Source organism: Lemur catta, chromosome 8, assembly GCF_020740605.2.
Source record: "Lemur catta isolate mLemCat1 chromosome 8, mLemCat1.pri, whole genome shotgun sequence".
Taxonomy (NCBI): Eukaryota; Metazoa; Chordata; class Mammalia; order Primates; family Lemuridae; genus Lemur; species Lemur catta.
Genome location: NC_059135.1, coordinates 45019187 through 45091275, shown reverse-complemented (window position 1 = coordinate 45091275; position 72089 = coordinate 45019187). Strand labels below are relative to the sequence as shown.

Here is a 72089-nt window from a genome sequence, read left to right as displayed (position 1 = left end):
TTTCCTTTATATTGATCTCTTCTTCCACCAATTTTTAATGTAATCTTTTATTATTATTATATATGATATTAAGCCACCTTAAATGCTTCCTAGAACAAGACTGGGCGGAAACAAAAGCAAATGAGTACAAAAATGTCAGAATGTGTGCAGTAATCAAGAATAAATTAGAAGTAACCAATACGAAAGCATCAATTTTTACAATATTATGCTTACAGAATAGCCACAATATGGGTTATCATCTAGGTAGACCTTAATCTGGTACTTGCATCTTTCAGAAACTACTAGAAGTCTGATCATCCCCTGATCTGCTCCCAATTACAGTTTGTCCCGATGCTGGTTCTGTGAGAAAAGCCCTTTATACTACGTAACTGTTCAAAGATTGCCATTGGGAAACTACCAGAAACTCTGCATTAAGACAAGTTAAGCCCCTAGCAAAGGCATTTCTCTGTTTTACCTTTGATTAAATGTGGATCTGGGCTGCTAAAGAAACATGCTAACAAGGCAACACGTCTCTTTCTCATGTGTATGGAAAATATTCAGATAAAATAAAAGTCATAAACCAGACATAAAGATATAAAACAGAAAGAGATGTTGTTTAAAAAGCACTGAAATATTTTACCCCTGATATTGAATATACTTCAATTAATACTTCAGTTAAAATAAAACCTTGTGCTTTGCTTCTCGACAATTCAAACAGCACTGCTGATGTGCATTACACAAAGTCTCTTTCTCCTCTGCTTTCTTCTCTCACTCCCTGTCTCTGGTGATAGCTGTTGGAGAGGCCGGCCTTGGTCTAAGGTCAGAGATCACCAAAGGAATCCCTTGATGTGTAAAAATACTTTCTCCAAATACTAATTGCAATGAATTAGAGCTTTATTCCTTTGGTTTAAATCACAGCAAGTGTTCTTCTGTTACAATGGAAGTAACCCCCAGAAGATGTCCTGTATTAAGCCTTCCCTAGCACCTTGAGATAACTGTATTGGATTAACTAAAAAGCTTTAATAAAGGAAGAGATTTAGTCAACACCTATCTATTTTGCATCTACTATAGGCTCAACAGGCATTGGAGACACAACACTGCAAATTCAGTCATGGAGTGCCCTAACGGAGGGGGACCAGGAATAAACAATGTGCCAGGGGATAAGGGGCAGGGGGCATCATAAAGCTAGAGACAAGAGTGATGGCAGAGGTGGGGGTGGAGATAAAGGGACACTGCTTTGACAAGGAGGTCAGGGAAGACCTCACTGATGAGAGGAGGAGGACACAGGAGGCCTATGGTGAGGGCACGGGTTACACTAAGGTGAGGAAGGAAAACCACCCAGAAATGGAGACTAGGGGTCCTGGAGTTAATTTTCTGGTTGCCAAGCAGGAGCCAAGTTCTGAGCCCTAATCTTGGCTCTGTCCACTCCCTGCCCTGCCTGGCCTCATCTTTCAGATGAGGGTAATAACGCTTGCCCTGTCTGTGCTTTGGAGCTGCTGACATTTGAGTTCACATTTAGAGAATATTTTGAGCTCTACAGGCAGAAAACATTGGGAAAGCACAAGGTACAATTATGTTGTTTTCCTAGTATTTTTTCTCCTGTTTCTTTCAGTCTGGCTGTTATTTTATTAAAGACAAACAAACAGAGCTGGTGGCCTATTCATCCCTCCCTGTAAGCCAATTCATCTGTCAGTTTAAACATGTCTCATCCATCAAGGGCTGTCCTGAGATCATCCTCTATACTGAAGGGTCAAGGTCAACATGAAACTAGAAAGATGATCTACTGTCAAGGCAAATTATCTCAATCATTGCTGGATTTGGTGCATAAAGGTTACCCCTTCCCTATAGAATGTATTCTCAGAAGAGCAACAGAACACGGGATATCATGGAGTCCTTGAGGCAGGAAGGAGAGTTGTGTTGATAAAAGCTCTGGCAGCAGCTTACCTGTTTAATGTTTGGACTATTCTGGAGAGGTGGATAGAATCCTACAAATCCTCATAACTTACTTTTTCTAGGTCTGCACAACTCAACTGGCCTCTTTTCATAGCCCTCAGATTTTATCCTAACTTCCATTTTATTTTAGTTATAACAGCATAATAGGTTAAACCTGAAGAAAACAAGGTAAAGGAAGAAAAAAATTAGGAAAATTTTGAGTCAAGTACTAAAATTGATTAGGATCAGCAAAAGTTCATGAAAATGTTTGGAATTCAAGTCTTTAAATACTTAGAATGGGATTTTTAAAAACACCAACTCTTTATCATGGAAAATGCCAAATGTATACAAAAATAGAGAAAATAGTTTAATGAACCCCAGGTACCCATTGTGCAACTTTAACAACTTTCAAGTCTGCCAATTTGTTTCGTCTATGCCTGAACCCAATTCCCTATGCCTCCCTGGATTTTTTTTTTTTTTTTTTTAGCAAATCCCAGATATCACATCATTAGTAAATACAGTCATTTTCATTATTCTTGGCAGTTATCTTCCATAAAGTCATCACAAACACTGAATTAGCAGATACTAAACCATTGCTCCTAGAGGAAATACAGAGTTAGGTTCCTATAAGCCTCTGGTTATATTTTTGTCAACTGGTCAATACATAACCTTATTTTATGTGCGTTTGTTTAAAGACACCCAATTTAACATATACTGTTGATTTATTAACATTAAATTCATGGCCAATACTGTAACTCATGCCTGAACAAAGCTTATCTAACACATGTATTTTCTCTGTAAGGCAATCATGGTTTGTTATTTCAGAACATTAGATAGCACTTTAGTACTATGTTTGGGGGCCACTTCAAGCAATGAAATCACCAAACAGCACAAAAATGTGAAAAAATGTCACTAAATAGACCATGAGAAGGACATTTCTTTACAGTATAAGAGCTGAAACAAGAAGGCAGAGTTCCACCTTGTTCAATCTCAGCTGGGAATATGTGCCTCAGGCCATTCTAATTTTTTGCCACTGAGCACATGTTTATGAATGACTGTTAAAGCACCATGTGTATCAATTTTGGGGTTACAAATACATTTTAATAAATGGCAAATTTATAAATATGAATCTAGAAACAATGAGGCCCAACTGTATTTTGACATGTATTTCATATAAGGAATTTTTTTACACTTACAGAGAGTTTATATTTGGAGTGTTAATTTGATAAGTAACATTCACAGTATGAAATAAGTATAAATTAAGTGTATTTGAAAATAATTATAATTGATATTAACATTTTTGATAAAAGTAAAACTCTGTAGTGTTCTCATTGTGCATTACTCCTGAAAGATTAAAAAAGCTTTTATGAAAAATTTTGCTTACGTAAATATTGTTAAGGTAACAGGATTCAACTTTAGGACAAATTGGGTGCCATTAAATATAATTTCATATCTCATCTTCCTCATTTTGTTTTTCCACTCAGACTTTTCTTTCTACATATTTTGTGTAGTCATACAACACATCCAAACATTATTTTTTTAAGTTTCCTACTGCCTTTAGAGGCAGTGTGGTATAGTGGATAAGAGCAAGACTAGGGATAAACTACCTGGGTACATATCCTGGCTTTGCCACTTCCTAGTTTAGTTGTATGTCCTGTATTCTTCATCTGTAAAATACAAATAATGGTACCTATGCTCTGTAAGATACCTCATAGGGTTGAGGTAAAGGTAGAGATAAATATGTAAAGGGCTTAAAACAATCCTTGTCATATAGTAATATGTAAACTATAATCATTATGATTAGATACCTACAATTAAAATAAAAGCTAAGGTGTTATTTATCAAGGGTGCTGCCTGTCAAAACAATCAATTATGAATTACTGGGAATTGCAAATTCCTTTTGTTTGCCTAGTTTTGAGCCCAGTATCCCGAGGTAAGAAACAGCATGTAAATGGACTGAACCCTTGCTATGTCAGTTGCTAAAATTAAGCACGTTCACACAAACTATCAATTTAATTTTCTTTACATTTCTCCCATTCACCCAGGAAACCATAAAGTAAAGCTAATTTATTCTGGGTAGGGTATATGAGAAGTCACTTAAAACCAATTTTTGGTTACTTAGTTTTACCAAAGGTTGTGCCGGGCAACCGCAATGATTACTACATTTACTGTGCAAATGTGGTTACTTTCTTCCCTTTGACACAACCTGTTTGTAAAACATAAAAGCGAATTTCCATTATATGCCATGGGTTTCAGGTGGTCTCCGGGATTCCTCTACCACTCTCACCTACTCAGCCAAGCGTGATTGGCTGATGCAGTCATTTAAATAAGGTGCTGCAGTCTCATTGGCCAGGCGCTGCTGCTCATTGATGACGTAGGTGGTACCCAGTAGTGGAAGCGGGAAGTTCACACAGAGGCAAAACGCCATACTTGCTTTGCTCCTCTTTCGAATTTGCCAGTTTATGGGGCTTGATTCATTTTTCCTAGGCTGTTGGTTACTGGAAAAGAAAAGGGGGTCAATTCGCTCCCACGGCCTTCACAGCCGCCATTGAGGGAAAGAGGTCAGCCTAAATCTGGGCTTTCCCTCTCCAGAGCAGCTTCATGGGAGCAGGGAAAGGAGGTCCAGGTGGAGGCTCGAAGCTGCCATGACAACCCCATGAGTGGGGAGAAGCTGCTAGAAGGTGACCCCCACTAAACTGAGGCCACCAGCAGGGCTGCAGGGTTCCATGGCAGGTCCTGTCTCTCAGCTACTTCTCCAAGTCTACTTTCCTCTGCGTTAGAGATGTTTGCCTGGGAGCCTCTTGGATGCTGCTTCTGGCCCCAGACAACCCAAAAGAGGAGGAGGATTCTTTTTTTAACATAACCACAATATCATTTTTTTCCATGTAAAATTAGCAATAAAAAATGGGTATTTTTAAATGACATTTGTCACACATTAATTCAAATATTTATTAAATGTCCACTGTATGCTTTAATATTGGTTGTGACTTAGGTTTGTTAAAAACCAAGTTAAAACAGTAATTACATAATGACCCATCCCAAATATGATAGTACAGCCATCCCTGCTTATCCATGGGAATTGGTTCCAGGACCCCCTGGAGGTACCAAAATCCACAGATGCTCAAGTCCCTTATATAAAATGGCATAATATTTGCATATAACCTACACACATCATCCCATATATTTTAAATCATCTCTAGATTAATACCTAATATGATGAAAATGCTATGTAAAAGTTATACTATATTGTTTTTTGTGTTATTTTCTATTGTTGTATTGTTTTATTGTTTTTTCCAAACATTTTCAATCCATGGTTGTGTTAGGTAGATAGCAAAGGATTCCGGGTCTCCTAGGGATGAAAGTGGGTGCCTTGCCTTGGTGCTGCCTTGACCAATTGCCCCACCTTAATCCTGTCCCAAGCGACTGCCATACCCAGGGAAGGAGGAAATGCTCTACCAATCTACCAATCAGAACTTAGCACACCGACTGCAAAAGAATGCAGAGGACTCTTAGCCCACAGGCTAAGCGGCATAGGTACAACAGAGTCTGGAAGGTGACTTAGGACAACCTAAGGCTAATTATCATGTCATTAGCTTAAATCCATGTTGCAGTTCACCACCCCGCCCCCCACCATGGGCTTTCAGAGAGGCTCATGGGAGATCCTCATGCATAGTCAGACTCGGGTCATATAACTCCCAGCTGTCCAAAATGGTTCCATGACGATGTCTGAACCATGGGAAGGTACCCATCCAGACACTATAAAGCAAGAGCCAAACCATAACCAAGGTCTCTTTTGCTATGACAAAGGGTCAGTTGTCATCTGTGGCATATGTATCTTGCTCTTGCTCTATAATCCTATCTTGCCCCCACCTCAATAAATTTCACCTCGTGCTTGCCTACTTTGTTGAGTCTCGTCATTCTTCAGCCAAGAGCACATGATGAACCAAGAGCACAGAACGAGATTGCCAAACCTGGCAGCTGAAACTGCAGATGCTGATCCCACAAATATGGAGGGCAAATATGTAATTGCAAATATATCAGGGTGGATTTTTTAAAAATTTGTCTAATGTGTTCTTGAGGGCAAGATTCCCTGTCAGCATGAGGCTCCATTCAGTATTATTAATATTATTATTATGTGGAAAGTACTCTTTCATTCCTCACATCCTTAAGTAGTTAGCTAATCATCAGGCACCATGCTATTTACTTTTTCTTCTTGTCTTTTGTCTTGCCATATAGAAAGTACACTTAATGGAAATAATGTTTGATTAGTAAATGCCCATTTGTAATGTGGCTGACATCATGACTTATAGGAACAATTCTATTTTCAAAGGTGGCAAAATATTAGAGTTCCAACAATATGATTTATCCAGGAGATTTACCTCCAATATGTCAGTAAAGCACTTTAAAACACATGGAAAGAAAGGTTTTTAAATTTTTTTTTTTTTTTTGAGACAGGGTCTTGCTATATTGCTCAGGCTAGTCTGGAACTCTTGGAGTCAAGGGATACCCTTGTCTCAGCCTCCCTAGAAGCTGGGACTACAGGCATGTACCACCAATTCCCAGCCCTATTGGCAATCTTGATGGCATTTCTCTCAAAGTACTCCGATTCCGGTTTTTAGGTTATCAGTGCATGATAACCCAACCTCCTGGAGTCATGGGATCCCCTGGTCTCAGCCTCCCAAGTAGCTAGGACTACAGGCATGCACCAGGACACCTGGCTAATTTTTCTATTTTTTGTAGAGATGGGGTTTTTGCTCTTGCTCAGGCTAGTCTCAAACTTCTGAGCTCAACCAATTCTCCGGCCTGGGCCTCACAGTGTTCTAGGATTATAATCATGAGCCACCACGCCACCCGGTTAAGATCATTGACAACCTCCATCCTATGATCTTTTTCCTGCCTTCTGAATACTTGACCTGTCAGTAGCCTGATCATTTTCTGGTAAAGCAAGCTCCTCTCCCAGCTCCAATGACTCTACTTTTCTAGTCTTCCCCTCACTGTCCATGGTAACTAGTTTGCTGGCTTCTCCCCTGCATGGCCTTTGAACGTTGGAGCAACCCAAGATCCCATCTTCAGCTCTTCGTTCTCTGCATATCTCTATTTACTTTCACTTGTTAGACAATCTTACTCATTCCTATGATTTCAAATACCATCTAGTCATCCATGGCTCCCACATAGAAGTCTCTAGTCTGTACCTCTCTGCCAGGCTCTAGACTCATTTACCAACTGCCTATTTGACCTCTGCTTTTGGAGATCTAATTAGGTATTCCAAGCTTATCATTATCAAAACCGAACTCAGTATCTCTCTACCACCCCCCAAAATCTCTGTTCCTCCCCTAGTCTTCTTTATCTGAGTAAAATGGCTCCACAGTTGCTATTGTCAAAAACCTAGGCATAATCTTGGATGACTTTGCTTGCCTTGCCCTCTATATTCAACTCATTAACGAGTCCAATTGATGCTACCTCCAAAATATATCCTGACCTTTCCTCCTCCCGCCAGCTCCCCTGAAACTCCCCTGTTTCCAGCCTGCCCCATCTCCTGCCTGTATTACTGCACAACCTCCTAGCTGGACACCATGCTTGTACTTTTGTGTCATCCCCAATTTGTTGTTCATAGAACAGTAGACATGATCTTTGTAAAGTTCAATGTCACTCTCTGGCTGAAGAAACCCTCGATGGCTCCCCATTTTATTTAGAGTAAAATGAAGCCTCACCCACAATTACCAACAGTCTTGGTGACGTAGTAACACTTGCTAATTTCTTAGGCTCATCTGGCACTATTCCCCCCCCCACCCTCTTTCTCTTATGTGGACTCCTCAGAATCATCCTCCACCTGTGAGCCTTTATACTTTCTGTTCCCTCTACCTAGAATACTCTGTTCCAAGATGTTTGTGTCATTGGCTCCTTCCTGTCATTTAAATCTCAATTTGAATCTTACCTATATAAGCCAGTTCTCGGAAATCTTGTTGCTCTTCTTTACAACAGCCTAGTTAGATGATTATACTGACAATAATTCTCCAAAATAAGACAGGAAACAGATAAGAAGGAACCAGTTTTGGAGAAACTGAGTCCAATTTAGGATCTACTGGGGTTAGGATAAAATGCCCTACACCAGGCAGTTGAAGATCTGGAACTGATCCCCAGGGAAGAGAGATGGTCAGATATGTGCATAGGAAATAGCTGAATGCATGAAAATAATTAGGTGTGCCTCAGGAAGCCAGAGATAAAAAATTATAAAAGGGCTAAGGATAGAACACTATGAAATGCCACCCATTTCATTGATGCACGTGGGAAAAGGAACCAAAAGAGTTTAGGGGATTAAATGGAGCAAGAAAAGCAGTGAAGAATGGAGATGCAAAGCCAGGAGAAAAGTTTCCAGAAGAATGAAGTGATGAACTGCAATAAGAAATTAAAAGTGTAAAACAGCTAAAAAGGATTTATTGCTTTTGGAACTGATAGGTCACTGATGGCCTTGGCCAGAGCTTTAATGCCAATCGCCATGGATCAGAGGTAAGAGAAGCAATGGCAGTCGAGGGTGTACTTATTGAATGTCTGTCTTCACCAGATTATAAGCCTCATGAGGGGAGAGCCCAATCTTTCCAGTATACTCATGTTTGCCAGAGCTTAGTACAGTGCTAGAAACAGCAGGTACCCCTTTCCCCAAAGTACTTTACCAATGAATGAATGAAAAAAAGGCCAGGGGAAAAAGAGAAGGAGGGACAAGGAAAAAAAAGGAGAGAGAAATGGAGAAAAGGAAGGAAAAAAGAAAAGAGAAAGAAATACCAGGAAATTTACAGCAGGATCTGTTTTCAGGGTGGGAACATCTTCAGCATATTTATACATGGAGGCAAAAGTAATCCAGTGGGGAAAGTTTTCAGACACAGGAAAGAGAAAGGCAAATAAAAAGAGAGAGCTCTGTGAGAGGGTAGAGGATGGAATCAGAACTAGTACAAGGATGAATTTTATATTGATAATTCAATGAAAATAAGTGTAAGACTGAGAGAATGTCATTGATAAGCCACAAATGATCTATAAAGGATGATTAAGTTATTTCATAATGCTATCATTTTATTGCTATTAATTGATTTAATAATGCATTTATGTGAAATAGCTAATATTTATATCCACTTTTATACTCTTGACTGCACCCTTAATAATCCAGTTATTATAACCATTCCTTGATTATAATTTGTAATTGTTCCATCAAAATTTTCATTTTTTAGAAAAACCTTCTACTTTAGCCATAAGACTGAGCCAAAAACTCTGAAGGTGAGGTAGAAATAGGACACAGAATAAGGAAAACATATGCTTAATTTGCATAATATATATGGCTGAATCTCATTAAAAAAAAGCTGTTCTGCTTTGCCAGTATGAGAACCAATAGAGGGCGACAGAAGAAACAGAAATAAGATCTGTATTTGGTATAAAAAAGAATTCAGGCTAAGTCTCTTCTATTTTAATCCATGTCCTTTGTGGAATGTAAACTCCCCACCTCCAAAAAAAAAAAAATAGTCGTCATGAAACTCTATTGCAGTACTGTGCTAATGTTGCCAAATTTCTTGTTTACCAAAATTGAACTGTCATAATATTTGTCCTGTATGTTCCTACTGAGAAGACAAGGCTCTACTGATTTCTTTGTGCTTTTTTAAAACCTTATTCTGGCCTCAGCCCCAAACCCAAAGAAAGAAATCGGAGTTTTACCTAATTTGAATCTGAGTTGAAGACAGGTAGTATTATGCTTCAAAAACTAGGTTTCTAACCAGGGCCTAACACCAGAATTTTCATCTCTGTTTCATAGGATATCTGCCAGGTCTGAGCTTAGAAATAATCATTTTATTAATATAAAAGGACATTGCAACTCAAGAAGTAAAAGTGGCTGGACTACATGGCACTAATTATGGATAAAAGTAGGACTAGATCTCAGATTTTCTGATTCCTAGGACATTTCCTTTCCCACTATCCATGGGGTACCCTTTTAAAGTATTTGCAAATTTTAAACATGACTTAAAAAAATCAAGGAGTCTTCTTTATTTCTAAAATAAATTGAATTCAGCTTCCCCTCTATCTCCATTGTACCCGTTTCCCTAATTCAGAAGACAGCCATCCTGTCCACTGGTAACCCCAACCCGTGTTTCCACTTTGCTGTGGGGCCTTTTTTTTGCTCATTAAAGTCTCCTGCAGTGAGGATGGGGACCATGAGCAAAGGGGTTGCTTGCTGTGATCTATTTGTTAATTTGCAGAGCTAAAAAAGGCATAACTGGAAAGAACTTGGAGGCAAATGGCTTATGTAGGATCTTGTGGCTACTGGAGTTTTTTTATGGGTAGATTCCTGTCACGTGAGCAATGAAGAGTTCTGTACTGAAGGCTGTTGGCCACTCTACAAGCATCCATGTCCCTGCTCTTCTCTGCACCACCTCAGAGCCCCTCGGCCCTGACTGCATCTTGTCACAGCGCTGTGTGGGCTGACTCCACTCGGGCCAGCCTGCTGTGCCCCCACCTGCCGCTGCTGCCCACCGGGCCCATGCTGGCATCTCTTCACTCCCAACCTGCCTCCCTCTCCAACACGACTGAAGTGCAGGGGCTTACACACCCCAGGATTTCCTTTGACGAGTGAGAGACAGGGGCCGTTAGATAAATTTTTCTACATTTCACTCCACCCCCAACATAGCCCTGAACACGGTATCTTCTCAACTCAAGCAAATCCCTTTTTTCTCAAGCCCCAGGAATTGCTCCTTTTGAATCTTGGAAGCTCCATTCCTTCTCCCCCCCCCCCCCCCCCCCCCCCCGCTTTCTTCTAACTCTTGCTTCTTTAAGGTGGTTGTGGTTCTCGTAAGGAGAATGATTTTAAAAAGTAGAAAACATAATGCTTATAAAAGCATGACACACGTGGTTCATCTAAGGGGTAGAGGTATGGCACTGACAGTAGGTGGCACAACCAAAACCCACCCTTTATTCATGCTTCTTGGCACATTGGGGGAGACACAGAGACCCCAACAGTACTTGAAAACTTCCTATAAATACTCTTACATCCACTATATTCCCTCTAGTCTTCTCTCCTCAAACTTCTCTGGTAAAACTTCTCTACCCAGCCTGTACTTTGAAAATTCAAAACGTCCTCTCTTTAGTGTTTATAACATTCTCACCTTAACTTTTTCCTTAAGTCCCTTTCCTTTGTTGCCTGCCCCTTTGGCACTGACTCCATACCCCTGCCCCAGATCTCTACCATAAACAGCAATAACACTTCTGGAAGTTTTCTGTTAATAGGAGTGAAATACCTCAGGAGGAGGTGCAGGATGACACAGTATCCATGTCATAGCAGTGGTTCTCAAAGCAGCATCTCCGGAGCAACATCAAGCAACTCTGGAACTTAGAAATGGGAATGCTCCGGCTCCCCTCAGACTGACTGAATCCAAAACCCTGGGAGCGGGACCCTGAGTCTATTTTAACAATCCTTTCAGATGATTCTGATGGAAGTTAAAGTTTGAGAGTATTCGAGTAACCATTGCCACGTGGTTCTCATTCAACCCTCGCTGTATGTCAGACTCACCTGGGAGCATTTAGACTCACAGATTCAGTGACTTGTTTTCAGCTGGACTGCGGTGGGGCCCAGAGTCTAGGTGATTTTACTGTTTAGCCAGGGTGCTGAAACATTGTACTATCTTTAAACAACAGCTAAACTAAAAAAAAAATTCTATTGTAGAGGGCTTGAGGGAGAGGTAGATGGTGCAGGTTTCCTGATTTTCTTGGCTTATTTGAAATGGATATCTTTATATCCTGAATTCTAAAGTAGTCATTAACACAAGTATAGTGAAAGACTGCATGTCCAATCTTTTAAAAAACTTGCTTCATTAAAATATATAAATGGTCTTTAGAATTTCAGAGCTGTACATGTGGTAGAACTGCTTAAAGTAAGCAGAACCGTTCCAAGCATCGTGGACACCTAGCTTGGCAACAGAGTCCTTGTGGTTCGTTGATGGCTGGCCCGGTGCCTTCTCCCTTCACAAATTTAGCAACTCTTTTGGTTGGTGCCCTGGGCAGTTGGCCTCCTCACACCCTCCTCTCCACCCTCAATCCTTTCAAACATGACTACAATTCTGCTAATGTCTTCAAACAAAGGCATCATTTTATTCAGCTTTTATTAATAGTAGCAAGTGTTAGAGACTTTGTAGACTGAATCCTGTGGGGAGAATAGTTAGAGTCTGGGTGTGGATTTAAGCATTACTGCCACCTCATCAGGCCCTGTTTCCACTTTCTTTTCATAAGAACCAAAATAGACAATGGAAAATACACCAATTGCAATTTTCTAAATGGAAATGAGATACTGCTTTGGGGGTTCACAACTGAAGTTTATGTTTATATAAAATAACATACACAATCATACAAATCTCTTTTGTGGCTTAATCTGCCTCCATTTTCTGCCAGCTGATTTGATTTAGGGATTTTCTTTCAGTTTAAGTCATTGTATGGCATGTGGTTATAAGTAGTATAACCTTCCTCTTTTAAGAAAATTAAGGGTTGACCAATGTATTCAAAGTTTCAGTACTTTCATCATGGTCACATCAATTATGTTGATTTTTCTCCTAACAATAAAATTAGCTAAAACTCCAGAGTGTTTTCTGGTTACCCCAGGAATGATTGCCAAACTGCAGTGCGGAGAAAATCACCAAAAGCATGTGATATTTATAAGAAACCTGAGTGCAAGCTTGTCTCTATGCCCAGCAACAATAAAATGTTAATATCTATTCTGTGCTGTAGTATGTTAAGTGAGCATAGAGGAAAAACCTAAGTAAGGGAGGCACTGCGGTTATCCTCCAAGTGAAAGTGCATCTGTTCTTTCACTCAGGATACTCCCAACAGTTCCGGGAATGAACACTCACTGTAAAAACTACCTACTAAAAATTCCACAAAATCTTGACTCTTGTCTTTGAAGTTATCTGCAAAATTCAGAGAAAATAAAAGTTGATAGGAATACTACAGAGACAACTTGAGGAGTGGTCCAAGTCAGACACATTGCACAGCAGGAGATCAGCAGCAGCGAAGCTTCATCTGTGTTTACAGCCGCTCCCCATTGCTCACATCACCACCTGAGTGCCACCTCTCCCCCACCCTGTGGAAAAATTGTCTTCCATGAAATCGGTCCCTGGTGCCAAAAAGGCTGGGGACCTCTGCTGTAAAACGTACGAGTCACTAAGTTGGCAGTGTTATTAGATGTGTAGTGGAGTGCTCAAAGAGGTGGAACTTGAACTCCTCCCTCAAAAACTATTGATGTGCAGAGTCTGAAGGTAGCCGAGGGGGAAGTAGACAGATTTTCATGAGGAGATCCCAACCCCTTTGAGCTTTCAAGTGATTGACACTACCAGAGGACCCAGGAGGACTTGTCCAAAAGGCCAGTGACAAGAAAGGGGACAGCCCTCGAAATTAAAACACACACTGTGGTGGTACAGAAACTGTGCCTAGCCCATTCACCAAAGGGAGACAGAGCCTCTGGGCCACAGTGGAGACAGGTCCCAACACTTGACCTGTCCCAACGATGTAATCTTTGTGAGAAGGCTTCTTGGCTGAGGTGGCACCAAAGTGGAGACTTTAAGCCCACACACATGCAAATGCCACCATAGTTAGGGCAGGACCTTCATTAGACTTGGTAAGAACAACTATGCAGGACCCTTAGCCCCCCTTCTGAGGCACAACCAAAGGGCCTGCAAACTCTAAGTGAGCACATCTTCATTTCCTAGGTGTCTGCTGGACCATCCATCTCTGATGTGGGCATGCAGGGATGCCCTGGGGCCATCCCCAGCCTGTGGAGGTGTCCCTGAGCCCCACTCCTGTGGGGAGTCCAGAAATACCTGGACTGGCCCTTTGTACTGAAGTGAACATCCAGTGGGGATGGAAGCACAGTCTTTTGATAGGTAAACTGAGAGCTTGAGTTATGTAATTGAATACTAAAAGGAGTCCCTAGTAAGCAATATATTTTGCTTGATTTTCACAAATGGACCAAATGTACACAGGAAAATCAAAGATTTGGTGCCCCATACTCTCCTTTTAAGCCATTATGACTAATAAAATTATAACTACAAGGAGCCACGAAGTAGTAAAAATTGAGATTTAAAATACAATGGGCTTTTTAAGAGTCTCTATTGAGATAGATGATGATAACACCCCCAGAAGGGGAAATATGAACTTCAGCCCTTCATCGTTTTCTGATTAGTCTGACGATTAGTCAAATATATTGAGCCAAAGTTAAGACCAGACTTCTTATGCTTCAAAATTATGTGAATGCTCAAAACAGTGAAATGATGATGTCAATTTTGGTAGAATTTAAGTGCAAAAAGCAGAATACAGAGTAAACAATGCTTGAGTTCATCTCAAAGGTCATATATAAACTAGTTAGTTTAAGAAAGCCCAGAATTGCTAGACTCTGAGAGGCAACAAAGGATCATGCCCTGGAATCTTCATCATAGAGAATCAAAAATATTTTGTGCCCATGAAAAGATCTATAAGGTGTCAATTATATATCGTATTATAAAAATAAAGCCTACAAATTGTAGCTGATAACTTGAAAAAGCATGAAGTGTAGACATACTGTAACTCATAAAAATAGGTGACACTGAGCTGTGACCAGTAGGCTCAGTGTTTCAGTGCATCATCTCCCTTGACTGTCTGGTAGTCCTGTTAGGTGGGGAGTGTCATTACTCCCCCTTTATAGATGAGAAGGCTGAGATCTGACAGATTTGACGCAGGATTTGTGACTAGCTCCTGAGGTCACCCTCTCGCCCATGAAGTGATTATATGGCCTCATCTTTGTTGCCCCCTCCGAAGATAATGTGCGTATTTAGATCCCCAAGAATGTTTACGGGATATTCAAATACGTAGCATAGGAATTAATTTCTGGGCACAAGTTGTGAAAGTGAACGTCTGGGCTCTCAGAACCCTCTATTTTTCACCAATTTTTTTATGTTGTTCTTTACAATTTTTGGTGCTTTTAATATGTATCCCCCCTCTGCATCCTTCCTAAATCATATGCAGACTGCCAAATGTACTTTTTGAATCAAACATTTGGTTTAATAGAAATGGGAATCAGAAAAATAATGATTGTTTTGATGTTCTAACATTTTTTAACCTCAGATTTTTTATGCAACTGTGATCAGAATATATACAACTTTGAATCCTGCCATATTCATTTAAATTTTGTCATAAACATTTCTTATATTATTAAACACTCTTCACAAAAACATTTAATAGTTGATACTGTCCTATCAAGTGGCTAACTCACAAGTCTCTCAGCCAATCCTGTGTCATGTGACATAAAGCTAAATTTGAAGTATAAAGGTTAACTGCTTACTTTAGCCCTTGAGGTCTAGAAACTAATCAGTGGATACTGCCCTCACAGTTAGTACCTAAGAGGCTATGGCAATCAGTAAATTGCATAGCATGTCACACTTGATCAATTTTTTTTACCATATTAACAGTGATTACACGTTTCTTAAGTTTCACAGGGAAATCAAATAATTGACCACAGCTGGGAATATTTTATTTTACATGGAACACCACAGTTGGAGGAATTCCAGCCTAACCTTGAACAGGACTTTAATTGACTGCAAACATTTAAGGGCAATGTCTTGTGCTGGCTGATTTTCTCTCCTTTACTAACCTTTCATTTTGTATCTGAATATTTTCAAAACTATTCACAGGAGTTTCATAGCTTTCACTGAGGCCCAAGGAAAACTCAGGAACCCAACAAACTTTGTTCCAAGAATGAAAAATCACCTCCTGAACAGGTAGATGTAACGTAGGCATTTCTACTCAGTCATGTTTTGAAACTCATTTGATCCCTACAATTCTATAGCTGCTTTAAAACTGATAAGCAACGACAATAACCCTAGAGAACATGTTTTGAATACCAGTAATTCTTGCCACAGGATTTTTAGAAGCTGGGACAAAATAAAAATGAAAAGAGCAAAAGACAAATAAAAATTTTTCCTACCACTTGGGTTTATAATCTCTTACAGCCAGTCACCATATTTTACCTGGATCAATTGATTACTGTGCTCTGTGTGTGTGTATGTGCATGATAGGCAGCTTTATCAATGTCATGTTCACCCATTCTGCAGAAATGTTAATATGTAGTTCAATAGTTTTGATATTAGAAAGAATTGTCAAATCCACTCACAAAATTTGACTCAACATGTTGTATGATTTAGACTTGAATTTTCCTAAGATGATTAATTTTCACTAGACACTGCAAGAAAAAGGGGGGTGGGATATGGCCAGAGGAAGCATTTTCTAGGACATATCCTTGTCTTCCTAAAAACAGAGACTCAGAAGCAAAAAAAACCCAATCTTATTACAGCTGCTCTTTACTTGACAGAACAAAGAATGCTGCTGTCTATAGTAAAAGCACTTAAGGTCGACACTTGAAATAACAAAAATAATCCTTAAAAAATTAAATAACTACAATATGTCATACCCTAATCTTAAAAACATAATTAAGGATCAATTGGAATCAGCTGGATGAAAATATTTTTACTTCTAATAAGTAGCGCTGTGTGCATGTATACATATATATTTCCCACATCTAGTCTTCTATGTTATAATTTTAAAATTTTGATAAATCAACATTGTGAAGTCTGTACATATTTTAACTACATAAATGGCAACATAATGATTGTAAATTATTTTCCATTTTAAAAAGTAGGCTTAAAATGTCTGTTTTCATAGGGAACAATTTTTTAAGTTAAACTGTTTTATTTTTAGCAGCCTTTAAGCTTTGATGTTCAGTATTTTCAAAATCTTACTTTCAAGAAAATATTGGCAACTTTAAATATGCTGCCAGTTTCTATGGGCCATTTTTCAGGGCCTCTCCTGGGTGAACATGGACGTTGCTATTACACACACTACACCAGGGATCAGCTCCAAGGGTATAAGAAGTCTCCTAGGTATATTAGCCCATGAATTATTCCAATAACACCTAAAACTGAGATGTCATTTGGAGCTTAGAAAAGCTTATAAATAATTTTTTAAAGCAGTAAAGTACATGTCAAAATTGTAAGCTATTAGTAACAAGAGAAATAACTTTACACAATTTTAAAAACTTGTAAGTTTATGTTACCAAGGCACATCTAATTGCCAGCAAATGCAGCCTTTATTTTATTTTTTTAACTCAGCCTAAACACTTGCAGTCCTTTCCTTCCACAGGTGTCAAATGGAGCTGTTGTATTGGCAAAGTGTCTTTTGTGCCATCACATGTGGGAATTCAGTAACCTTTTCACCACCGCAATTAAAAATAACAAAGAGGTATGTATTCATTCAGTATAAATTCTTAGCATTAATAGTTGGCTCGGGACTGGTAAAGTTATTAGACTGGTTCATATCTGGTTCATTGTGTTTCCGCCTTGGTAAAATAAGCATTCAGCTAGGGTTCTCATGCTTAAGGCCAGACACCAGTTAATAGGGCAAAAGGCAACAGGGCAATTTAACTTTTAGTTAAGTGTTTTTCCATTAATTGGGCCACACATTCTTACAAGCACCATTGCACACAATTTGGTCCTGAGAAGATTTGCAAGCGTTTTGTGTGTCTTTTGTTAGTTCCAACATACAGCTTATCCTTGATTTAGCAGACTACAGTTATACAAGACTTTTCTTAATTGCTTTTCATGCATAGTTGGGAGAAACAGCAGGCAGCCTTTAAGCAAAGGTTTTGTGGCCCAAAATGGTAGCTTAAAGTGCCTCTTTCCCTGTGTTTATTGTTGACAATTCAATTAGCATGCCAAAGCAGCTATGCCCCTGTAGAAGGCAGGGTCAACCAGATTGCACATACAATGAATTTTATTAACAGATGGGCAAAATTAGCTGTGCTGCATTTATCTTACGCCTTTACTAAAGAACACCACAGACAGGAAATCTAGCCAGTTTTCCTGAATTTAAATTAATCTTGTGGAGAGTCACAAACTTAAGCCATTTTTCCCATTAGTGGCTGATGCAGTTATTCATTTTCCCACTCTTCAAGCTGTAACAAAAGCCATAGTTGGCAACAATGAGATAAAGACCTCATGCTCATTAAAGGTTTTCTTTTAATGAAAAGTGACTTTTAACCAAAGAAAGGGGCAAACAGAGTAAGGATTATATGAGGATATTTTATGGGTAATACAGTCAACAATGATATTTTGGGGAGCTACAGGCATACTGAATTATTTAGTCACTTGTGATAGTTCCAATGTAACTGGTGAGAAACAACGCAGACAGTGCAGTGACATGTAGGTAAGCCGAGGGACACGAGGGCCAGATGGGAGACACTCCTCAGGGGGAATCTGGCTCAGTAGGCAGGTTCCAGGCAAGTGCTCCACGTTCTGCTTTCTGCAGGTACAGCTGCTCTCTGGAGCCACGTGCCACCGATTCCCTGGGGTGTGAGAGCTCAAAGGTGGCTGCTGGTTCTCCAGGAGTTCAGCCGTGAGATGGGCCACGGCAGCATGTATGACATGATGGTCAGACCCTTGATGTGCCTCAGCCAGAAGCGAGGATAGAAGTCACTTTTCAGAGTCCACCTTGGCATAGTTCACTTCCCAGGTGTTAACGCTTTCTTTTTAGAGATTTGGCCTGGACTTTGGACATCACAGTTGGGTGAGGGCTGTAGAAGTCTGAGTTGGAGGCAGAGACAACAAAGGATGTAACCTCGGAAGGAAATTGCTTGAGGTGGCTGCCTACCTGGCCCTATTTAGGTTACATTCCTAAAATTCTGCAAACAGGCAGAATTTGAAAGCTGCTTTGCTTTTCTTTCTACCACTATCAGCAAGATCTCCTGAATCATTTTTATTTTAACCCTATCAAAGTCTTTTTCAATTTTTCTCTCAAACGCTTTTATCTTACCATTTGTACTTCTTTAGGGTTTAACACTCTAATGCCAAGCAACCCAAACAGTATTATTTTCACCCTTAAAGTTCTTATGTTGGCTTGCCTGTTGTGCTGACATCTGTTGTTATTTTCTGCTACATTCCTCCCTCCTACCTACTTTTTTTCTGTATTAGACTTCCAATAGGCAAATACTAGTAGGCTTCAAAATACATATTTCAGAAATCGTGTGTATGAGGAGGTGGAGGACAGAAGTCCCACAAAGATGAGATACAAAAATTCCCAGATCACCAACTCTCATCAAAAAACAAAGAATTGGAAGAAAAGGGTTATGAAACAAGATGGAAACTAATTCATACAAAATCCACTCATGGAAAATTTCCTGTAGAGTTGAATGCTGAGTTGATGCTGGCCTTCTTCATGTTGTATAGCTACACATGGCATCTCCGAAGAAACTTACTTTGCAGCCTCTTGATCTTCTTGATTCCAAAATTATTTCAGTATCAGTGTATTCTGTAAAAGCCTAATAAAAACTTTGTTTTATTTATTTTTTTTTTATTTTTTTTTTTTTTTTGAGACAGAGTCTCACTCGTTGCCCGGGCTAGAGTGAGTGCCGTGGGGTCAGCCTAGCTCACAGCAACCTCAAACTCCTGGGCTCAAGCAATCCTACTGCCTCAGCCTCCTGAGTAGCTGGGACTACAGGCGTGCACCACCATGCCTGGCTAATTTTTTTTCTATATATTTTTAGTTGTCCAGCTAATTTCTTTCTATTTTTTTAGTAGAGATGGGATCACGCTCTTGCTCAGGCTGGTCTCGAACTCCTGAGCTCAAGTGATCCTCCTGCCTCGCCTTCCAGAGTGCTAGGATTACAGACGTGAGCCACCGCGCCCAGCCAAAACTTTATTTTAGAATAATAAAACTTTTATTGCACTTTCAACTACTTATTATGTATACTGATTATTATGTATAATTTTCCCTGAGGAAAAGGCAAGAATTTTTTGGAATACAAAAAATAAATGACTTTCCCCTTATGGTATAATATCTCCATTTCACAGCTCATTGAAATTGTCTCTAATGCTACAGACACCAGACACAAATATGGATTTTTCAGGATCCCTTACCCCCAGATCATGCTTAATTATGGTTGACACTTAGAGCTTTCAGTTACCATTTAAAGAAATTTGGAAGCCAGATTAGTCAATACTTCTTTTACTTATTTGCAAGAATATGTTTTTAACTCTGGAAAAATCTCTCTCAACTGAAACCTCCTAAAGCCAAGGTCTTCATCCACATGCAAACACAACGTTGGCCAGATTTCATGTAGGCTTTAAAAGCCTGCTCTCTTCATTGATTGGAATGATTCAGTGGTGGTCATATAATTGTTTCTCACAGGCCACTAAGAAATGTAAACTAACTCAGATAACAAAGTTAAAGTCTGATTTATGATGATGGCATACATATTTCACATACCTAACTCATTCCTGCACTCTCAAGTGGGATTAAATGATGCAGAATCATGTCTAAATCCATAATCCTGCTTTTATATCACCTTCAAAGAGATGTCAACATTGACATATTTATACATATAAAGCCATATCCATTATAATATTAATAAATTCCCCCCTAGATATTCCTAATAGAACTTTTTGTGATTATTGCTACCCCTGGCAATACTTCTACCAACTCTCAATATGTTGTTTTTACTAAGAATCCTGTAGTTCCACATGAAAGTAACTTTTCAATTTAGCATTTCTACTTAATCCAATTTAAAGGCTTTGTCCTGCCTCAGTTAATTTATGGAATCAGGGACCAGTAGTAAGAACAGAAATCAGAACTTTATATAGCTTAGAAATATGTTATATTTACCAAATACATATTGGTCACTCCCAAATTTTTACGTATAGCTTTCTTCTAAGTTCCAGACTCATATATCTGACCACCTACTCAGCATCTTCCTGCTGAGTAACTAATACGTATCTCAAACTTATCACAACCAAATCAGAATTCTTTATTCACTCCCCATCCACTGTTTCCCTTTTCCTAGGCCTTCCTCACTCTAGACATTAGTAGCACTACCACCAACCCAGTGGCTCAAGTAAGAAAATTCCTCCAGTCATCTTTGAATCTTTTCTTTTCCCAGCTCTCTACATGGAACTCATCAGCCAGTCCTATGATTTCATAATCTAATATGTATCTTAAATCTTTCCACTTCACTCCATAACCACTGCCCCCAGCCTAAACCAAACCACCGTCATCTCTACCTGGTATACTACAACAGCTTCCTTGCTCTAATCATGCACTCACCCCAGACCAATTCTTCTTATAGAGTCTGAGTAATCTTTTAAAAACATAATCTGATCATGTCATTCTCGGGATTGGAACACTCTGATGGTTTTACCTATTAGTTTAATAGAAACGAACTCCCTAATATTGCTCCATGGTCCTACATGTTTGTCCCTGCTAATTTCTCCAACTTTATCTCCTTTCTCCACATTCCCCATTCTATTCCAACCACAGCTCCTCCAACTGACTAGGAAATTTCCAGCTTCAGAATTTTCAAAAGGCCCTTCAACCCACCTGGACTGCTGTTCCCATGTAAAGCATGGCAGGCTCCTTCTTGTCCCAGTAAAAAGTTCATCACAACATCTCTTCCTCAAAGAAGTCTTCCCTAGCCAACAGATGGGAATCCAGATTTTGTGAGCCCTGAAGCTTACACAATTTGGGAGAAACATTTTTTATAGAAAAATAATTTTCAAAAATCTTAAATTTACACATTTTACAAAAACACATGATCATGGGACTACTCAGAGCCTTGGAAGAGGCCAGTAGAAGTAAAGGACCCTCAATCTTAGCCTCGTGACCTTCACAGTGACTGTAACTCTGTGATGACACTTGTTAGGCAGGTTCTCTCCCCCTCTGCTTCCATCTCTGATATTCTCTGTTGTTGCATCTTATTTATCCTTGCTAGCACTTCTCATAGTCTGTCCCATGTGTGCTGTCTGACATGCGTTGGACAGTATGTTCCAGCAAGGCAGGTACTGCAAGTCTATGCACCGCCAAACACAGCATCTGACACAGTAGCACTCAGTAGAGACTTGTCATGGAATGAATGCATGAATGATGAGTGTCCTTTGAGATTAATTTAATGGTGCTAGACAAACGTAAAGAACTGTTTTACATTTTAAAACTGGCATGTCATTAAAGCAACTGTATTTTCCTTCTCTTGCTCCCACAGTAAGAAGCTTACAGCATGGGACAATTCCTGGTGCAGAAGAAACAATTGTTTTGCACTATCTACTCTAAGCCTCAGAAATTTTTAAGGCAACAACCTAATTTCAGAGACAAAGAAGCATTTTGTCCAGGAGAATCAGGCCTGGTTACCTGGGTCAAAATCACCATCCTCTGTGTTTAGAGGAAGAGCTCTGTTTCAAGACAGCTTCTGACTGTGGTGACATTAAACTGGGGTCAGGATGCCAGCATCCTCTGTGGAGCCCTGAACTCTTCCCAGGCTCAGGCCTACCCTGTTCTGGATACGTTTGTGCACATGTTCCCTCATTTACTTAGTTTTATATTAGTCAGCCTGGTCTCATCAATGCAATTCATTTCCCTGCTTTCCAGACTATGGCCTGTACTTTCCCCACCCCTCTCCAAGGAGAGCTAACACCAGGCAGGTGGACGTGCTATACAGAGTTAATTCATTCCTTCCTGAACTCAAAGGAGAAAACTAGGACTTGAAATTTTACTAAGACTTATTAAGATGATATTCGACCAGCCTGGTGTGGTGGCTCACATCTGTAATCCTAGCACTCTGGGAGGCCAAGGCAGGAGGATCACTTGAGACCAGCCAGGAGTTTGAGACCAGTCTGACCAAGAGCAAGATACCGTCTCTACAAAAAAAAAAAAAAAATAGAAAATTAAGTGGGCATGGTGGCACACATCTGTAGTCCCAGCTACTCAGGAGGCTGAGGCAGGAGAATCAATTCCTTGAGGCCCAGAATTTGAGGTTGCAGCCAGCTATGATGATTGCCACTGCACTCTAGCCCAGGCAACAGAGCAAGACTCTGTCTCAAAAAAAAAGATATTCCACCTAAATTTAAAATCCTTTCAAATTTGGCTAAGTGTAAGGTGTTGAACAAATATGTGGGGAAAGAAAAAATAACTTCTATAATTGTAGCTAAATATTTCATGTAATTTGACATTTTGACTTTTTCTTATGCTAAAACCTGCAGTGTAAATTGCCAATAGCAGGATAGAATTCTCTGCAAATGGAGGTCATTCAATGTCTCCCAGTGTACTCTTTTTTAATGAGATAGATAAACCACTATCTTACATCATTGGTATTTGTTTTTACCTGGACTAGATAAGAATTAGTGGGGTTTAAGGTCTAGAATGCTACAAAAATCTTGTTTGTCTTCCACTGAAAATCCCTTAAAATCCTCAAAAAAAAAAAAAACAGCTACACAAAATTTAGAAATGAACTCAAGTTTCTTTAGTATTTATATGAACTAACTGCATTCCATTTGTTGAGTGGCTCAGGATCTATGCCATTCGTTTATTTGTGACACGTTAAACAGTCAGCTCAAGTGTATATTTTATGGTTAAATTAACCTGAACTAGGTTAATTATGGTAGCAATTGAACCTCAGTCCTAAACCTTGCAGACTGAACCTCAGTATGACCATATTCAACTCTAAGCTACAGTATATCAAACACAAACTTCTGATTGGAAGCAGTTTCAGAATCGATTTACATTCAAATAAAAAGGCACTCCAGTGAGGCACATTAAGATGTTTAAATTATGGGGCATGTGGGATTCATCAAGCAAAGAAAGCAGTTGTAAATCAAGCTTATGGTGAATAGGTTAAACACACAAGAGGGTTTTAGTGCTCCAGCAACACTTCCTATGATCTTTTTTTAGTTTTAGCAACTAAAATGAAAATTTTAAGGGAACAGCAGGGAACAAATAAGGTTTTTTAAAATGACAACTATCAAGCATATTAATAACTCTCCACTATACCTGCTATGCCAGACTGAAAAATGTGATAATTAGTTCTAGGACCACATTTCAATGCATCATACTAGAATGAATGGGGTGGGGGGCAGAGAGAAAAAAGACCAGCAGTTTGAGGGACTTTTTAAAAAGAATTACCCTTTGTTCTTGCTTCTTTTGTAGATTCCATCATCTAGTATTATATGTGACTTGTTCCTGCTGGATTATCCTATTCCACTTCTTACCTTCAATTCCTAGCATTGAGTCTTGCAATAAAATAGGTGTTTGTTGAATGGGTGTGCATGAACCAAGGGGGTACTCTCTGTCTTGACATGAGCACTTATTCGTGCAGGACTTTATTCCTAAAGAATTCACCTTTGCAGGAACAAAAAAATATTATTGGGTGGCCAATGAGCCCCTTGATTGTTTTAGTTGGGGACAGGGGAGAGGCTCACATCTCTCTTGTGTGGCTCTTTCTCCCTTGCAGTCTCCCTTTCTCTCTAGGCACCATATACTCTTCGTGCAGCTTCTAGGGCCTCTTTTAGCCCCAGTTCCTTAATAAGCTCATTGATACTAAGCAAATGGTGACTTGATATATTTCATATGCTCTTCTTGCATTTTAAGCAGATTCATGAAGAGAACAATGCTCAACCCAAAAGACTGAATCTTTAATGGGAAGATTTCAGGTAAAGTCCTATTTAAGCACAAGCCTAATTTTTGTTAGTAGTTAGGTCCAAATAATTCAAACCAGTTAGCATTTGATGAGGCCCACAAAGGTAGGCAAACTACAGCCCGACAGCCAAATTTGGCCTACTGCTTATTTTTGTAAATAAAGTTTTATTGGAACACAGCCATGCTCATTCATTATGCCCATTCAGTATGATCAATGTCTGTTTTGAGCCTCAGTGGCAGAGCTGAGTAGTTGTGACAGAGGCTATGGCCCGCAAAACCTTTAATATTTACCATGGGACCCTTTACAGAAAAGTTTGCCAACCCCTGGATTAGGTTGTTCCTTTTTCAGCTGGCTTTTTGGTTGTCATCTGTTTTTCCAATAAGGACTAGTCCAAGCCCATTATGAGTTATCCTTATTTCCCAGTTTCAGTAAAAGCTGCCTCTGTTTTGGGAACCCTCAGTGTGTAGCCTGGAATGCAGAGCCTGCACTTTTGAAACATAAACACTTTGTCTCAATATAATTTTAGTACTTCTGGAACTCCCTAGGAAATGAAAAACACCAAGAAGCTCCTCTGACAAAAATTCAGCTCTTATTGAGAACACATCCTTCCAAGTGGTCTCTCCTTGTAGACCTAAACTATGAACAATAACCTTTTCGCAGATCCAAAATTTTACAAATTCAGAGAAAATTGTTTTACTTGCCTTGCTCTTTTATGTGAAAGAATCTGTTACTTATAATGGATAAAATGAAGTATGAAAACCTGATTCTACTTAAAAGTTCAAGGATTAAATGAGTGAATGTTAAAGCTGACATCTCTGTAGAAATAACATGAAGATATTAAACTTCCTATGTGTGTACCATCTTCTGTATTTAAAAGTGGTTGGAGGCTGGTCACAGTGGTGTTTACAACTCATTGATCACAACCAGTTGCAGATTTCTTTGTTCCTTCTCCACTCCCATTGCTTTATTTGACTAGCCTTAAATAACAATAATTTAAAAATAAAAATGGCTAGAGAAGTCTCTTGGTTCTTTGGTTTCCAAAATAAATATTGATATTTGAAATACAACATAAATTTGTATCAGTGATATATTTGTAGAATTGAGTGCTATGTGGGTTTTCCAGAATCTTTTCTCTTTTTAAATTGAATTTGTATTCATCCAATCTCCTAATCATGCTACTTTTTAAGCACACCTGCTTCATTTGAGGGAAAGGGAAAGAATTTCAGTCTTCAACCTGAGGATGAATTGACAGGATTTTTTTGAGTGTGGCATCTTAAAGATGGAGGAGAGAGAACACAGCAGGCAGTAGGATCTCTTGGAAGCCACTTTTTCTTCCAGGCTTGGTGAGCACTTGCTACGTTATTTGAGAACTGGGTACCTCACAGAGAATATTCAGGAGTAAAAGGTGGAATGACTCTGATTCTTATTAAGCACAGACCAGGCTTCAGGCACTGCCCAACAGACTCTGCCCAGCTCATCTTTCCTGATCTTGAAACTCAGAGAGAACGTTAAACAGCCAGTGAGTTGCAAAGCCAGAATTTGAATCCAGATGTCCTAACTCCAAAGCTCTTTTCAAGGTGTGTTAAGAAGGCATTTTGAGTGACTGAATGTTTCAAAGTTCTCTCTTCAGGGCAAAAGGAGTGTGGGCAGCTGTAGTTCCAGGTATTGTGTAGGCAAGAGGAACTCAGGACAAGACTGCCTGAGCTGGTGATCTGAAAGAAATCGAGTGGGCTTCATGGTTATTGATCAATGCACTTAGAGAATATCAGATAATTTATTCTGTTTGCTTCATGCTTGATCTTCTAGCAATTCTGAAAATACATACTGTAGGCATGTGTTTAATTATCCAAGCAATATGGGGAGAAACCAAAGAGGTGAGAACAGCCAGGAGGGAAAGAGATGAATGTGTGCAGACAGGACAATGCAGTCTTTGTGGGTATAGTATTTTCTGAGCTGCATGGTTCTTTATAATGCTTTGCTGTATCACTTGAGCTATAGGTTACAGAGAAAGTTTTCCAACAGGGATTTTGTTCATACCGATCTCTTCTTTTGCCAAATCCTCCCACAGTTAAATTATAACCATTCAACTCAAAGTCTGCTGTTCAGTGCTAGTACAGGGACACCATCTCTGGAAACCATGATTCCAGAATCACCAAAACAATGTAGAAATATTAGGTTTATTTACCATCCAGTATAAACAAGAACTCCTTTGCTCCCTGTTTCAGACTTTTTAACATCTCGGAGCTATCCTAAGTTTTATACATCACAACTGACCCACCCTTATGCCCTAAACTTTCCCAAATCCAACCCTACACTTGTAACACCAATCCCACTTCATGATGCTAAGAGTGTGGGGAGGGAGGCAGTGGCTGTTTGGAAGAGTGACCACAGTCCCACCCTCTGAGGGGTCACCCCTCCACATCGCTGTGGGTGGTGGGAAGTTCTTTCCTGCATTTTCTTTCATGTCTGTGTCAGCCTCAACAACCCACAAATCCATTCCCTTTGGACAAACTTCTCTGAGCACATCCTCTCCTCCTGCATGGCACAACTCCTTGAATCCTCAACACCCACCAAAGGAGAAACATAGTGAATTATGTTTGCATTTTACCCAAAGGAAAATATCTTTAGTTGTTTTGCAAGGACACGTGAATCCCTGTCATAGTGAAAATACTTAATAATGGAAAAGCAAGGGGAATTTGGTCATGTAGAATAGTTTTCTAGATTATGAAAGACTCTGGTGGTGGGAGGGATAAGGGGAACAATCTAAAAATGGGAAATGAGAGCTCCTAAAGGACAGTCATTCATTATGGTTTTATTTGTAGTAACCATCAACTTATAATTTCAACTTTCCTCTAGGCCTTGTTGAATACCATTAACTCATACCATTCTCCAAGTTTAAGGGAAAACAGAAATTTAGAGGGGAAAATACCATTTTTTTCGTAAGAATCACATATCTTTAAATTATTAATGCCAAAAAATTGCTTTGTTTATTCACCTGCCCATCCTATATGGGAATAACTCCACTGAAATTTTGATTTCATAGAGAGCAACTGAAGAGGTGAAGTGATGATGTTTGGGGTTAGAGTTGGGACTACATTACATAGGCTTTCTGATATACAGTTAGTAGGCCTCAGTGTAAGGAATGCATATTGATACTAGTAGCCACTATATGCCTGGCACTATTTTCTGATTTCACAATGTCAGAATGCATTAACTTTTTATAGGCAATTGCAATGGTGGAAAACACAACTTGGGAAATAAGAGGAAGAGGGTGTGAGGCCCAGCTCTGCTACTTACATAACCCTGAAGTTCTAAATCTTCAATTTTATCTATAAAATGGGAATAACAACATCTACCTTCAAACTTTCAAGGAATAAGTAACACACGTACAAGTGTTTTGTATAGAGTTCCAGCCACTGTTAGATGTTATTACCCCAAACAGATAATTATCAAAGCTATGACTATCCTGTTTTTGTTAATATTAATACAGCTGGGAACCACATTTTTAAGTTTTATAGGCTGGATTTCAGTAACACAGTATTAGAAATCCCTGGTTTACCATTGTTGCCATCTTCCTGAATGCTTGTGTGTATTAAAATATGTTAAAACTCATACTGCTAAATAAATACCTTGAAAATTTTTTTTACATCATTTTACTTGTTGAAATGTAATAGCAAATAATTTCTTGCAGAAGGCAATAGGTACTGCTGTTTGCTCACAGTGATTGCAACTTTTGTATTTGCCTTCTTAATACATAACAGATGTGGGAGAGACAGGGTTGGTCCCACCCCCACCCCCAAATGCTCAGTGCAACATATGGCACCGAATCAGATTACACTGGATGTGACAGTAAAACACTCACGTATCTGTGAAAAGAGAATTCAAGTTGGCTGTTATTTTAATTTTTGCTACTCTATTCAGCATGCATCTGATTTTTTGACTAAAAACATTAACATCCTGAAGGTGAACAAAATGTTCTAAAGAAATTTTAAAGTTTGTAGATCTCAAGGTTACTGACAAGGATGCATGTATGTTGAATTCTTAGTGGCTTTAAGTTAGTACCTGCAAGAAAAGCCTACAGAGAGCATTAATGAGACATCTTTGTACTACGGTAACTACAGAGTAGGAACAGTTTTGCAGTCTGATTAGAAACGTGACCGTCATGATAAAATCATGCCATCCCCCCAAAGAGGTCTGCACATAGTTTACTAGTGAAGATATTGTATCTATCAAGCTGAAACACCAAATGTACTTTATTCACGGACTTTATACCGTTAGAAATTAGAAATCAAAAGCCTCATATAGATGATCAAACATTGCCATTATAGATCATTAAAATGGAAGGTGGTAAAAAAAACTGCTGAATCTAAGAGTCTGGCCCTCTTTTGTTTATAAATATCATAATTGTATATCTAGTAAGTATAAACTGTATCAAATTCCTACACAGAAACTAATTATACCCCCTCTCCACCCCTCAAAAACCGTAGGGGCTGGAAACATCTGTGGCTTTCATTGCACATCAAAATATTTCATCACTTAAAATTGCTTACTGTGCTTTGGGAGAGTGGATGACATTTTGTGGATCTGAGATGACAGTTCCTCTAAATCTCTCCGGTAGTCAATTTTTGCCCTTCTTCCCAGAGTTATAACATGAAAAGCCTGGAGAAAATCAAGCCAAAGCAGAAGCACTACTTTCCACTTCTGTCCTGGAGGCTCACGTGGAGGCATACATACAGGAAGGGGGATTCTGAGGTGCAGTCTGCCCATGGTGGCACCTCATTACTACCCTGTGACTCCCACACTTGCCTTTTTAAGGCTACTACAGCAACACCTAGAAGAGATGCCCCTGCCCTAACCATCTGAGAATATATCCCAAAGGGCAGATGGCAAAATTATCTGAACATGACCGTAGCCCAAAAGACTGCACAGTCCTCCCATAGGCAAAGGTGCGAGCTCTTTCTTCTGGGATTGGGGAAATTGCTGGTGTCAATCAGAAGGTGGGAATGTTCTCTTACTTCTGTCAACCTTAAGTAAAAATGCATAGAGATCAATCTCCAAGGGTTTATTTGGGAATAATATACAAAAATTAGAATCTCAATTCAGGACACCCAAACCAGGGTTGCCCCTAGGTGTGTCTGAAGAACAAAAAGAAAGTCTGAGGTTTTACTGGGGAAAAGAGGAAGGTTACCTAAGCTGTTTTGAAGGTTAAGTTCATTGGAGCTGCTAGCGTCTTGCTGGTGCGTTCTGATTGGTGAATGGCAGCAGTTACTAGGCAAAACATAATCTTAAAGTTAGCCAGGTCTTTGTGATTTTTCTGTTGGATTGCAAAAACAGTTCCTGGAACAGGGACCTGGGTGTCCTTCCCAGGGCCTTCTGACTCCATTTTAACAGGGTATGACATGAATTACTGCATTTTGTATAATCAATTTTCATGCTTCTAAAAGAGAAAATTTAGATGAATTATTATTTACCACTTTAGGAAACTTTTGTTCAGGAATGAATTTCATCCTTGCATGATTGTCCTTGTAGAAAGAAACACAGCACCATTTGCTTCATAAGTGTTTTATTTTTAGCACACCATAGCTTAGAAATTTGGTTGTACCGGCCATGCCTGTAATCCTAGCACTCTGGGAGGCCGGGGTGGGAGGATTGCTTGAGCTCGGGAGTTCCAGACCAGCCTGAACAAAAGCGAGACCCCATCTCTACTAAAAATAGAAAAATTAGCCAGCATCGTGGCATGTGCCTGTAGTCCCAGCTACTCTTGGGAGGCTGAGGCAGGAGGGTTGCTTGAGCCCAGGAGTCTGAGGTTGCTGTGAGCTACAATGACGGCACTGCACTCTACTCGGGGTGACAGACCGGGATTCTGTCTCAAAAAAAAAAAAAAAAAATTGTTTCTACTAATAGCACACTTGTAAATTGCAGGGCATTGAGACCCTCAAGTGATTGGCACAGGCTCTAAGGAACGGTCTGCAAGTACAGACACTCCTCTACTTACCATGAGGTTATGTCCAGATGAACTCATCATAAGTTGAAAATATTGGAAGTCAAAACGCATAAGGTTATGTCCTGATAAACCCATCGTTAAGTCAAACAAATCATTAAGTCGAACCATTGTAAGTCGAACCATCGTAAGCTGGGGACCGTCTGTAAAAACATCCTTTGTTCACCGTGTCCTCTGGGGATCTCACTGCAGCTTAGGTAATGAGAAATGTGCATTTGGTTCAAAAGTCAAAATAACCTCTCTCCTGACAACCATAATTCCTTTTATTAGACATTTTTTACTGAGCATGAAACAGCACAAATCCAAATGATAAAGTGCAGGCCAGTGGCAGGCCTGTAACTTAGTCCAGCTCGGGTGTGAGTGTGTGCATACACACACGTACACAAATACAGACATACACACCAAAGAAAAAAAGAAAACTTGCACATTTCCTCATCGTGTAATCTACAGCATTTCATAGCGCTATGTACTTTTTAAAAATAACACCCAGGTGCACATGCATGTATAACTTTCTTTTCCTGGTCAATACAGCAAGTCTGATTTTTTTTTTAAAGAAGAGAAAAAAAAAAGACTTCCACCAATGGGTTTATTTGAAAGGAAGCAAATTAAACAGAACTATGGTGATAACAGCAGATGCCTAGTTATAATTCACTTCCTAAATGTGGATTAATATATTCATGAAAAATCAAATGTATTGCCAAAAGAAGAATGCTACTGTGAACACCCCAACGGCTACTGGTTTTAGTTGTGCTTCTCAATCAGACAAAATGTTCTTTCTCCAGCTCCTAACACTATTTATTTTGCTTCCTGCCAATCTCAAAAATAATTCATCCTGTGTGTGATTTCTTCATAAATGCTTCCTGGTGCTTGATTGCTTTGCCTATATGGCATTTGATTTCAAACTGCCATTTTACCTTTATAAACATTTAGAACTTTCTAAGCGTGAGGAGAATGCCCAAGAGGCATAGGAAAATGAGGCTGTAATTAGATCAGCAGAGTATATTTTACAGGGTATCTAGCTTTCTGTGGATACCAGAAATTTCTCTTTGCATCCAATACTACGTTCCCTATCTGGGTGCAAAACAGTAAATTAACATCTGGGGACTCCAGCAGAGAGACCTTAGTGTCAACATGTTTAATTTATTGTTAATGCAAAAGAACAGTTTTCCTATGATTAGTGAAACAGAAAGCATATATTTAAGGATCTGCCCCCAGTCCATTAAAAAGGGGGTGACGGGGGCGGGGGGAGAGAAAAGCAGAAAACAAAAGAGAAAATAGAAGTAATATCAGTTACCACATGATTTTTGTAGTAAACAATAGAATATGATGTGCAATAGTGCAATTTTCCTTTGCTAGTCCAGCAACGCAAGTCTTAACAGGAAGTTCACCGATGTTACTCTTTGCATTTCAGGATTTAGTTGCGTGCTTGCCGGGGGTTAGCGTTCCTGCCAGACTTCTGACTCTGAGTGGAATCACTAATGCTAGAATCACTTTTACTCAGTCCAAGATGACGGAGCTTCATATCCCAGCGCTGTGAAATTTAAAACAGAAAATAGTCACAAGCACATATCACCAGGGTCATCATTTCTGTGATTCTAACAGCTGGGTAAAACTGCAGAGTCAGATCTCTAAAGCACTTTACTACTTTTCCAAAAGTATAAAATCCATATCCCAGGGTAACAACAAAACTGATGATATAATGAACATAATTCTGATTTTAAAAAGCACAGACTTGGCCATCTATAATATATTCAGTAATGCTTTCATAGCAAATCTTACACTTAAGATTTCCACATCTGTGTGATGATACAAATATCTACCTATATCTATGGGTATTTCCTGAGGTAACACACACAGGTTTAGTGCTTCACAGGTGCCCAACAAATGGAAGATTTACAGGGAGAATTTGAAGCAAAGGCTATTTTTCATTCTCCTCTCTTAGGACACATAGGAACAAAGCCTTTTAAAATCTGTGTGATTTGAGCAGTGAATAAACTAGAGATTTTTTTAGATGGATGAGGTCTTCCAAAAATATTTTTCTGAGTAGTATCATCCAAGTGCAACAAACAAAACAGAGAAGGTCCCGCTCTTATTATAAGTCTTACAAAGCAACATATCCCACGTTTTCAATAACCACAATCAAGTTTACTGATATTTCATACTAACAATGTCAACAATGCTTACATGTAACATAAATGGAAGTCATAGTATGAAAGCATGTGGAGGGAATAAGGCCCACAGGTGTACTTCTCAAACTTCAATGAACATAGAAATCACCTTACGAACTTGTTAAAGTCCTAGATTCTCATTCAGTAGGTCTGAGATGGGGCCCAATGTTTTCATAACTAACAAGGTCCCAAGTGATGCCTATGTTGCTGGTCCAGGGACATTTTAGGTAGCACGGAGCTAATGTCAGGTGGCCCAACTTCAAATTGCAATTCCACCACTTACCATGTGAAGTTATTGAATGTATTAGACCTCATTTAATCACTTATACATTGGAATTAAAAATAGAATTGACTTATAAGACTGTTCTGAAGATTGATTTTTAAAAAGTATAAAGTGCTTAGCACATAGTAATTATTACTTTTCTATTACTTAGAGTAATTTTTCATGTTAGTACACTTCACTCCACAATCTTGTTTTGGTATTTTAAAAACAGTCCGATTCTCAACTCCTCAAGGCAGTCCAAATATCTTGATTTAAACAATCTGCTATAACAGATACTTAGGTAAACCACCATTTGCTTGGAAAAACCATCATAGTAAGGTCTTTTTAAAATTCTTTTTTTTTTTTTTTTTTTGAGACAGAGTCTCGCTTTGTTGCCCGGGCTAGAGTGAGTGCCGTGGCATCAGCCTAGCTCACAGCAACCTCAAACTCCTGGGCTGGGACTACAAGCATGCGCCACCACGCCTGGCTAATTTTTTCTCTATATATTTTTATTTGTCCAGATAATTTATTTCTATTTTTTTAGTAGAGACGGGGTCTCACTCAGGCTGGTCTCGAACTCCTGACCTCAAGTGATCCACCCGCCTCGGCTTCCCAGAGGGCTAGGATTACAGGCGTGAGCCACCGCGCCCGGCCTAAAATTCTTGATCTATTCACTGAGACTAAAAAATCAGCTAAGGGCAACTCTGATTAAAAAAAAAATAATATCCTTCATAAAACTCTTTTTTGTACCTTCTCAAATTGACTGGAGAACTAAAATAAGCACCTCAATAATTCTGGCCAAAAGGGATTTTCCACCCAAAACTTTTAGCCCTGAGTATCTGTATATGAAATAAAAATTGTTCAAGTTATTGGTTTCTTCCCTTTAGCATGTTTAAATCCAGACTGATATTATAAATGTCACAATGCTAATATTAATTATTAATAATAACTTTGTGAGTCTCTGTAGAAAACAATAGGAAATGTGTTTGCCTTACTAAGAAACAGGACAAACAAGCCACGTGTCCTGTCAACAACACGATGACATTGTTTTGGTACCAAAAGGGGAGCAGTAAGGCTTGTTACATGCTTTGCAGCAGGGATGTTGAAAGTTCTTCCAACTGGTACAGGAATTTAGGACAAATTCCTGTTCTGCATTAGCAAGCAGAAAACCAAATTAAAAAGACAGTAAGAGATTCCAACATACTGAACAAGAACCATTTTTTTCCTCTAATAAACATCAAAGTAATTGAAGAGAGATGCAAATAGAGAATGCCTGCAAGCCTGAACTTGAAATACATCTCAGTTTTGACAAATATACTGGGGTGAAAGAAAGAACTTTCTAGAGGGTAGTTTCTCCCTACAAAAATAATGCCCTCTACATTTTTGTAGGTCACTTAAACCCAAACGTGTCTGCTGTGTCAAGTGCCAGATGTATAAGATAAACTGCCCGGGGGTGTTTAACTTACCCGGTAAATGTTTCCCAAGCCTTCAAATTCACAGAAGGAAGAGGATGTATTATGTTTGGTACGGTTCCCACTCCCCCACCCCCCAAACATCCTTTTAGATTCTTTGTCCCCCTATGCATTCCCCCCCCCACATTCTTTTCTTTGAACCAGATTTGTTTAGTGCAGTGAGAAGAAATGAAACCTTCTCTAATAAAGTAATTTACTGTGTGGTTTTTTATTAATGTATCAGTTTCAGAATCTAAGCATCATTGGCTTAAAAATAAAGCAACATTACTGCTCTAAGGACCTAATTTGGGCAGATCTCTTATATACATACAGACGAATGCTGCTGCACTGTGTGCAAAGGAATTCGTGTCTATACATTGGACAACATTGGTATTTTCCTGCCCGTCATTTATTCTCTCTCTCTCACAAACTGCAGTTTGTTCAAGGAAGCCATATGCCCAGTTAAAAATTTACATTTCCTAGCGCAGCCTCTTTTGCACCTAGCGATGGACATGACACCCAGTTCTGACCACAAGTCCTAAGTAAAAGTTGCTGGATGAGACTCTTAGAAATCCTTTCAGCACCCTTTTTTTACTTTCCCAAATGTAGATGTGATGCTGGAGGAGGAGCAGCCACCTTGTGACCTCCAGGTGAACACGAATATATGGAAGCAATACACTCAAAAACAGTGGAGCAATAAGCTCAGAAGAGCCCTAATGATATAAAGTAGAGTGACACTACCAGGATGGACTAACTACAGCTAGACTCCTTGTTATGAGAAGTTAGAGAACTACAGTTAGCTCTCTGATATACGTACAGGGAACTCATTCCTTAAATGAAATAGATATTGAAGACAAATTCAGTTCTTTGAGTTTTATGCATCTAAATATACGTATATTAGGTTTTAGTATTTCTCATGTAGTTGAAGGCAGCTTATTTCATTTAAGTGACAGAGAGCTGGTTTTCTACTTTTGTTTTTTGTGTATTACTTTGAACATAAGATAGAGGCTTACCTTAACTTTTTTACCAAGTCGATCCTTCCATTTTTCTGCTATAGAGCCTTCCACCAAAAGTAATCTGCATTTTTAAAAGAAGCAACCATTTTTGAAAAATTTAAACCTATACTGAAAACTACATGGAATCATTGCCCAGAAACACTTACATGTTTATTCTAGAATAGGACAGCCAAGTTTTAGACCCATAATTCTTAACTATTTGTGATTAATAGACCCCTTTAGGAAACAAATGAAGTTATGGTCCTTCTGCCCAGAAGAATGCACATATATATTTTCCTATCCAGTATATGAAATCAGGGGACCCAACTAAAACCTAGATATCTGTAATCCCCAAGAAGGTAGACAGATCCCAAGATAAGAACACAAGAGTAAGATCTCTAGAAAGAAATGCAATGAGTGTAGGGCAGGCAAAGAAATTATTCTGAATCCTTAAGGAGTGAATTACCTGGAACGTTCCTCATCTTCATAGCCCATGATGATATATTCCTCATTAACATTAAGTGGAGGGCACAGGCAGCCAGAGCTGGTGTAGAGGTTGACTGTATCCCTTGGAATGTTCACCAGAGAAGCCTTTAGAATCTCCTTCACTTCCACCACTGCAGTCACGTCATGGCACTTAGTCTTTACCTCTTTAACTTTAGCCCGAATGACTGGGATAAAAGACAATAAAGCTGATATAGCAAGATGATACATAAGAGGTGCCCCATTTAAAAAAGGCAAAGTTGGCTTTTTTCTAGTCAATTCTTATTCACTTGATGTTCAATGAAGAGGAACGTCAACCAGACATTTTTGCCTTAGACTGTAGTGAGTGACATACTAAACAACACACCCACCCCCTTAATGTTCCTCCCTGATCCCTTTTCCAATTTTTGTCTACATATGTTTGTGTGTATATATGCGTTTGTGCGTTCCTGTGTTTAATTTTGAGAAATCTATTTATATAACCAAAGGATGAACAATCTAATTATCTTTCAGAATACCATTTTGGATGTGTGTATATGCATGTGTGCAGTTCCAATTGCTGCCAACAGGAATTTAACCTATGTTAATGTTGCTATATGTAAAGACCTAGTACTCACATATGCTTTGTTTCTTTGTCTGCATTTTTCTACCAGGTCTATTAATAGATTTTCTTGAGTTGGCAGGTCTCTTTAGTGTTATAAAGTTAACCTGTTCAATATTGTTCCCAAACTTACTCTGCGATCTTTCCACCTTCCTAATCTTAGCTCACTATTCAGACGTTAGTTCTTTTCTTCCTTTGTGTCAGTACAGATTATCTTTTATATTCTCCTTTAGGTATACTACATTTTCTTCTTGAATAAAAATTGTCACCACTAGACCTTGCTTCCTCCATTTTGTTTTGAAGTCAGACACTCCAACAGTCCTTCTCCTCATGTGCTATGGAATATGTTAATATGTCAATTGCATTAATCTACCCCTCTCAATGGATATACTGGCACCTAATTTATCTCACAAGGGTCGGCTTTACTTTACAATATAATGACAAATTGCCTTCAGTTGCAAAGTCAAAGTATGTGACTCAGAATCCAGAAAGTACAATTCTGCTTCTTTTCTGTATCTCTCTCCTTTGGGAGAGCCAAATTCTTTAGATTCCTACTTCTGGTAAATGAGAAGCTTTAAAATGCCACGAAAGAAGTAAAAATGTCAATTTGTAGAAAGACACTGGCATTTCCCTGGGTAGGTACTCTCATTGCTCAAGTTCAATATCCACGGACATTATTTAGAGGAAAACACAATTTATCCAAATGAATCCACTTTTTGCAAGCTTCTTAGGCACATATCTGTAAACCACTTTTATCTGGGTGCCTTTCCACATACTTTAGGGATTTTGGACTACAAAGGGATTGGAAAAAAACAATCCATGAAAATATAAAGCCAGCTAATAAACCATTCTCCCACTAACGTTCCAACTTCATCACAGAAACTTGATAATATTCTACCACTACAACATTCATATGACAGACATTAAGTTGCTAATGAATTCTAAAAACTAAGACAAAACATTATTTTTGCTTCACAGGTATCTCAGTCTTCAGAGAATCAGTTGCCTCAAGTATGAGAAATTGTAGCAAGTAAAATATAACTGCTCAGCTATCCCTGCTTGGTTCAATTTGCAAGTGGAGTCTCTATTTATGTTCTCTCTATCCTGTGTTTTAAGAGAAGATAAGATTGCCTTTTTTGAAATGTCACTTGGGAGAGCCAGATAATAAATTCTCAACCCCTAGCTAGCAGACATTTTTTTGTGTCCTGGCTTAAGCAAATGTGCTTCATAGCATCCATCAACTATTAGAGATTAGTGAACTGTGCAAATGTTCTCAAACTAATGATTTATTTACCCAGTGTCTATTATTTTCATTAGAAGTTTTTAGTACATGTACCCACTCCAAAATAAATATCTCTGTACAAGACCTACTTTTTTAAGTAATTTGTTAAAGCTCAAGAGTTTTTAACTGAATTAATCTGAATGAAGCAGAGGTTTTGTCTGAATCACCAATTGCTCCCACCTCCTCTTTGTTTTAATAGACACATGCAGACATATAAGATAAAAATGAACATGTTTTCGAAATAAAAATATATTTATTTGCTTTTCAGAGTTTTTCTTTCTATTTAATCATTTGAGTGCCTGCCTTCCCCAAAGAAGATGTAAGTCAGTCCCAAACAAATAACAGTCCTCAAACTGTGGTGCAACCTAGTTATTACATGGCTAGGAAAAAGAAATTAGAATCTAATCGTGATCCATACCCCATTTTGTTTTATAATATTCATTCAACTAACATCTCTAAAATCTTCTCCTTCCATGACTGATATTTCAACTTTTAACAAAAATAAAAGCATCAACCATTGCAACATAAAGTAAAAACTGATATTAAGTAAAAATGTTGATTTACTATATTCCATAGGCTTAGTCCCTTATTTATCCACTGGAAAGCTCTATTAACTGCCCTTTCTAAATATAATGACTCTGTGTACATAAATTACACACACCAGTACCCAAAAGTACATTATGAACAATCAAAGAAGGGACAACTTGGGTTCAATAATCATTGATAAAATCAGGATAACACATCTCATGGGGCAGTTGAGAAAATTAAATAAGATAGTGTATGGAAACCACTTAGCACAGTTCCTAGCACAAAAACAGCAGGCTTTTTCATCCTTTAATTAAATTTGTCAGCTACATTCAGATTGGTAGCTCTTTCATGAATATTTAGTTTACCAGAATGTCAGATTTTTAGGTCAAACTAGATAACAAAACATTTCTTTAACTGAAAAACAACAACTTCTGTGTTACTTTCCAACACTGTCGATGTTTTCCATGGGATAGTCCGACTGAAGAAACCAAGTGTGACTCTTTTAACCATTCCTTATGCATCACAGAGCTCTTCTGTTCACCCCAACGAAGCACAACTGATGGCCCACGCAGCTTCAAACATTTGAGCTCCAATCCTCCTCAGTCTTCCAGATAGAGAAGAGTCCCATCTATTTTGAATCTTGTCTCTGTGTACTTAGTTGCATGGCTCTAAAATGCCAACACTCCTGCCTGATATGCATCAAAATCAACCATTTGTTAAGAATTTTGCCCATGTGAGACACTTTAATTGGTTGGGGCAGAGGGACTATGCTCTTAAAAATTGTCCTTCTGTATTTGTTTTTAAGCCTTGTTCTTAAACTGCTCTATTCATTTACACATACACATGCACACATACACCCCCCTTTCTTCACACAGCAGTTTATAAATTAACCATAACGTTATTCTTACCATAGTTGTAATTGTTCCGGAAATAGATCTTCTGTGTAGCTCTAATAGGCTTACATTTACAGCGTTCTGAAAAATACATTTTAATTATAAGCAATTTTTCAATATTAGCTTTCTTTTGTGTACTCTCATTTTTAGCTAAGATTAGTTCTGAATTTGGTGGTGAGAAAGCCCTTGGCAATTCTACATGTCTGAGCTCTTTCTCCCAAAACATTCACGTTTATTCTATCTACACAGCCTCTTATTCAATGTCAGTATGCTCATAAGTTCCCACTCTTGAACAACCCACCCAAATTCTGAGGAGACACTGTTCACCCCATCCATGAGAAGAGCATGACCCCTGCATCCTGAAAGAGGCATGCTTGGTGCTGATGGAGGCAGAATGAATGCCTACCCCCTACCGAGAGGCAACTTTCTGCCTATGCTCAGGTTTACCCCTGTGGAATACCACCTAACGTTCACATACTTTTCACAGATTACACAGCACTCCTCCAAATATTAGCTACTGGATTTGAACGCAACTCAAGGAGATAAGCAGGTGTTATTACAATCCAGTGAACTTAATGAAGTTCTTAAGCAGAGGGGCAGTGAGCCCCTTCTATAGGTAGAATAGCTGCCATTAAACGTAATGGTATTTTTATGTTTGTTGGAGGATATCACTATGCACACATTTTGAAAAGAGAAAGTCCATGTTTTAAAAAATATCTGGTGAATAGTGTCCAGAATGCATATTTTATGTAATACAGGTATATGTAATAAAAGTTCTAATTATCTCAAAATGTTTCATTTATAGATCATTTAACATCTTGCAGAGTAGATTATTATACCTTTTATAGAAGAGCTACATTGCCAAGATTACTTAGCTAAAAAAATATACAACATAAGCATGGTAAATCGTTGGCAATTAAAGTCAATATAAAAACAGAAAATACACAATTACCTTAGAAAATACTTTATTATATGTAAAGATTTCTTTAAAATAGTACCCCTGAGAAAGCTTTATTAAAAATTAAATGGTATTTGTTTCTTCTATTTTGACACAGAAAAAGGAAAAGAGAACATACAAATCAGAGAAAGAAAACTTAACAAAAAACTGTGTTTAAAAAGTGCTTTGTGTCAGTCTGATGATCAATAAAGGGTAGAAGCTTGTGTTGACCACTTGATATTGTGTTTTCTAATCAAAATAAATTTTATTTCCAGTTGACTTGTAGGGAATATGCTTTAAAATAGCAGTCCAAAGTAGAGTAGAACCCTTCCTAGAAGCTTTAAGTTCTAGAAACAAGCATCTCTACCAAAGATAGGTAGTAGCAAAAACTGTTGTTCTTGCCTGTGACAGAAGGGAGAGTTTCTCAATGCTACACACAGCACCTTCTCTTGTTCTGTAGGTAATTTTTAATACACAAGTTTCTGTGAATATCTCAGCTCAAGAAATAATGGCTAATATCAGTGCTTGTTTCTATTTTGAAGATGACTACTCCAAAATTAACTTTTTTTTATTAGCAAAACATTTATATTCTCATCGAAAAGAAAACGGAAAGTTATATAGTTCTTTCTGTCATATACAGTTGTTTTATTTTGTACTAAAATGTTATACTTTTTTTAAGAGAGAGATTCTTGAGATGAGAATATTTGTAAAGAAATAAATGCTATGGTCTTTGATTTACAAATTATCCTCATCCACATATAGATATGGATTTGTGTTTTTTCTATTTAAAAATAGATATCGCTCAAAAATAATGCATGTAGGTAAATTACACATTTAATTTTTCAGAAATTTGCACAAACTGTAATAAATTCTTGGCCAAAAAAACAATGTAGCAAGTATCACTGAATTGAATCTGATTTGATGTTATTACCCATATAATTTTGCTTGAAGCAAAAACAAATGGATTCCATAAAACTTCCCAGAGATTTTTTAAAAATTATGTTATAAAGTGATTTAGCAAGATTTCAAGTAGGTATTTACATAGTTTGTATACAACTACATACACATAACTAGAGCTAAGCAATTATATTCTTGAGACTAAATTTTGCTTATATGCAATGCACTTATTACTCCTGTGGTCTCAGAGGTGGCAGTGCCGTACCACCTATATCTACATATCCCTTTCTATGTCCCAATCTCTAGCTCTTGCAAATATTTGTCTACTTCAAGTAACCGGTAGCTCAATAAAAATAACAGCATAACCAGGAGAAGTTGAGTTTCATATTCACAAGGCTCAAATATGGAGGAACTTCCTTTCACTTATTTATGTTTATTCAACCCAAACATATTCATATTTGAAGTTATGCATGAAAAGTGTATCTTAGATCAATAGATCTGAAGCATTATCCTCATCTAAATTGTTTACACATGTCTACGTCTATGTCCCCAAAAGCCTAACTGGAAAATTGCAAAGAATCACAGAAGATATAGTGCATGCATTATTTATTACATTTTTTGTGCCTGCCACCCTAAATCAGATTGTAACAGTTTCTTTTTCTTTACTACCAATAGGTTTCTTGACACTCTTTTTATTGACCCACTAGCATTACCAGCATTTCTAGCTTAACTGCTAGTAATCTTCTCACAGCTTCCCAATAGCGCAAGGTTTTTAAATTTTGGTTTTCACAGTGGCAAAATGAAATCTATTAGTTACTGAGCTTTGCACAAAAACCACTAGACTTTGATGTTTCTGTATCCCTTTGTTGAAAAGAAAAGGCTTATAAAGGAATTGGAGTTTGCCTTGGTGCTTTATCTAAGGAAAAAAATATTTAAAGAGTTAAAGGAGCTAGCTTTGACAAAATATTCTTAGAAGTAACAAAGAGATCTTCAAATGTGGGCAGTTTTAATACGAGCAATTCATTCACCTCAAAGTCTAGAATTAACATAAAGCCCTGAGCTGTGGGACAGAGTGCAGTGCTACGTCCCACACGTGACCATGGCCATCACCGGGAAATGGTGGTCAGCAGTTCCTCCTCATGTGCCCTCGCTCCTCTCTCTATTCTAGCCCCTCTCCCAGAATCAGTGATCTCCTACTTCTCTGCTAATAAAACTGAAGACTATTTGTTATCCCCTAGCACAAACATGAGTTTAGCACTCTAGTAGAAATGCAAGTTTACAAAGTTACCATGTCCAGAGTTTCTTAGAACGTGGTCTGCAACTCCGGAGATACGTGGTACTCTGCGAAGCCTGTTTCAACAGTGAGGCTTCTTACAAACATAGACCAGAGAGGGGAAAGACAAACATCCTTCTCTATTCAGTTTTGCTCATAAAAATAGGCTCATTTATTGAAAACACATAAGGATAACAGCATTTTTAATATGGTTTTACAAGATCTAAAGAATTCTAAGTACCTGATACAGTTATGAAATTATGATACTCATTGGACCTTCACCATTTAATGCAACCTTGTTTGAGGTCAAGCTTAAGTGTGTTACAACTTTGTAACTAGCCCTGGCCTTCATCTGAAATGAAATCCTTTGCGGTCTCATCCAGAGCTGTAAGACTATACTTAACTTCACCAGACTCTAAAACCCCCATAACTTTTCATATACCATGACTTTGGAAGACTACTATTTTTGAGTGGATATTTTCTGGGTTTTTTAAATTTGTTTGTTTTTCCCTAGGAAAAGACCTTAGATCTGTGTTCAGGATTTATTGCCAAAAAGTAGGGGGAGGAGGAGAAGAAAGTCCAATTCTATTTGTATTACAATTTCAGTTGTAACTCTTTCAAGACTGATCCTTTCTAATCAGATCAGAGGTTGAATAATTATAATTTGTGCCAAATGCACCGTATGTTTTATATCCTGGCATTTGACCCCTAAACCCACTTGTCCTCTTTCCCTCCATTTTAAAATGCAGAGGAGATCACAACAAATTTTAAAAGATACAGAAAGTAAATTTTTACGATTTGAATATATCCTTAACTATAACTTCTTTACTGAGATCCAAATCTATATATTCAACTATGTACAAGAGGTGTCTGTAGCAGGTCCTTAAGTAATTTTAAACATCTGTTAAAATCCATCACACCATGAATTTGTCTTTCTTCTATAGAAATGATAGTGTCCACTGACTCCACAACCCTGGGATATCCACACTTCTTTAAATATGAGATGGGAAAGGGAAAGAGAACTAACATTTCTTGAAACTTTCAGTCACTTACATATTCATTCATTCATTCTGCTCATATTTATTAGGCATCTGCTACATCCTAGGCTCTTTAACAGGCATGTAGGACATATGATGGGCAGTACAGACAATGCAGAAGAGGATACACTGAACAAAAAATTACACACACACAGTAATTTGTCATACATGATACATGTATGAAAGAAAAGTACAATGGGTATGTGTAATAAGAACATATAACTTGATATTCTAATCTAGTCTGGCCTTCAAAATCCTCTGAGAAAATGACACTTAAGCTTGAAACCTGGAGTTGTCATCAGCTGGGCAGGAACTACATCTTCATAAGATGAGAGAAGCTGAAGTCCATAAAGGAGACTGAGAGGGAGCATCCAGTGATGTGGGAGGAAATATAGGAGAGTGTGGAATCCAGAAAGCTGAAAGAAGAGAGTATTACAGAAGAAAAGGAGGGCAGTCCTCTGTGTCAAATGACCCTCAAAGCTCAAATGAGTGAAGAAAGAAAAGGGCCCACTGAATTCAACCGGAAAATAGATGACTGGACCCCGAGCAAAAGGGAGAATAGGACTTTGAAAGGCAGAAGATTTCATCCACTACACAAGAAGGAAAAGGAAAGGGATACTGATGTTGACAGGTTTATAAATTTGTTGGCAGGATGATGAGAGAGTTCCTTCCAATGGCTTTTACTTCCTCACTGAAGGATGAAGTGAAGTCATCAGTTATGGAGAATGAGGGGCTAAGAGACAGGATGAAAGGGGTGTTAAGAGACAACTGATAAAGCATTTATTTCATCAAGTGGAAAGGTAAACTTCCTAGTAGGTAGGATGCTTGACAATGTTGATTATCTATTTGAATTTTCTATCATAAACTTACAGTGAAACCAGTCACCCCAGTTGAACAGTTTTCTCCAGCAACTTGAGTTGAGAATTTGCCAGGTGAGTATGGCAGAGGAAGAGAAGGCAAGGGAATTGAGAGTGTTTTCAAGGGAATGATTATTATGGTAGACCATGAAATCTCAGGTAGACAAGGAGGCCAGAGCCTAAACAGAGAGTAAGTGGTAGGTGATGAAGAGGCAGTCCCAATGGGGGAAAAAAAAGTTAGCAGTGCTGGTACCAGAGCAAAGCAGCTGGAATGAAAAGAGGTGGTAGGCAAAGAGGTAGGATTCTTGAAATTAAAATTACAAAGCTAGCAGCACTGGTAAGGAATTGCCTGTGGAGGTGAGTGGCTGGGGTGGAATAGACAAGCGGGTTAGTAAAATGATGAAGTCAATGCACTAGATGGATCAACTACTTTATCATCACGGCCATCAAAACAGCAATAGGGATGGATGCCATTGTAGAACTTGTTCATACAGACCTTAAATGGACATGGACAATAGAACATTTGACCTTCCAGAAACACTATGCTTCTAGATGGTAAAAGATCCCTAGATTCTGCTCCTTGGACCACATTACCTCTTCCTAAAATCACAAGCCACCAAATGGACACTATATGGACACTATATGGTCTTATTATTCCTAGGGCATTAGAAAAAAAACACCAGAACCTTAGGGTGCTGATGTCAAAGGGAAAATCAACAACAACGCCACTCCTGCAGAATTAGAAACCAAGAAATATTTTAAACCAAGAAGTATATTAAAAGGTTGGAATTTAGAAATTGTATTGGTATTACGTTCATACAAGTGTGTACTTTTATACAATAAAAAAGAGTAAAATGATGAATAGAACTAAATGGATAGATTTCAAAAACATTATGGTTAGCAAAGGCAGCCAGTCACAAAACAACATGCACCGTATGATTCCATTCACATGAAGCTGAGGAATAGACAACACTAAGCCATGGTAATAAAAATCAGAATTGTACCTGCCTCGGGGTGGGTAAGTTACTGGGCACAAGGGAATTTCTAGGGCTGATGGAAATATTCTTTATCTTGTTCTGAACGATGGTTACATGAATACATACATTTGTCAAAATGCAATGCAGCATACACTTCGGATTTATGCATTTTATTGTAAGTAAATTTTGCCTTAATAAAGTCCCATTAACATAAAAATTCATATATTTCCTTCATTTTTCCATAAAATGAAGTGTCATGACTTAGTAGCCATTCATTTTGTGTTTAAAATAATATTTATTTCCTAAATATATACACAGGGCAAAGAATATCACATTAAATTTTATTTTGGATTAGAGCAGTATATGGAAAATGTGACGAAGCTGACTGGTGAACCTAGGTATTACAATAAGGCTTTAAAAAGCAAAAGTAACATTTGCTCAACTTAGCTGTAAAAACAAACCTCAAATATTGTAATAAAGGACTCAATTCATAGTAATTTGCACTTTGTAAAAGGGAATTGCTTAAGATTGAGAGGACTAACACTATATTAATAAGAAAAGGAAATTCAGTTTATTCCCTTTGGGATTTATGCCTTTGGGAAATTTTAAATAAACTGCCTTTCACAAGGTTTCTGGATCCAAAAGTTATTCAGGATATCCAAAATATAGAAAGAGTCAATGTAAGTTTGCCTGTTCCCTCATGATATCTGAATTGGTATGTTTTGTGATATACTCTAAAGAAGTCAATTAACACAAAGACAAAATGGGCTTCACATCCTTTAGAAGGTCATGTGTCTACTCAATGCCAAGTGCATAGAAAAGAGGTGGAATAAAGGGGGATGCCAGTCACCTGTTCACTCCCTCATGCCACGTCCTTGGCAGTAATGTGCCTAGTACATACAAGTAAGTGTCATTTGATGAGTGGTGGGATGGGTGGACCAAAACCAACTATACAGTTTCGCTATTATGGACCTAGGCAAATGATAATGTCACATACTAAATAAGAAAGTTGCAAGGAGGAAAATTCTCATGAAAAAGTTACTTTAGTTACTAAATATGTTATATTTGAAGTACCAGTAGGATACCCGGGTAGAACTGTTTATTGCAGGGAAAATGTGATACTCTACCTGGGACAGTGATCACAACTAGAGTCCCAAAAGTGATAATTAAGCCTGTGTACTGGATGAATTCCAACAGGAAGAAATCATTATGAGCAGAGAGGAACACAGGCCAAGCACAGAGGCTTGGAGAATGCCCACAGCTGAGGGACAGGAGGGACAGAACTAGGACAATCTGGATACTAGCTAAGGAGGAGAATACTCAGGAAAGAGAATTGGTCAAAAGTGTCAACTGCTGCAAAGTAATAAAAAAAAAAAAAACAACAACCTATAGTTGTAAGGTACTCTGTCATTACAAAAATACTATTTATCTACTCTAATTTTTTTCCCAATAAAGTGTAGAAGTTGCCCCACTTTAATTCAGCCTCTAGAGTCAGTAAACATTTGTACTAAAGAAGGAAAACTGAATTCCTTCCCAAAATAGGTAGGGAGCCCAGAGGAAGGAAAGAAGTTTGGAAAAGGAGAGAGACAGAATGGGTCTACATTACCCCAGCTAAGCACAGGCAACTTCAATAAAAGACGGAGCGGCTGGGGCAGGCCTGGCAGCTACAGGCACCAGGAATTTCCAGTTACTCAGCAGCCGCCACGCAGGGTCAGGAGGAGGTTAGTGAAAACCCTGGGGGAGATCTGCTTTATACTGGGGGACACTGCTAACGTTTCCCTAATTTAAAGATACATCAGAAGGCAACTCAGAGATCAATGCAATCTGATCTTATATTTGGAAACAGACCCAGAGAATTTAGTCATGCTCATATAAGTTAATCAGTGTCAGAATTTACTAACCATATTTTGTCTCTGGAGAAATTTGTGTTTTTCAAATGTAAAAGCTCATAAAATTGATCATGATCACAAGGTAGAAAATGTGGAAAATCATTTTTTGGAATTATTTTAATAAAAAGCACACTTTATCATTGAACCATTTGAATATCTGCCTTAATTTTCTGTGATTTGATAGCTCAAGTGACTCAATGGAATAGGACTAAAATTGGGTTTCTCCATATCAGGAAAATTATTTTTTTGAATTTATTTTAATAAAAAGCATACCGTTTCCTTTGACTATCTATCTTAACTTTCTATGCTGATTTGATAGTCCACTGACTCAATAGAATAGAACTAAAATTGGTTTTCTCCATATTCCATGCTATGGAAATAGAGAGGGTCTATTCCTTATTACGATAGTGGATTTGCAACAACAAAACACACTCACAAATTGGAAGCTGCTCAGAGTCATTATCTCCAAAAAAAAAAAAAAAAAAAAAAAAACAAAAGAAAAGAAAAGAAAAATTGTTAAGCTTTGAGGCAAAGGATAAATTAACTAGAGAGAAAGAATTTCTTTTTCAGATGCCAGACAGAAACAGCTTGACACTTTGGAAAGAGGTCATTATGTGGGTTACAATGTTTTTGTGCCTTCCTCATTTCCTGCTTTATCATGATCAACCTCAGCTGTTACATTTCCTAAAGTATAAAATTTTGAGTGTGAACCAATTATATTTTCTATTCACAACATGTTAGTGTTTTTTTTTTCTTTTTCACAAACAAAATGAGCCTTGGTGTTGCCTGTTGGTTTTCATCACTCGCATTATACAAGAGAACAGGAAATGTTTTAAAAAGAGGAACAGAAAACACTGACTCCAAGAACATTACATTTGTTCTAGGTAGTTTTACACATTGAACTATTTTTATATATTGTTTATAGTGTTGATGTGTTGTCTTTTCTCTTTCACACATTAAAGCACTGTATTATTCTGACCATAACTTCTGGACAAATTGATAGCATACACATGCCCTTGGCCAAAAATGTTGACTCACCAATTGCACTAGTATACAAATTAGGTTTTTGGTTTGTGTTGAGCAAACATAATAGGAGTGATCCTTAAAACAGCACCATTGCTGGAAAACAGTGATTTCCAAATGATGTTATAACACTGAAAAACATTCTCAATTACATCAAGTGAGTAACAAAATAATTCTAAATAAATAATTTTAATTCACTTATGTTTTTAATAAGATAAAGATTTGTTGGGACACCTTTCGGTGAACATTGCCTCAGGTCAAAGACATGTCACCCTGATAAGATTCAGTGGAAGTGAACAGTGAAAACTGTCCCTATCTAATGAAAATTGACATTTCAAACTTATTTACCACTTGATAAAAGAAATGATTTGCTTCCGTATATAAAATACCTCACAAGGAAGGACATACTGACCAAAATCAGTACAAATTACTAGAGGGAAATGAAATGGAAGAAATGTATAGCAACTAATTACAGTTATTAATATCATATTCTTATAAAAACAAATGCAGCAGTAGTCATAGGAACAAAAACTGGAAACAATCCAAATATCCAGGAATATTAGAGTGAGTAAATGAAGTGTAGTACATTCAATGATAGGATCCTATGCAGAACAGTGGGAATGAAAAACTGCTCCTGTACACAGCATAATGAAGAACAAAGGAAGCCACAGGCACACAAAAAAGTACATACTGTAGAATTCTGTTCACATAAATTTCAAAATCAGGCAAAATTAATCTATGGTATTAGAATTCCTGCTAGTAGTTACCTTTGGGAATGAGGGAGAGGGTAGTGATTTGGAGGTTCCTGGAGTGCTGGCAATGTTATATATCTTGGTCTGTGGGGTGATTACAAGAGAGTGTTTGTGAAATGCATTTCTGTGATTTGTGCATTTTGCTTCACATATGTCATACATTAAAGATTTTATGGCAGGATGGAATAAGTGGACTCCATCTTGTTTGTCCCACTGAAGAGGCATAAAACCTGAAGAGAATACATGAAACAGCTACTTAAGAACCCTGAAAAGTAAATACAGTTGTAGCGGGAAGATTGGAGAAGGAAACCAGCACCATCAAGCTGATAGTGGGTTCATCATTTTTCCTCCTCTGGTGTCTACCAGTCTGGTTTCAACACAGCCTGTATTCCTGAAAGTGCTCATTGTGCAGAGCAAGTACGCCAGGAGAAGCTCTCTAGTTCTAGCTCAAGAAGCGGGAAGGGTTTCTAACACTTCAGTCTCTTTCACTCCATCCCTCAGGTCATCCTGGGACAGCAATAACAGCAACAGCTGCAGCAAGGAAGGCCCTCAGGAGCCTAAAACTCTGATGAAGGACAACCTTCCTCTCTGATTGGAAAACCTGAGATTCCAAGAGTTTGGGGCAAACCCCCCATTACTTTATCTCTCTGTCTCTATCTCTCTTTATCTCTCCAAGTCCTCCCACCACTTGGCCCCAGATGCAGCAGCAATCACAAGAAGTAAACTGCAGAGTGGGGTAAAAAAGCCTGAGCTTTCTGGCCAAAGGACCAAAAGGGGGAGTTCCAAGGAACAAAAAAGTGCTAGGGAGATCACAGGAATGAAGGAGCTTGGAAAATGATCTCAAAGAGTTTTTATCAACTGCTGGGCTCAACCCTTGAATATGTGTGAATCTAACATGAAACAGTATACCACAGACTTTGAAAACTGAACTAGGGGATAGATCACTGCTGTGATCTCATACTGGCCACTGAGTGGTGCACATGTGGGACAGATATCGAAGGTAGTGCAAAGTCTTTGGATATGGAACTGACGTTGAAATCACAACCCATAGAATACTAGTCAGAATTTGCAGCATAAATCTAACGAGGTTGACTCCTGACAAAATAAAAATATTAACATTCTCCATAGGACTTTAAATAAGACTCAAAGCTTTATTACATGATATTCAAAATGTCCATGATTCAATCCAAAATTCCTCTACATAGGAAGAATTAGGAAAATCTCAACTTTCATGGGAAAAGACAACCAAATGACACAGATGTTGTCGTTATCCAACAATGACTTTAAGGTAGCTATTATAAAAATGCCCCCAACAGTAATTATGAATACTATTGAAATGAATGGAAAGATAGTCTTAACACAGAAATACAAAATATAATGAATCAAATGGAAATTTTAATTTTAAAAAATACAGTAACAAATAAAAACTGGACCAAGGAAAGAGTCAATGAACTTGAAGACAGATCAATAGCAATTATCTAATCTAAATAACAGAGAAAAAAGATTAGAGTAAAAAATGAACAAAGCCTTTGGGACCTGTGGGATAATATCAACAGATCTAACATTCATATCATCATAGAAGAGGCTGTGGTACAAAAAGCATTTGAAGAAGTAAGTTCTGAGCACTTCTCAAATTTGGCAACAGGCATAAATTTATAAAATAAGTTCAGTTAACCCTAAACAGGGTAAACTTGGAGATCAATGTCCAGACATGTCATAATCAAACTGCTAAAAACTAAAGACAAAAAAAAAAAAAAACTGAAAGCAACCAAAGAAAACTGATGCATACCTTACAGGGGAACAATGATTTGAATGACTGCTGATTTCCCATAAGAAACATTAAAGCCAGAGTAAGCAGAATACTTTTTAAGTGCTAAATGAACTGCCAACCCAGAATCCTATATCCAGTGAAAATATCCTTCAGGAATGAAGGTGAAATGAAGACATTTCCAGGTGAAGCAAAACAGAATTTGTTGACACCAGAACTGCTCTAAGAATGCTAAAAAAAATGCTAAAAGGAAGTTCTTCAGAAGGAAGCCTGAAACATCAGAAAGAAGAACAACTGAAATTATAAACATCTGTATAAATACAGTAGGCTATCCTTCTCTTGAGTTGTTTAAAAAATATTTAATTGGTTGAAAAAATATAACATTATCTCACAAGAATATATGTGTGTATGAGAGAGACACATCCAACCCAAAGAAAGATGGAAATATGAATAAAAAGAAGGAACAAACAGAAAACAAATAAAATTATAGATCTAAATACAAATATATCAATAATTACATTAGATGCAAATGGTCAAAACATACCAATCAAAAGACAAAAATTGGCAGTATGGATTTAAAAAAAAATGACCCTACTATATGATGTTTACAAGAACCGTAGTTAAAACATAATGATATGGGTATGTTAAAAATAGAAGGATAAAAAAAGATATACCTTGTGAACACTGATCAAAAGAAAGCTGCAGTGGCTATATTATTATCAGTCAAAATAGACTTTAGAGCAGAGAAAAGTATCAAAGACAGAGGGATACTACATAATGAAGACATCAATTCAATAATAAGACATCAGGCCGGGCGCGGTGGCTCACGCATGTAATCCTAGCACTCTGGGAGGCCGAGGCGGGTGGACCGTTCGAGGTCAGGAGTTCGAGACCAGCCTGAGTGAGACCCCGTCTCTACTAAAAATAGAAATAAAAATTATCTGGACAACTAAAAATATATATACAGAAAAAATTAGCCAGGCATAGTGGTGCATGCCTGTAGTCCCAGCTACTCGGGAGGCTGAGGCAGTAGGATCGCTTAAGCCCAGGAGTTTGAGGTTACTGTGAGCTAGGCTGACACCACGGCACTCACTCTAGCCCAGGCAACAGAGTGAGACTCTGTCTCAAAAAAAAAAAAAAATAAAAAAAAAAAATAATAATAATAATAAGACATCAAAAACATTAAATGCGTATGCACCAAACAACAGAGCTTCAAAATACATGAAACAAAACTGACAGACTGAAAAGAGAAATGGGAAATTCCACAATAATATTTGGAGACCTAGACACTGCTCTCTTAGTAATCAATAGATCTAGTATACATGAAATCAGCAAGAATATAAAAGAATGAAATAAGTGTATTATCTGAATTGAATTGACATTTAAAGAACATTCCATCCAATAACAAAATATTTTTTTTCAAGTGCACAGGGAATATTCACCAAGACAGATCACATCTTGCATCAAAGAATAAACCGTAACAAATTTAAAAGAATTGAAATCATATAAGTTATGTTCTCTGATAATTAGAAAAATTAATAACAAAGACAATAGGAAAATATCCAAATAACCGCAAATTAAACAGCACAATCCTAAATAATGCATGTATCAAAAGAAATCTCAAGAGAAATTATAAAATATTTGAACTGAAATGAAAAAAATTATCAAAATTTGTGGGATGCAACTAAAGTCATTCTTAGATGAATATTTATAGCATTACATTATTATATTAGAAAAGAAAAAAGGTGTCAAAACATAATATAAGCTTCTACCCTAAGGAACAAAACAAAAGCAAAATACACTAAATCTCCAAAGCAAGAAGAACGAAAGAAATCAATAAAATTGAAAACAGAAAAATAGAGGACATGAATGAAACCAAGAGATGGTTCTTTGTATCCAGAACACACAAAGAACTCTCAAAACCTATTAGTAAGGAAACAACCCAATTTAAAATGGGCAAAAGAATTAAACAGATACTTCACCAAGAAGGATATATGCAGACGGCAAATAAACCCATGAAAAAATATGCAATATCATTTACCATTAGGAAAATGCAAATTAAGACCATGATGAGCCATCACTATATACCTATTAAAGTGGCTAACAATAAAAAAAATGACAATACCAAGTGCTATCTAGGATATGGAGCAACTGGAACTCTTATACATTGCTAGTGCAAAATTGAACAGCCATTTTGGAACCAGTTTGGCAATTTTTTTTTTGAGACAGAGTCTCACTTTGTTGCCTGGGCTAGAGTGAGTGCCGTGGCGTCAGCCTAGCTCACAGCAACCTCAAACTCCTGGGCTTAAGCGATCCTACTGCCTCAGCCACCCGAGTTGGGAATTTTTTATAAAGTTAAATATATACTTACCATATAACCCAGCAATCCTATTCCTAGATATTTACCCTAGATAAATGAAAATTTATGTTCACACAAAAACCTGTACATGAATGTTTATAACAGCTCTATTCATGATTACTCAAAACTGGGAAACAACCCAAATACTATTTAAGGAGTGAATGGATAATCAAATGGTAATACACCCAAGTAGCAAAATATCCATCAATAAAAAGGAATAGATGATACATACAACAATTGGATGAATCTCAAAGGCATTGTGCTAAGTGAAAAAAAGTCAATCTGAAAAGGTTATATACTCTTTCATTCCATTTATATGAAGTTTCAAAAAGACAAAACTATGGTGATGGAGAAAAGATCAGTGATTGCCAGTGGTTAAGGGTGGAGGAAACTTGTAATTATAAAGGGAAGTTTTTTGGGGTGATGGAATTGTGTATCCTGATTGTAGTGGTGGTGAAATGAATCTATGCAAGCATTGAAATTCATGCATACCAAACGATACCAAAAGAAAACGTCAGTTTTACTATCTGCTAATTTTTTAATTAATATAAATAAAGAAATAATTTTTTAAGTTTACTTTCAAACTTCTCCAAATAAGACTTGAGTATCTAGGTTACCCAAAAACTAATCTGATCACGAATAAACATCAGGAAGATAATGATATACTCACCACTGCTTGCCCCTCTACAGTTTCCATTACTAGAATCCATAGGAAAATCTGAAAGGAGATAGAACAAAAAACCATAACATATTTCCTATTATTTCAAGAATTCCCATATAAAAAATCTAATTCAGTCACAAATTTGATTTGGGTAAGACCCAGGTGTTTGGAGAAAGTAGATTCTTATTAGTGTCATGAGTGGATTGAATAAGGATGAGATCTATTCTTTCATGTGACTGAAGAGTGATGTTCTTTTGAATCCTCAACTGTGCATAAAATTTCAGGATTTAATATTAATAAATAATTTCTTTGAATTTCACAAAATTTGTAAACAATGAGCATCCTATCACCATAAAGCCTATGCAACACTTGTGACTTGATGGCAAAAAGAACCAACCACACCTCTTTAACACACACATGCATCACACTGTACTAGTATATGCTTAAATCCTTAGTGCCTAGGAAAACATTCAGAAAGTATTTTCATGCCCTTTGTTCACTGCAGACTAAATAGCTCTTCAGAAAGGAAACCTACTGTCCAGGGACTATTCAAGCCAGCGCAATTAATAGATGTGGCAATAATTAGAAATTGGCATTGATTCTTTTTATGATGCCGTAATTGCAGAAAATGGTGATGATAAAGGTCTTCTGTATTCTAATTAAGAAAGCAGCCTCTAATGAATAACACTGAGTGCCTCAGCAGAGCACCATGCTGAGAGAGGCTGTGCCTAGTGATAGATTCTTATTGACATGCTAACTCAGCACTTTTATACAAGTTGAATATCTGTATTAATACTTTATGCTAAATGAATTTTGTGTCTCTATTTATTCTAACAGAAAATAGCATTCTTCCTTTGTCCTTTTTGTTTTTAAGTCCTATCTAGAATAAACAAAAAGGAGTTAATATTGTCTTAGGACAATAACACAATTATAATTAATGAACTATTTTCCCAGGCTTAGTAATCATCAGCTGGTATTGAAAAAGCTATATCCAAGAAAAGATAGCAGTCACCAAATAAATAATCAGGCAACAAACACTAATTTTAAAATATTTGGCTCAACTTGGGCATAAACAATTTAATTAGTTTTATTGTATTCAAACACTGTATTTACATTTATGATAAATGTATCCAAGTATTAGAGTAACGTGCCAATGCTCTTGTCATTCCTGAATAATGTGATAAAATGAATACGGTTTATACAAAAATAATCTCCCTGTAAATTAAGAAATTATATTGGTGCACATTTAAAATGTTTAGTATGCAAAGGTTGAAATAAAAACGAAAAATGAAACTCTTCTCCTGGAAAAGGAAAACTCCTTTGAAACAGCTAAGCCAGCGAGAGTATTTTCCGTCTTTCATTCTTATTCACAGGAAAATGTTTCTATACCTTTAAAAATGCTTAGAAGTCAACTGTTAGAATTGTAAGAGACAAAACTAAAATTTTCTAATTATAATTCATTTAATATATATAATTGTTTCCAGAAAGTTAAACTGGGGAATTCTACCAACAAAATTATCCTAAATTAAAATAGTAGATATTAGTAAGTTTTATGCCCCAAGGATTTCTAGTGGAGGTCACAGAGGTTTCCAGGAGAAGAGACCTAAAGGAGCTAGGAAAGGTAGGGAGGGTTTTCCAGATAGAGAATATTGAAACATGGCGGGTGAGAGACCTGCAAGTCCTCCAGTGTAGCTGATATAGAGTGGTGTGAGCAGACAGAAAGGGAGGGATGAGATCCCAAAGACCAGAGGCAGATATACTAAAGGATTTAAGCAAGAGACTTGCATTTCAGAAAAATTGTCCTGTTGGAATATGGAAGGGGAATACCTGAAGTAAGGACACCAATTATCATTCCGTGGCATAATCCACATAAGAGATAGTGAGGTCCAAACTATGAAAGTGGCATTAAAAAGATAGGGAAGGAAATTTGATTCAGAGTAGATCCACCAGCACAGGATACCTATTGAATGTGGGGGATGACGAAAGGGTATAATCAATGCTGACTCCCAGGCCCAGGGTACGATGATGCCTCTCAACAATATAGAAAATACTAAAAAACATGAGCGTGTAAGGGTGCAAAAATAAGTTCACTCTGGGGCATGCTGAGACTGAGGGTCTCCAAGTTAGACATGAGAAGCTGGAATGTATAATCTCTGCTATCTCAAAAGTGCAGTGAAGTAGTAATCTCTTATCTCTTGGAATCCATTATCTAGGGCTGCCTTTTATTCTCTTAAGCCATATATAAATGGGCTTTCAAAATACAATGAAAAAACTTTGTTCTTTTAACTACAATCTGATGGGCAAAAGACACAGATTCTCTAGAAAGTTAGGAATCACATCACTTTTTTTTTTTTTTTTTTTTTAATTTTAGAGGCAGGGTCTCACTGTTGCCCAGGCTGGAGTGCAGTGGCCCTATCATAGCTCACTGCAGACTCAAACTCCTGGGCTCAAGTGATCGTCCTGCTTCAGACTCCCAAAGTGCTGTGGTGATAGGTGTGAGAGACCCACACCCAGCTGAGGAATCATATTTCTTAATAAGAGAGGGAGCATAGTGTAGAATAGGCTTTGGTTTTAATCCTATTTTTCTTACCAGCTATATTAATGTGAACAAGTCACTTAACTTCATGCCTTGGCTTCCTTTTCTGCAAAATGGGAATAATAGCACGTCCTATGAACTGCTATGAGAATTAAGCGAATTTACATAACGTGCTTAGGACAGTGCCTAGAGCATGTTAAGTGTTGCTAGCATTTATTCTGTTGCTAATGATCCCTGCACTGAGGATGACATGTCCTCTCCCCAATGGTATTGTACCTTACCATTTATCAATCACCTCACATTGGCCGGGCATGGTGGCTCACGCCTGTAATCCTAGCACTCTGGGAGGCCAAGGCAGGAAGATCACTTGAGGTCAGGAGTTCAAGACCAGCCTGAGCAAGAGCGAGACCCCATCCCTACTAAAAATACAAAAAATTATCCGGGCATGGTGGCACCCACCTGTAGTCCCAGCTACTCGGGAGGCTGAGGCAGGAAGATCACTTCAACCCAGGAGTCTGAGGTTGCTGTGAGCTAGGCTGATGCCACAGCACTCTAGCCTGGGCAACAGAGCAAGACTGTCTCAAAAAAAAAAAAAAAAAAAAAAGCAAACACAACAACAAAAAAAACCCCAATCACCTCATGTGAATATTTGTTTTTTTCTTCACAATCCCCAACCAATGTCAAAGTCAAGTGATTTGCTCAACGTACAAAAATCAATGGCAAATCTAGAATTCCAACTAAGGGCCTATAACTCTAAAACTGTGGTTTTCTCTAAATTAAAAAAATGTAGCCAATTCTTAATTATTCAAAACTGTATGTCCATATGGTAGCTCTGTCTCCTCTTTCTAGACACTAAGTAGAAAGAAAGGCCAAACATAACCTAGTCAATTTTGCTATTTGTAGCAACAACTATTTAAAGATTCAGTGGGAATGAGATAAAAAGTGAATTATTAAAATAAGATTTGGGGACATCATAAGATTCCATTATCACTGATAATTGGGTTAGCTCTAAAAAAAATTAAATACCATAGCACTGACATACCCTTCCATACCCCATCCAGAATGTCTTTCAGTATTTTACATGATGAAGAATCCTTAGAATCATGTTGTCTTTCTAGTCCTAATCTAAAATTTCCATTCCTCCTTTCCATGGCATTTTCCTTCTATCGCACTAAATAAGTCTTCTTCCTTCTTGGTATTTGGCCCCTCAAATATTTACAGACCAGGGCTAAAGAAAAGACTGCCTGTTCCTCTGAGAGTGGAGAAATGATTAAACAGCAGTTCCTGCATGTGAAAGCTGGCGCAGCTCTGGCAGGAGAGAGGCGGCCTGCAGAAGCGTGTTGAGCAAGAGCTGGGGAGACAAGCTAGCGCTACCACGGAAACCAGCAACGACTGAGAAGTGATTATAAAGCCCCTGGCACAGTAAACTGTAGGTGTTGTAGAAATAGCTGTGAATGATCACACTGTAAATTTTCTTAAATGCTTGATTTCTGGGTTTCTGAGATTAACTATTTGTAATTAACTCATATCCATCAGATTCATTCTTTTTTTCTGTCACTCCCAAAAGGGATTTGCTCTTGAGCCTGAGGTCCAGGTTGATTTGTGTAAGATGAAATATTAACTTTATATATTCAGAAGAAATAAGATCTGCTTTTCCAGCTAGGTCCAGTGTAAAGCTTGTTTCATTTCCCAGAGATGAACTGATAAAAGTTCTAGGCTATATCTGCATCTATCAATATAATCATTTAAAAAAAAAAAAAAGGAAAAGAAAAGAAAAGAAAAAAAAACTGGTCAATTTGATATAAAAATGATAATAATAGTAAAATAGCAAAAGCAATTTCTTCAGGGCTTCCTATGTACTAGGTACTAAACTCAGTGCTTTATATTCAATTTAGTTTCATCTTCACAATGCCCTTGGGGATATAGGCAGTTTTGTCCTCATTTTACAGATAAAACTTCGAAGCAAAGGCATTATGTAATTTTCCAATAGCAACAATTGATGCTCTGCTCTGGATGGGGCAGAGTCAAGATTCAACACCTTGTCTGCCTGACTCCAAGCCCATCCTCTTTACTCACCATGCAATATTAAAGATTTGACTAAATGTAATAATTAACTGGCTGAATGCCTAAATTGAACTGAGTTTTCAGATAAAGCAGTTATATATGTAGCCACACTCTATAGTAAATATAAAATGTGTGAAAAGAATACAGTTGATATAAATTTATTAGTAATGGTCAGGATGTAACCTGTTCTTTATATGAATAAAAGTATGTTTACCCTTAGTGTTTGGAAGCAAAGGTAGTTTGAAGCATTACTCCATTTTACTAAGACCTTGCTTTGTAAAATGTCCTAAGCTTGTTTGTGGGATCATGATATACCATGGGAGGACAGATCCCTTTGAATTGGCAGGATTTGAAAATCCTCTTGGTGTGGAAGGAATATGAAAGGTCATCCCATTTTATTCAGGGAGGCCTCATGTTCATATCTGGCTGGATAGATTTTAGTCATAAGACACAGGAACTCTGGTTATATCTGAATGGAGGTGGAGGGAAAAGTCTGCTTCATGAACTATCATATCCCACTGAACCAAGGAGTATATTGCATTGTAAATTAAATTGGCCACATGCGGTAGCTCCTAAGTAATTCCACTGTCTGACAGTTTGACCCAGCATAGGGAATGTAATTTTCAACAAGCTGGCCCTGGAAGCCAGGGGTCCCTTTAGGCTAGAATCCACCCCTCCCTTCTGCATTCCCACCTCCCCTTCAGCTCCTCCTGCCATCACAGTCTCTGGTTCACACTGAAGGTTATAGTAGGGGCAGGGAGACCGTCACTAAGATATGATTCCAACTGCCACCTAACTCAGCTTATTTTTCTAGTAAGGATGCTGTCAACAAAGCAAATATAATGGCATTTTAAAGCAGCTCAGAAATCAGGTCCCATGAACTGACAAATTGTTTCCATGCATGTTGTATTTGAGTGCTTCAATGAGGCAATTGTTCCACATTTGGTCCACAGTGATTGGTAACTCAGGGACACTTAATTAAACTGCTTCCCATTTATATTGACTATGGCTTTTTAAGAGCCATTAACTTTGCCAAAGCTCACTCATTCGAGGTCCATCTCTAAGAGAGATTTAAGAGCAAGTTTTGTTCTTTAAGGGGAGGAATGCATTTCAGTGTGAACCACTGCCATCTCATTCCTAGCCCTTGGCCCGAGAGGAGCGCCAGCATTTAACTGATTCTAAGTGCCTGGCAAACCAGGGCAGCAACTGCAGGGAGCTCTTCCCCGGTCTGCAGAGCCTGTGACTTTAGTGAGTACAAAGGCTCAAGAGTGCCTTTTGAGTTCAAAGATTAATAGAGAATACATTTCTTACTGATTATCTTATATAACCAGCTCTTGGTTCTTGATTAAAATCAAGAAGACGATAGGTATGCTCAAAAAGTGATAAACTGAGGTGACCGTCAAAAAATTCTCGAAATCCTTCTGTTTAGTTTTGGTTTTTCAGCTATTTGTACTATTTTCCCTTCCCCTCTCACTTTATGTTAAATGAATCAATGTGGACAGAAAGCCATCTCTCCAAATCAGTTCCCTGATAGCTAAGAATTATTACCTAGAAATGGACTAGGGATGTGAGCCTAGGCTGAACAAATAGAGGCAGAGGAAGGAAAGCTGATGCCTAAGAAATAAACAGATGAAGGCAACCAAGTCAACACGTCTAAGAAGAGGGTTTATCTGGCGAGGGTTTGAAAGAGGACCACTAGTTTAGAAAATGTTTACATTGCCTTATTTTCGAAGTATATGAAGGGTAAAATTTGAGGTTTGGGTTAGTTGGTAGGAAGGATATTGAGTTAGAATTAGATGGACCATAGTGAACCAGGTTTAGTTGGGGTCTTAGAATTATGAATGTTATAATTAGACCAAACACTGGTGAGAAAACAACTTGTGGTTGCTTCCATTAAATGTAGAACTGCAATAAAGTTTTATGGTAGGGAAAGATTGAAATGAATGTGTGGCTGAGGCACACACAGAAAAGGGGCATGAAATAAGGTATTAACGACAAGTTATTTGCAGAATATGAGAGTAGGACAAGGGGTGAGATTTAAAATAACATTACACGAGTGTATAATGATAAGACACCTTAAATATAATTCCTTTTATCTGTATGCCATTTACAAAATGATTTGAGGGCATGTAGAAGAGCCCAGTAATTTCAGTCTGCCAGCTCTATGGCTGGAGCAAGCCACAGAAGCTAATTAGCAGTGCATAGCAATGTTTCACAGCTGTTTCACTCTGGAATGGAAGAACAATTTATCTCATTGAAAAGAGGGGGAAATTTAAGGTGAAGGTAATTGCTCAAATTGGATTTTGAGCAAACACATACCACTAACATCTGTGGGCTGGAGTAAGGTTACTGAAATTATCTTGGCGTTTTTCATGATTAGAAGAAAAATGGAGCTTCAGTTTTCTGTTTTCTCCATACAATCTTACCAAACAGCAAAAACACTAAAAGACATAGAAACCTGATGACTGACATTGCAGAAGAATCAGGCAAGAAAACTCAATGACTACCAATTTTAAAAGAGCATCACTATACAAAATGTGGCTACTTCTACAAGTAAAAAGTTGAAAGTGAAGGATCAGTATGGATTAGAAGTGTGATGGGAGTGGAAGGACAGTGTTGTAGAAAGATCACCTATTAGAATAGAGTGCATCGATGCATCCGTTTGGAAGGTGAGAGAGATTTTTAAAAAGAGAGAATGGTGCTCAATAGAGGAGTGGTTAAGGGAGAGATTAACGTAAGTGATGCAAAGAGAAAAGATAAAATCAGAGAGTAAAGGGGACTAACAAGGACTCCAAGAAGTGAGGAGGCTGCGGGGCCCGGGGAGGGTGGCGGCGGCAAGACTCACCGGCTCCGTCCGCAGTGACGATGGCCTCGGGAGAGATGCACACGCCCCGGTCGTACACCGGCAGCTCCTCGCAGGCCAGGCTCTCCGGCCAGGAGTGGCGGTACTTGATGAGGATGGGCTCGCAGCCCTGCCGGGCACGCTCGCACACGGACTTGCAGGGCTTGATGGGCTCGTGCTGGAAGTCAATGGTGCAGATGGGTGCGTACATGGCACAGAGGAAGAAGAGCAGATCGGGGCTGCAGTGGGTGCCCAGCAGACCTTCGAACTGCTCGATGGCCAGGATGGCATTGGCCTGGGTGCTGTGGTGCAGGTGGTTGGGCATCTTGGTCATGTTCCAGGGCAGGGACTTGCACAGGGGGATGCGGACGGGCTCACAGGCTGCAGCTCGGGCTCCGGGCACCCGAAGCAGGCCGAGCGCAGCCAGGGCGAGCAGCCCGGCCCGCAGCAGCAGCACCGCTCCCGCGCGGCCGCACGCCATGATCCCCGCGGGCCGAGCAGGGGCCGGGGGCAGCAGCGCCGTGGACGCCGGGAGGCCCGCTCCGCCGTCTCCTCCTCCCCCGGGAAGTGGACACGCGGATCTGGGAGCTTCTCCTCCCCCGGCAGTCTCACAGCTTCCTTGGATCAAATTCCCCCAATGGGGTCCCACGAGCTTCGCCCAGCTCCGGCCGCCGCCCCTAGCGCTCCTTCCCAACGTCTGAGCCGTGGGGGCAGCAGCATCTATTTATTCCTCTCCCTCTGGCAGAAGCATCAGACTTCGCAGATCTGTCAGATGGGAGGAACGCGGGAGAAAGCGCGGGAGAAATAAAAACAAAAGTAGAATTCAGCTAAGGTGGTTGGAGCTCTGGGGTGTCACGTCCCCTGGATCACAAAAAGGTCCTAAAAGAAGCATTAAATTCTCCAAAGTGAGGAAGAGGAGGAGGATGGGGGAGGAGGAGAGAATCCAATGGGGAAAAAAACTCCTAATAGGAGAGTGGGTGCAGTTAAGAGTTTGCAAGTCTTGTAGGCTGAAAAAGATCTAATTCTTAGTGTGAGCTGCAGCCGCTGCTGCTGCGACGGTCGCCAGCAGGAGGGACCGGCGGGAGGAGCCTCGCTGGGAGGTTTGTGTCTCGGACCCCGCAGCTCTTTCCTGTCCCACCTCGGGGACAGAGCGGGAGCCCCGCCCCCGGGGCAGTCCCTGCCCTCCCGCGCGGGCTCCTCTTCCCGGGAAGGGAGTGGGCGCTCGGGGGAGAGGTCTGCGGGTCGCAGGCTGTGAGGGGGGCGCCTTGCGAAGCAGTTGGGGGTGCCAGGACCCAAGACAGCGCCAACTCGAGCAGTGCACCTCTGCCCCAGCCCCACACTGGGGAGCCCATCTTCTCCCCAGAGATGAGCCCCCGGTCCCTCACTCAAGAGACCCCCCAATTCCCCACGGAGGAGTCTCCCCAGTCCCCACTAGAGAACCCAACCCAGCCGCTCCCTCCCTAGAGGTTTTACTTTTAAGCAAACTGCAGCTTTTGCTCCGCGATCACCGGCTGTGCAGAAAGGCTTAAGCAATGTCACTTTAAATGTCTAACTCGCAGAAAACACAAACCCCTGTGAGCAGTGGTGGAGCCTTATTCAACCCACAGCTAGGACTACAGAAGTCTGTATTTTTAATAACTAGGGAGGCTAGAGGGAGTTGCCTTTCATAAAGAGAAGAAATGCTGTGCATGATTATAAATAGGCCACCAGAAGCAAGGAACGGGTTTATTTTCCTTATATTTTTCTTTGCCCTGCGGAATTTGAACTTTTGAGTTTTGTTTTTTAAGCTTAAAAGTGGAAACTAACAGCACTTGGATTTTTATGTTTCTGATTTTGCTTACTGAAAGAAAATGGCATGTATTATCTAACTCTTCTCCCGAGCAATTTTGCCTAACATTTGAAAGAAATGTGTAGGAAATTGACACGACACAGGTATAAGGACCATGATAACAACAATAAAACCCTTTCCCTCCAGATGAGTTCAATCTGGAGGAGAAAATTGAAAACAGATCCCCTCCTGGTCTGCCTTCTCAACTAATGAGCCCCTCCTTCCTCCCTCTTCCCCACCCCCTCCCTTTTCAGCGTGTATTGGAAATGGCATGACCTGCAGAGGCCCTAGCACTGTGCCCTTAGGAAGTCACTGAGCAAAAGGATTGCAGAATGTCAGAAAACACAACCCTTCATTGAGAGGAGGAGACAAAACAGAAAACAAAACAGGAAGTCACCTTTGCTCTGCATCATTGAAGTATTTCTCTGCTTTAATCCAGCCATTTCTCACCATCCTTAATAAGCAGAGAAAATATGTCCCCACTTGTGAGAACACAGTGAGATGTTGGTTTCCGTTCCCCAGCATTGACTTGACAGCCCTTATAAAATGTCAGCGCTAACTTCAGTTTATGGAATTTTATCTGCAAAATGACCATAAACAGCAGTTTGTGACTGCAGTAAATTTTTTTGGAAGGAAATTTGTTCCACTTAGGAGAGAAAAAAAATAACAGATGGTAGATAGGGAGTCATTTAGTCAGTATACAAACTTTGCCTGGTCTGCAATTATTTAGTGTCATATAAGAAAACAAAGCCAAAAATTATGTAAATGAATTAGATAAAAAATGGTTCAACAACTAAAATTTAGGGGAAAAATACATTTTTAAAAAGTCAATATTAGAAACATTTTGAGGCTATATAAGAATATATAAGTGAGATTTTCAATAAATTAAAGAAAAAAGTGAGGACTAGATATAATAGATTGTTAAATACATTTTTCTGTTTATCTTAAATCTTACAGTGTAAGAAGAAATGAGCCAATTGTGGTTTCTTTGTTTGTTTTTGGAGACAGATTTTCACTCTGTCACCCTGGGTAGAGTGCAGTGGCATCATCATAGCTCATTCTTTCTTTCTTCCTTTTTTTCCTTTTTCTTCCTTTCTTTCTTTTTTTCTTTCTTGTAGAGATGAGGTCTGGCTCTTGCTCAGAGCTGGTCTCTAACTCCTGACCTCAAGCAATCTTCCTGCCTGGGCCTTCCAGAGTGCCAGGATTACAGGTGTGAGCCACTGTGCCCCACCCCAGCAAAGCCAATTGTTTTAATGGTTCTACAATTATCTGAAATAAAGTCTTTTTCCTTCCCCTGCACAAAAGTCAGCTACCGGCTTGGTCTAATATGTCCCCTCACGACTTTAATCCAAATTTGTTTTGATCAAAACCCCAAATAAATTTCACTGCCTTCAGGAAGCATTGCCTAGTTCTGTTCATTTTTCTAGTTAGTTCCCCTTGAACATTGTTCATTTTTAAAACTACTCTTTAGCACCTGCCAATTGATTACTTCAAAAAATTTATTTCATTTTTTTTTATCAGGGTATGCTCTGTCTTCCTACATCCATGTACAATAGTTGAAAGAAGAGAATCCATCTTCTGTTCTTTTTGAACTAAAATTTGAGAAATGTTGGCTGATGAAATTTTGGAATGCAATATTTTAAATATATTTTAATATTTGCATTTTATAAAATACAAATATTTATATTTTAATAAATGACTTAAAGAGAAATAAAATACAAATTGAGTAAATACTGATAGCTAAGTACGAAAAATAGGCTATATGATTATGAAAGAAATACAAATTATAGGGCATATAATTTCCACTAATGGATGAGCTGATCCCCCAAAATGTGTGCCTTCAAACAGGCCCACATTTAGGAAAAAATCAAGGGAAGGCTGAAGCTTGGTACCACAGAGAAAATGAGTTATAGATCATTTGTTTCTCTTATGTTTTATTTTATGTGGTTTTATTTAACCAGAATTTGACTGCCAGAACACTGATGTCTGTATAAAACTGCACCTGGGCTGCAGAGAAGATAGCTGACTGCTTTACACATTTGTCCACAGCCACTGAAATTTCCAAGTAGATAAATCGGCAGATAGCAGACAAGGGACTGAAGAATTGGAGCTTTTAAATGATATTTTAACGGGCAAATCAATTAGTGGTCTTTTAGAACACACTTGTTGGAAGCAAAGATGAAAATCAAAGCTTGATGCTGTGGATTTTGTGTTTGACAAAGCTGTCAAGGTGGCAATGCAAATTATTAATGTACCAATACCCTGCTGAAAAAAAAATCTTATAGAAACTGCATTCCAGGACTCCAAAGGACTCCACAAGGCACATCCAGTGGGCTTCTTCCAGGGCTAAGGATTCCTGGCTCTCTGGGAGCTGTAGCATAACACCCCCAAGCACCTAGTTGGGGCTGTGGGTCAATTCTGGACTCCACAGCTGCTCATGAAGTGCACCCAGTCATGGCCTGTCAGTCTTATTAGACTGAGTCATGCACCATGATCATTGGCATTTCATTTAACTTCCTCACAAGGGCTCCTGTGGCAATGTCAAGAAGAGATCTCTTGCTAGAGGTTATCCCTTTGAAATAGCCATATCACCAAAATTTTACTCTTCCAGAAAAAGATTGCAACGTCTTATTTTGTCAATAATTTAAATATTAACTTTTTTTATCTGTTTAAATAAACATTAAACCTACCTTAGGTTTGTGTTTATAAGACTACCCACATCTTTCCTATAAGAATATATGTTTACAATATGCAATTATTATTTGTCAATTAGAAATAAGAAAGAAAATGTGCTTCCATTTCATAAGCAAGGCTGATATAAAATAATTAACAACTGGTACAATATGAACACTGATCAATCAGAATGGCTGTGGCCAGTCCCATTCTGTTCTGAGTATCAGCCCTCGGTACCCAGGGAGCAAGGGAACGAGTGTTTGAGTACCTACTTTATGTGAGGCACATGAACCACACAATGCTTTGCAGAAGGTATTAGTTCTAAAGATGAAGAAACTGAGGCTCTGTAGAATGAAGTTTCTCAAAGTTCTCACAGACAGATAAGGGCCTGTCAGAGTGAGACTTGAATCCATGCTCTATTAACAATTCCAATAATCATGTTCTTTCATGGGCAGAAAGAAGCCAGGAAAAGAAAGGATCCGGGTTCTTTGTGAACCTGGATCTCGGCCTGCACCCTGAGCACACCGATTGTCAGGTGTTGGCTCTGCCTTCCCAAGAATAGAAAGTTGTAAAGGTGTCAAGAGCTCAGGACTTCAGATGGACTTCAGACCTCCCTGCTGATGGCCTCTGCTGAGGTATTCTGCAGCTGAGTAAGTCCCTGAGTTCCACCTTAGGAAGATCTTGCCCTTTCTAGTCTCTAAGCAATCCAATAAAGACTTCCCACCTGTTAGCTACAGCAATATTAGGGCAGTGATTTTCAAACTGTAACGTGCAGCAGAATCCCCTGGAGGGCTTTTGGGAGAGAACACAGGTTGCTGGTCCCCATTCAGGATTTCTGATACAGTGGGTTTGGGGTAGGGTCTGAGAACTTGCATTTTGAATAAGTTCTCAGATGATCCTGATACTGCTGTCCAGAGACAACAACTTTGAGAATCACTCCTTTGAAATATTAATATATATTAAGTCTTAATTTAGCCTGGGTAAATTCTTTACGTGCTATAAAGCTCTCATGTTTTTATCTCTTTTTATTTTTTCTTACAGGGAGAGTGGAAACAAAATTTCAACAAAGCAGTCTAATAGCTGAATGACACTCCGAAGGGAGGAAGAAAAGATACTTCTCTCAGTTACTCAAAGACCATGCGAATAGCTCCACTGAGACTTGGTATTACAACAGCTGGCCCCGTAACCTTAATGTACTTTTCTAACAGTAATAGATCCACTCCACCCCCATTGCAAAAAAAGAACAATAGATCTAGCTTCAAAGGGGTTCCAGAAGGAACCTTAGTGTCTTAGTGGTGGAATGAACTTCAGCAATCTAATTCACTCACCTCTTTTCTCTCCCCAACCTCCCAGCCTTCCCCTCCATACCTTAATTTGAACAGAACACTCACAGAGATCACTTAGCCAAATCACTTAGCCAAAGTCAAGAAGTCGGTTAATGGCAGTTAACTCTGCCTCCTAGTTTGATGTTCTATTTATACTATTCTTCATCTCTATTGGAAGTACGTGTTTTTCTTACACACTTAGAAACACCAAATGCCTACATAAATATATCTGATAATTAACATGATGGTGTTCAGTTTATATAATACCTTAAAATCATTCAGACTTTTCAAGCAGCCCAAAAGGATTTGGGGATCTGGAAGAGGAGATGTGGAACACATCCGAGAGAACCCCACACTGCAGGTTCTCCCTACGTCATCAGTTGAAACCCACATGATCCTGAATTTCTTCCCAATCTTCCTTTGACAAGATATAATTACGGATCATTTCTAGAACACCCTTTCTACCATCTTACTCTAGAATAGATCTACATGTTTTGCTCTACCTTTCATCTTATCATGTCTTTAAAAGCCTTATTTTATTCCTGGGTTCTCCTTCTAATGGTGACAGAGGAGCAATCAAGTAGCACACAAGTCATTCTAACATGAGCTTTAGGTCTGAGATATAATGTACACAACTGAACAGCTAATGGTAACCAAGTCCAAATTAGAAAATGACCTTAAGATGATCCCCACAAGACTAGAAATCCTGCAAAATAATCAATAAGCAGTAACCTGGCTAGTCCTCATTCATCTGTGAATTGCCACATGTTAGTCACACGTCTCATGTTTAATGTGGAAGGTGAATCAGTCTCTTTCATGAATATATAAATAACAAGAAAGCTAACCTGCCAACTGGGCAACTATATTAGTTACTAAATCCAATGCATTTTTTAAACATGAAAATTTTGTCCTCAGTTTTGAAGAATAAATGTTAATTGGAATGTCAGAAATGGCTATTGAAAGATTTCTAGGCCAGGTACAATGGCTCACACCTGTAATCCTAGCACTCTGGGAGGCCAAGGTGGGAGGAGCACCCACCAGCCAGTAGTTTGAAGTTGCAGTGAGCTATGATGACACCATTGCACTCTAGCCCAGCGGACAGGGTGAGATCCTGTCTCAGGAAAAAAACAAAAGGAAAACAAAACAAAAAAGAATAGAAAAGAAAAGATTTCGAGTCATACTGAGATATTTCAAAATACATTTCCTAATGCAAAGTGCCTAAGTCATAACATGGATCCTCCTTGTGCTCACAGAACCTTTCATGGAATAGGTTTAGCACCCCTATTCCACCAATCAACTACGTGGCCACATCTGGGAATCTTGACCTGCTGACCTTCTTACTAATGCAAGAACATTAATCATCCTGTGCAATTTTTCCTCCAAGATCCTTTTTCTAATTGAGGCTCTGACCCTCAAGGTGGCCCTCAGCTGTGTGGTTCTTCCCATCATTGGCTAATACCTCCATCTCTGGCTAATACTCTTTCAATCTCTCTTTCCATTCCTCCATCACAAAGAACTGAATTATTATCACACAACTCAGGCCTGAAGAGCGGGACCCACTCAATGCTAACAATCTTAGTAACTCAATAGTTGAGTTAGTAGCTAGAGAATTTCCTAATTATTAGATCATTAAATATAGAATGTCCAATTTCAAATCAAAAGTTTAGTTTATTATATCTCAAACAAGAAGCAGTACAAGTAGTCAAAGGATGTGCCTAAACTATTGACACAGTTTTGCCATCTTAACGGTAGCTTGTTTATGCCAGCAGCGAAGAGGCCTAGAGAGCGAGTGGCGATGAAATGGCCAAAGGTGTTTTCCACAACTTGTTGAGAATTGAATATTTTTCCTTGCAAGAAGTGGTCTAAAGCCTGGAAGAAGTGGCAGTCAATTGTGCAAGGTCTGGTGAATACAGTGGATGACAGAGAGTTTCCAAGTGCAGCTTCTGTAATTTGAGCAGCATTTTTGCAACTGGTGGTCTTGCAAGAGAATTGGCCTGTGTCTATTGACCAATCTCAGCTGCTTAATCACAGCATCCTCATCATTTCATCCAATTGGTTGCACTAGACATCCACTGTAATCGATTGACCAGGTTTCATGAAGCTGTAGTGGATAATACCAGTGCTGGACCACCAAACACACACCATTAGCTTTTCCTGATGAATATTCAGTTTTAGACCACGTTTCAGCACTTCATCTTTATCCAACCATTGTGCCAAACGGTTGCGATTGTCAAAAAGAATCCATTTTCACCACACATAACAATACAGTGTAGAAATGTCATGACAGCAAAGAAAGGCAAGCTTTGAGATGATTTCTCTTCTGATGCTTGTTTAATTTATGCAGTACCCATCTATAGTTTTAGCTCTTACATTTAGGTCTATAATCCCTTTTGAGTTAGTTTTTATGCATGGTGTAAGGACAGGGTCCAACTTCATTCTTTTGCATGCTGCTGTCTAGTGTTCCCAGCATTATTTGTTAAAATATAATATTTGTTTCCCCATTTCATTGTCGTGGCACTCTTGTTAAAAATCAGCTGAACATAATTCTGGACTTTCAATTCTATCTCATTGATTTCCTAGATATCTTAATTCCATCTGATGGTAATTCACGAAGACTTTAATACCAACATTGGTTTTGTCTTAGGAAATTTGTTTTGTAAAGCCTGTGTCCCTTGAGAAATCTCTCAGAAATGGTAAGGCAAGACAGGAAGGTTGTAATTTTCAAATTCTGTCCTCAATGTGTGACTGATGTGAGATTGATGCTATATTATTAACTGAACATGATAATTTCTTGAGCCCAAAGGAAAATATCTTGTCAAATCCCTTAATTACTTAATATTATGATACATGACAATCTCTTGAATAAGTCTACCTTCTTAGGTAGGGGGATTATACCTTCTATCTCTAAGTTAAAATCTGCTTTTACTTATTTCCTTCATAATATATAGGTTCCAAGTCTCTCTAGAAAATTATATTTATAATTATAATTCATAATAATATTTGTTTTGATCCGCAATATTGCATTGTCAGGCTGATCACGCACATTATTATGATGCTGAGTTTGAGAGAACAAAGACAGTAAGAGAACTGAGAGTCTCTCCAATTCCTTGATTGACTTGATGAGGTTTAGGATTTAATAGGACTTTGCCCATAGGTCTTCTGGGAACCCCCCCCTTTCCCCACAGGTACATGCCATGTGAAAGGCAGCATGGTGCATGGGTAAGATTCCAAGAGAGAGAATCAGGAAAAGATATTATATAGAATGACATCACTCAATTATTCTATCTGAGATAAAAAGGGAGGTGCGGACAGAAGATCAGCCATCCTTTCTCTTGGCTTGATTACGGTAAAACCTCGCAAAGTTATGAAAACAACAACACATGTAAAGATCAGTTAAGGCCATACAGATTCTTTCTAAGTACAGAATGCTATAAACTCATCTCTTCTCTTGATATGTCAAATTTTGACATATCACTAGTAATTGCCAAACAAAGACAATTTGAATTCTCTAAATATTTTGCAAGAGTAAAGAATAGCACCCCTTTTCTTCGATTTGCTTTTTTCAGCTTTGAAACTAAAAAAATTAATTTATAAGCAAAATATAATCTGCTTTGAATGAAAACAGATATAGATCTCCCAGGAGGGACTTGGAGTGAATTATCCACTGGAGTCCATTTATACTGTTTTAATGTTTCTGGTGATGATGATGATGGTGATTAATACAATGCAACATAAATATTAAGGTCTACAACACTGTATCTAATAGGACCAAACTGGACAGGATGCAGAGGAAACAATGAAGCTTCTTTTAGAAAAAGGGTAGAATATAATCTCTGAAGAAGGTTTAAAAGAATATTATTATCCTGAAAAAGACAATCCATCCATTTATTTATTGAACACTTATTGCTTGCCTTCTAATTACCAATGTTAGGTTGTGAAGATAATAAACAAAGCAGGGTCTGAGCCATCATAAAACCTAAATTCTAATAAGTTTCCTCTACAAAATGGAAAGAACTATATAAAGGTCGGTCACTGAAGATAACTAAAGACTAAGTTACAACATTGTTTATGTTACATCAAAGAGGATTTACATTAGATCTTAAGAATGTTATAGTATAGAGGTGAATAAAGGCCTGAATTTGGTCCCTTAAAAATTAAGTCGTGTAGAATGAGAGAATGCCTTTCTCTTCAAAGGGTTTAGACGACACCACCCCGCAAGCCAGGCCACATAGATCACTGTTTTCTTCAGACAAGTCCTAAACTTAATGTGGAAGGCGGGAACTTGGGGGGGGGTGAGACACTGAAAGAACTGGCAGGTGGAAAACGATTAACTGGCATTTTTGATAGTATGTATAAACTGCTTTTGAAAAACTGCTTATATTTCACTGATACATGTCAATGTTGGTGTAGATGTATTTAATCATTTTTCATCTAGTAAGAACCTAAATGTGTACATTTGGAATAATTATTTGTCATGCAGGTAGCATATCTGATGTTTCATTTCACCAAATTATAGGTCCATAATTTCATTTTATTTTTGTTTCTCCTCCCACATCATCTGTGGACATGCTTTTTGAAGAAAATTGCATTTCCTCTTCTAGGTATAAAAAAAAGTTTAAGTAGAAGTATCCGTAAGACCACAATTGCCAGGTTTGTGCAGGTCTCAAGGAACACTCTGTCACTTGATGCCACATCAACAATTCAGTGGGTGCTGCTTAGTGTTAAAAATATCATTCATGGTGGAAGGTCAGGTGGGGAGGTCTGCAGAGCTTTACATCTGCTGTGCGCTTTGTTCTGAGCCTATTTTCTCTGAAGAATGTGGTCAAGTCAACAACAGGCTAAGATTTTCCCCAAATTATTCAAGAAGAGCCAAACAGAAAATCGTAAAATTGTAACACTCAATGTATGGTAGGACTATGACAAAGGAACTAAAAGCAATCAAGAAATTTTTAATATAGAGAAAAGAGTTCAGTCACATGTAGAAAAGAAAAAATTACCCAGATAGCCAGTCATTTGCTTGCATCTAGCTGTTATTACCTCTAGGAAAACACAAATTTTTAGGTTCTGTTTATAAATGAACACAGTATTTTTTAAAAATGTAATGTTCCTTAGGTATTCACACATTCTGTATTTTCAACCTAAATGCAAATTTGCTTTTTCTTTCCTAAATATAGAGAATTAAGATTTGTGTCATTGCATATATAGATCTTAAAATATGTCAATTACATGTTTCCATTTTTGCACTTGTAAATGTGCATAACTAATATTGCTATTATATCACTAAGGTTACTACATGTGATTGAAATAAATTATGA

The 72089-nt window shown here is 38.4% G+C and overlaps 1 protein-coding gene across 2 annotated transcripts; it reads right to left on the bottom strand.

Moving 5' to 3' along the window:
• Window positions 1-30658: 30658 nt before the first annotated feature.
• FRZB (frizzled related protein) lies at window positions 30659-63341 on the bottom strand. 2 transcript variants are annotated; one of them, XM_045559674.1, is made up of 7 exons: window positions 63174-63341; window positions 60952-61713; window positions 53516-53563; window positions 39092-39157; window positions 35756-35960; window positions 35308-35371; window positions 30659-31944 (listed from the first exon to the last, which is right to left on the bottom strand). In XM_045559674.1, the coding sequence occupies exons 2-7, from the start codon at window positions 61427-61429 to the stop codon at window positions 31828-31830; spliced, it is 978 nt and encodes a 325-aa protein (XP_045415630.1). In that variant the 5' UTR covers window positions 61430-61713; window positions 63174-63341; the 3' UTR covers window positions 30659-31827. The 2 variants fall into 2 exon arrangements, with proteins under 2 accessions (XP_045415630.1, XP_045415629.1); XM_045559673.1 differs by lacking the exon at window positions 63174-63341 and having other exon boundaries at window positions 60952-62065.
• Between the last annotated feature and the right edge of the window lie 8748 nt (window positions 63342-72089).

Bases quoted from the DNA above. Each gene is read 5' to 3' on its own strand.
- FRZB (XM_045559674.1), bottom strand. From the start codon at position 61,429: ATGGCGTGCGGCCGCGCGGGAGCGGTGCTGCTGCTGCGGGCCGGGCTG. The intron at 53,564-60,951 runs GTGAGTCTTGCC...ATCTCCTTTCAG, and splicing joins CGTCACTGCGGACGGAGCCG to ATTTTCCTATGGATTCTAGT. The intron at 35,372-35,755 runs GTAATTCACTCC...TTAAAAATGCAG, and splicing joins GAAGATGAGGAACGTTCCAG to ATTACTTTTGGTGGAAGGCT.